The 72,089-nt window shown below is 41.2% G+C and overlaps 1 protein-coding gene across 1 annotated transcript; it reads left to right on the top strand.

Annotated features, from left to right (window-relative positions):
• Window positions 1-30,333: 30,333 nt before the first annotated feature.
• slc30a2 (solute carrier family 30 member 2) lies at window positions 30,334-62,969 on the top strand. Its single transcript, XM_072278942.1, has 6 exons — window positions 30,334-30,451; window positions 49,307-49,460; window positions 51,776-51,992; window positions 55,930-56,035; window positions 60,654-60,788; window positions 62,824-62,969. The coding sequence occupies exons 1-6, from the start codon at window positions 30,334-30,336 to the stop codon at window positions 62,967-62,969; spliced, it is 876 nt and encodes a 291-aa protein (XP_072135043.1).
• Window positions 62,970-72,089: the final 9,120 nt, after the last annotated feature.

Below are 72,089 nucleotides of genomic sequence, written 5' to 3'. Positions count from 1 at the left end.
TGGCACAACATTGTGGGCTGAATGGGCTGATCCTGTGTTGTACTTTTCTACACTGTCGGCTGATGGTACAATTTGATAATTGCCTTAGTGACATAAACACAGTGAGGTGAAGCTGTCTTCAGGACGGCAGTGTTAGGCAAACTCATAATAATAATACGGGGACTCTATAGTTAGGGGGTCAGACAGGCGATTCAGTGGACGCAGGAAGGAAACACGGATGGTAGTTTGCTTCCTAGGTGCCAGGGTCCAGGATGTTTCTGATCGCGTCCACGACATCCTGAAGTGGGAAGGTGAACAGCCAGATGTCATGGTACGTATTGGTACAAAAAGGGAGGAGGTCCTGAAAACAGACTGCAGGGAGTTAGGAAGGAAGTTGAAAAGCAGGACCTCAAAGGTAGTAATCTCAGGATTATTGCCTGTGCCATGTGACAGTGAGTATGAGAATAGAGTGAGGTGGTGGATAAATGTGTGGCTGAAGAATTGAAGCAACGGGCACGGATTCAGATTTCTGGATCATTGGGACCTCTTTTGGGGCAGGTGTTATTCCCTTATTCAAGAAAGGGAGTAGAGATAGCCCATGAAATTATAGACCAGTGAGTCGTACTTCAGTGGTTGGTACGTTGATGGAAAAGATCTTGAGAGGCAGGATTTATGAACATATTGGAGGGGCATAATATGATTAGGAATAGTCAAAGGCAGGTTGTGCCTTACGAGCCTGATTGAATTTTTTGAGGATGTGACTAAACACATTGATGAAGGTAGAGCTGTAGATGTAGTGTATATGGATTTCAGCAAGGCATTTGATAAGGTACCCCATGCAAGGCTTATTGAGAAAGTAAGGAGGCATGGGATCCATGGGGACCTTGCATTGTGGATCCAGAATTGGCTTGCCCACAGAAGGCAAAGAGTCAAACACGAAGAAATGTGCAGATGCTGGAAATTCAAGCAACACACATCAAAGTTGCTGGTGAACGCAGCAGGCCAGGCAGCATCTCTAGGAAGAGGTACAGTCGACGTCTCGGCCCGAAACGTCGACTGTACCTCTTCCTAGAGATGCTGCCTGGCCTACTGCGTTCACCAGCAACTTTGATGAAGGCAAAGAGTGTTTGTAGATGGGTCATATTCTGCATGGAGGTTGGTGACCAGTGGTGTGCTTCAGGGATCTTTTTTGGGACCCCTTCTCTTTGTGATTTTTATAAATGACCTGGATGAGGAAGTAGAGGGATGGGTTAATATATTTGCAGATGACACAAAGATTGGGGGTTTGTAGATAGTGTGGAGGGCTGTCAGAGGTTACAGCAGGACATTGATAGGATGTAAAATTGGGCTGAGGAGTAGCAGATGGAGTTCAAAGTGTGAGGTGGTTCATTTTGGTAGGTCAAATATGATGACAGAATATAGTATTAATGGTAATTCTCTTGGCAGTGTGGAGGATCAGAGGGATCTTGGGGTCCGAGTCCATAGGACACTCAAAGCTGCTGCGCAGGTTGACTCTGTGCGATGCATTGGCCTTTATCAACTGTGGGATTGAGTTCAAGAGCTGAGAGGTAATATTACAGCTATATAGGACCCTGGTCAGACCCCACTTGGAGTACTGTGCTCAGTTCTGGTCACCTCACTACAGGAAGGACATGGTGCAGAGGAGATTTACAAGGATGTTGCCTGGTTTGGGGAGCATGCCTAATGAGAATAGGTTGAGTGAACTCGGCCTTTTCTCCTTGGAGCAGCGGAGGATGAGAGATGACCGGATAGAGGTGTATAAGATGATGAGAGGCATTGATCGCGTGAATAGTCAGAGGCTTTTTCCCAGGGCTGAAGTGGCTAACATGAGGGGGCATAGTTTTAAGATGCTTGGAAGCAGGTACAGAGGAGATGTCAAGGGTCAGTTTTTTTACACAAAGAGTGGTGAGCGTGTGGGGTGAGCTGCTGGCCACGGTAATGGAGGCGGATACAGTAGGGCCTTTTAAGGGCCTCCTGGATAGGTACATGGAGCTCAGAAAAATAGAGGCTATGGGTAACCCTAGGTAATTTTTAAAGTAAGTGCATGTTCAGCACAGCTTTGTGGGCTGAAGGGCCTGTATTGTGCTGTAGGTTTTCTGTGTTCCTAGTGTTGCTTTCTCTGCATTTGGATTCTCACAAATAGATTCAAACCTAAATGACATGGCATGTTTAGAAGCCCCAAAGAAATACACATTTTCCTCTAATGAAACCCTCTCCCACTCTGGCTCTGACTGCATTGCTCAAAGTTGAATGACTTATTGGCGTATAAGTTTTATTTACTTTTTAAGATTTTATTCACTCATAAGATGTGTGCATCACTGACAAGGCCACCACTTTTTACCCCAATAATTACGGAGTATAGTTAAGAGTCAACCACATTAAAACCGTAAGACTTAGGAGCAGAATTAGGCCTTTTGGCCCATCAAGTGTGCCTACAGCGTTCCATCATGGCTGATTTCCCTCCCTACCCCAATCTCGTGCCTCCTCCCCAATTGCTCACATTGCTTTAGAACTGGAGTCACACTAAAAACTGTACCAGGTAAGGTAGAACATTTCTTCCCTAAAGGATATTAGTGGAACAGATGGGTTTTATGTCATTTTGGTAGCTTGCCACATTACTGATTTATTTAATTAACTGAATTTAAATTTCCCAGCTGCTGTGATGGGATTTGAACTCACAACTCTGCATCATTAGTCTAGGTCTCTGTTGTACTCATCATATAACATGATTATTATGCCACTTCTACTATTAATGTAGCAGAGGTTATGTAAGGTTTTATAACCTCAGAGAAAATTCTGTTCTTAAATATCTTTATATTATTTAAAAAATAGCCTCAAATATTGTGTGTGTGCATTGGTATTTGATTTTTATAAAATAATTATCTCCATTGTCTTCATTTTTACATCACACCAGCACTGAAGCCAAATTTGAAATACAAGTTGAAGATCTGTATTTGACCCTCTTCTTTTTAACCTGAAGTCTTATACTCCCTCAATGTTCTTCTACATAAGATATTCTATTATGTTCTGAGCCTTGTAACCACTAATGTGTCTGCACCGTGGCAATTTTATATAATTCTAACTGCTTCCTAATTATCCATTTAGAATATGCAGTATGACAATTCAATGCAAATAGTCTGTTTCAATGCAAATAGACTCGCTGCTTATGTTGGGCAAAGAGCTTTGTGTAGAAAGAAAAGGAATGGTTCATATGACATCCATCAAGCACAGGCTGGTAGTTCAGCCGCTTTTTAAATCATTGAATCAGATGGCTGAGATTTGATGAGCTGAATATTTCCCATTTGCAGATTTAACCTGGGGCTTTGTAATTTATATTTGGAGAATCATGTATGCAAGCTGAATGGAGGAATTTTGAGCAAATTAAATTGAACATGGAGCTGGCTAGCAACAAATTTATCCATTTAATTGAAGCAAATTAATTTCCCACTGCATAGAAGTGCGTCATTGATATCATGATTTGTAGAATATTATATCTAAGTCATTATACAAAAGAAAATTGGACACAGTTTTAAACATCAAAATATCTCTACTGGCATTTGTAACAAAAAAAGTACAAATGTGAAAATCTGGAAAACAAGAAAGCACAAAGAAATGCATTAACATTGGAAATACGGAAAATGGCAGGTACAACCTCTTCATCCATACGAAAATGATTAAAAGGGAAAAATTCCATGAGGTGATTGACTTAATCACTGGAAAACTGGGAGCACTTCTCCCATGTCTACTTCTTTAACTCGTGAACTTTTAACAGTTGCTCAGTGCTGGTTGAAGAAACACAGCGCACAGGTCATGAGGGTTTCTCCCTAAATATTAATAAACATTCCTCTTTTCAGAAAGAGTTAAAGAACCATAGATTCTTAGAAAACTACAGCACAGAAACATGCCCTTCAGCCCAATTAGTCTGTGCTGAACTATGAACCTGCCTAGTCCTAGTGACCTGCATTTGGGCCATAGCCCATGCTACCCCAGCCATCCAAATTTCTCTTAAATGTTAAAATCGAACCCGCATCCACTATTTCCCCTGGCAGTTCAATCCACACTCTCTCCACCTTCTGAGTGAAATGTTTCCTTTAAACATTTCTCCTTTCACCCTTAACCCATAACCTATAGTTGTAGTCTCACCCAACCACAGTGGAAAAGGCCTGCTTGCATTTACCTTATCTATACACCTCATAATTTTATATATCTCTGTCAAATATCCCTTCATTTTCCTATGCTCTGGGAAGAAATAGTCCTAACCTATTCAACCTTTCCTGATAACTGAGGTCTTCAAATCTGGCAGCATCCTTGTAAATTTTTCTGCAGGCTTTCAATCTTATTAATAGCTTTCCTGTAGGTAGGTGACCAGAACTGCACACAATACTCCAAATTAGGCTTCACCAATGTCTTATACAACTTCAACATTATATCCCAACTCTAGTACTCAATACTTTTGATCTGTTGTGTATTTACAGCATTTCCTATTTTATTCAAATTATCATTCAATTAAATTTTATGTTTGAAATTATAAATGGCTTGATGTTCCATCCTGTGAGGACTTTATGCACTTTCTTGCTTAATGATCTCTCCTGTTTGGGCAAGTGAAGCTATTAAGCTCTATTATGATAACTGGTGCAAATGCCATTTCTATTTTATTTATTTATTGCCATGAATGTGTGGTTGGTAAGGACAGTATTTTCTATCCGTCCGTAGGCGTCAATAATAAAATTGTAATGAATGAACCTATGCAGTCCTTCTGGTGAAAGTTGTTCCATAGTGATGATGAATAGGAAGTTCCTGAATTATGTCTTTGCACTTACAAAGGAACAGTGATATATTTCCAGATCAAGATAATATGTAATTTGGAAAGAGAATTCAGATGTTGACATTCCATGAACCTTCTGTATCTGTCCTCTTTAACAGTAGAGTTTGTAGATTTGGAAGGTGTGTTGAAGTAACCTAGGTGAGTGACTGCAGTGCTTTTTCTAGGTGGCATATTCTGTAACCACATGGCTCCATTTGTGAAAGGAATGAATGTTAGAAGATGCAATAGCAGTCAAGCAGGCTATATTATATTGGATAGTGTCAAGGTTATAGAATGCTATTTGATCTGCAGGCATGTGGCCAAGTGAAGGGCACTCCATCACACTCCTGACATAAGCCTTGCAGACATCAGGAATACTTTGGAGAATGTGGAACTAAGGCATGTCATCAGATAGATATGCAGCTCTTGCAGTTTCTGCATTTGTGGCTGATTTAGTGGAGTTTTTGGGTTATCAGCATGATGAAGCTTAATGCCACCAAATGGGCACTCGACTGTCATGTGGAAGATGATCATTGCCTCGCATTTGGTGTCAAGTATTGTCTACCACTTGCCAGCCAATGCCTGAACATTGCCTTGGTCTTGCTTCAAGGAGCCATTCATCAATTAATGAGAAATTAGCATCATACAATCATCAGTGAAGTTATGAAGTGTTTGAAAATATTTGGACTTAATTCTCTACCCTGAGAATCTCCTTCAGTGATGATTAGGGACTTGGACAACCACTGCTCTCTACTTGTGCAGGGCATGATTCCAGCCAGTGGAGTTTTTTCATGATTCCCAATCGCATCTATTATCTTTATTCTTGATAAAAGTCAAACTTGCGTGGGTAAAACTAATACATATTTATTTGCAGAACGCTCTAGTAATGGCTTCAGTTCCACATGAGCGGTTGCGACCAGCTCCCCAACGCTACTTCCGGTTCCGGGTGAACTGCCCTCATTGCACATTGGGAACTGAAGTTCTTTGTTATGTCCACACATAATAACACAGTTTTGATGTCTAGAGCAATTACTCTCACTTGCCTTTGGAATTTCACTCTTTAGTCCATGTTTCGAGCTAGCAATCCTAATAAAATTCTGACACTGGCAAGCAGATTAAGTGCTGGTAAGCTTTACAATGAAGTCCTGTGAACTGCAGCATTGATGTTGTGACTTGTGCTTTGGTATTTATGAAACAGCAGTCTGAGGACCAGAAGAGTGCATCCATAAATATGGTTCAACAAGCTGTCAGGGTGATGAATTACCGCTCTTGGTGTAAAAGCATGAATGAACTACTGATGAATTACTGTTCCCATTGACTGTATAACGGTGGAAGGAAAGATAAGACGTTTATCAGGCATTTCTATTTTACACAGCTGGATGCCTGATGCAGACTCTAACATTCTGTTATTCTTGCTGCCCTTAACATTCGTGCGCTTTTCCTTGGGTTCTGGCAAAAGTCAGCGGAGTTTACAATCTTTTCCAAAACCACTAATTACCTGCAGTAGTTCCAAATGAAGCATATGCCAGCAAGCAGAGCATATCAATGTCCAGATGTGAAAACAAATGCTGAGGGCAAAACGAGCCTTTACAATTACACACACTACTCTTCATTTCACGTGATTATACCACACAACCCTCTGTAACAGAAGCATTGTCTGCGAAGCAGCAGTTTTTGAAGTATGAGAGTTATTTCATTAATGTAGCAGCAAGCAAGCGGCTTCGCTGAAGTCACAGATGAAGATAAAGTACTGCGAATGCTGGGATTCTTCAAATAAATACAGAAAATGCTCAGCACCACGGCAAGCTTCAGTGAGGAGATAAACTGACACAATGCTACAAGTGATGACCTGTCAGAGCCAATATAAAGGGCTAGTCTGCAGCTTCATCAAGACTGTATCCAGGAAGGGTTTAAGAGCCAATAAACCTGGAGCTAGACAAAGGCTGAAATTCAGCAATCACGTTGTACGCAGAAAGTAATATTTATTTCCATTAGATTCAATTTTTCAAAACAAGTAATGATGCATTTTAGGGTGCTGTTTAATTTTCTCTGTTCAGTTCTGAGAATTATTGCATATACTATTGTAAAGAACCAACAATTAGCAACAAAGACTGATGTCAGGCAGCATCACTGCATCAGGTCAACATAAATCAATATATTCAAATATTTCTGTTGCAAAATCAGGTGAAATTTTAATGGAAGAGAAGTCACCCACAGTTAATCACATTTTCTCCCCTTTCTACTTCCTTTCTCAGAACACAAAACAACAACGTATAATAAAATGAACCTAACTATATAAACACTCTCTGGCTAAAACATAATCTCTGTATTCACACTGAGTCTAATGTTTTTCAATGCCTTTTTTACAAGATGTTCAAAATGCAGTACACTTTCTTTGTTCTGTGATCTGAATTTGCACTTTCCCCAGACATTTATTGATACTTTATACGTTCACACTTTTTTGTAATTGCAGTTAATGATTTTCAAGAAAAGTGGCAGGCTTTTAAATTGAATGTTGACATGAGCAAGGAGAAACACTTGAATTGGTTCTAAATTTAGAGTCTGACTCATAAAGTTGGAATTTGGGCTTTATTGCTTCAGTTTTCCTGATTGAGATTGAAGGGACGGAAATGAATCCCAGCGGATGAACTCTTAGTCTGTTTCGTGGGAGCTGCCATATTATTAAAAGTGGCTTTCAAGGCATCTTTGGCAGATGCCTTTAAGAGATATTGGGTCTATTAATATGTTAATGAAATCCAAAAAACCCTTCATGAAAATTTTCTGGTGTGAGTAAAGTAGGAGTAGGGCTGTTCTGTGTAATCTCCTGGATTTACTAGTGACATACTTAACAGAGGCTAGCTTGCCTTTCTGCAGGACCAGAGAGTGTTGGGTATGTTATTCTTTTCTCCACAACTCTTGGAGTATTGTTTCTCTTGATCAACTTCCCTTCCATCCGCCTTTCCTTTCATAGGGCCTCCAACAGTTTGAAATTTACATTTAGATCTTTGTGCCTATCTAGCTGCATTAGATATTGACAGCTCAGCAGACACTAAGATGAGGCCTGAGGATCAGCTGGGCTTTGACCTGCCTTTTCAGGCACATTCAGTGTTCACTGTATGGAGTTTGCCTCAAGAAGTTCCAAAATGTAGTATTTTTCTTTACAAACAACTGCACCTAACATCAAAGTTCATTGAGTCAGAGATATATAAATAAAATTATTGTGAGGTCACATAGTCCAATTTCTCAATATTGATGTCCATTGTTCGTTGGTTTGAGTTTCCAGAAGTGAGACATATCTCTTATAAAACAAAACCTCCATTTTTTTTAAAACTTGGAATGAGCTTCCACAATTAATTTTTATTTGCACATTTAAAAAAAATAAATGTGTAAATAAGTGTGGTAAAAATTGTCTTTTTCACTAAAGTGTGTACAAATGTATTGGCATCGACTTGTACTTACCTCTTTCACCTTTAGCTTTATTAAGATGGACATAACTGGTAGCTGATACCTGTGGGTCTGTCTGGTACTAACTAGAGAATCTTCTACTGAAAACCAAGACAAGTACATATAGATTTGAATTAAGTATAGAATTAAATATAGATTTGATTTGATTAAGTAGTGGAAAGCAAAGTACTGAAGCACTGAATACTCAAAAACAATAGATATAAAATCAGACATTCCCACTGGTAATCTTAACTTGAAACAAAATTCCCTTTATTTCCCTTTCCTTTAAATCCCCAAATATTCTATCGCCAAATGTTGACATGGGGCTAAATTTTGACCTTGCACTCTAGATGTGAAATTGGTATTCTGCAGTTTCTACCTGATGTAAAAATAACAATGTTCATTTCCAATAACAATAATGGAAATGTAATTCAGTAGTTTTCTGTAATAAACAGCTACTCTGAAATATTGCTTGCTAATGCATCATATTTTCTACCAGTCCAAATTGCTGCCATTAATACTTTGCATGTAATTCCATCCTTTTGTCCTACCATCTACAGATTTGATCCTAAATTCACAATGAGCAGAACACCTTTCTTGACATTGGTTGGTATGAAGTACTAATTCATTTTCAGTCTTCTGTTATCAGCTTTTGTTGCTGTCTCTCGAATTGTGTAGCACTATCCTTCTCCCACAGTAACCTTGCTAGGATTTTACCAAAATTCATGCACATTAAGTTCAAGTTCAAATTTATTATCATCTGACTGTACATGTTTGCAATCAAATGAAACAAAGTTCCTCCAGGCCATGGTGCAACTACAGCGTATATTACACACAGCATATAAACCAAAATAGTATATTATGAATAAGTTACCATAATAAAATGTAATTCAAAATGCATGTAGTAAAGTGCAGCACAGGTAAGCAGTACACAGTTCACTGTCCTAGTGACAAGACCTCAATGGTGGCAGAGTATTCATTAGTCTCACAATCAGAGGGAAGAATCTGTTACCCAAACACGAGGAAATCTGCAGATGCTGGAAAACTCTTGCATTTGTAATTCTGCGAAGTCTCTCCTAGGAATACCCACTCTGAAGAAGTTTAAATCTTCTCTTCAACGGGAGTTCAGTGAAGCCCCTCTCACTGCTCCCCCTCTGTGATTTCACCGGCCACCTTGTGCTTCTTCCTCCCCTCCCCCCACCTTCTTGCTCAGACTTTTCATCTTTTTTTTCCAGTCCTGATGAAGGGTCTCAACAGGAAATGTCGATTGTTTATTCATTTCTATAGATGCTGCCTGACCTGCTGAGTTCCTCCAACATTTTAAGCTCTTACCCAGTCTGGCAGTCCTGGTATTGATGCTTCACCTTCAAAGAAAATGTCATTTGGTGGTAGGGATCCTCAACAGTGCTTTGGGCTTTTCATCCACAACACTCCCAGTAAATATGAAAAATAAGCAGAAGGAAGACCCCAGTGATGCTCTTAGCAGTTCTTACTATCCTCTGTAGGGCCTTACAGTCCGACGTCTTGCAGCTTCTGTAAAACACAATGACACTGCCAGACAGGACATTCTTAATGATGCTCCTGTAGAAAGTTGTTAGAATGGAGGTGGAGCGTCCTGCACGCCTTAACCTCCGCAAAAAGTGTAGACGCTGCTGTACCTTCTTGAGTAGTGAGGAGATATTGTGGGTCTAGGTTGGATCATCTATTATGTGCACACCAAGGAACCTTGTACTCTTCACTCTCTCTATGGCAGAGCTATTGATGTGCATTGGGGAGAGGTTGACCTGTGCCTTCCTGAAGTCCACAATCATCTCTTTTGTCTTGTCCACGTTGAGACTAGTTGCTCTTGCACTAATTTGACAAGCCTCTTCTCTCTATGACGGCTCGTTATTGTTGCTGATGATGCCAACTACTGTGGTATCGTCAGTGAACTTATTGATGCGGTTTGAGCTGGACCCGGCAGTGCAGCAGTCGTGAGTCAGCAGCAAACTGACCACACAACCCTGGGGGGAGCCAGTGTTCAGTGGGATGGAGCTTGAGATGTTGCTGCCAATTCAGACTGACTGGGGTTTTCCCATCAAGAAATCCAAAATCTAGTTACAGTCTAGTTGAGTGCCAACAAGGTCAGTTTTACCCACCAGCCTCTGAGGGATGATCGTGTTGAATGCCGAGCTGAAGTCGATGAACAACATCCTCGTGTCTGAGGCATCGTTTTTTAGGTGGGACAGGATGGAGTAGAGGGCTGTAGCTATGGCATCATCGGTGGACCGGTTTGAACGGTAGCCAAACTGGAAAGTGTCTAATGTAGCTGGAAGGTGGGATTTTATCCATTACCAGCCACTCAAAGCACTTCATGATTGTTGAGAGTCAGTGCCACTGGGCAGTGATCATTTAGACCGGTTGCTATTGTTTTCTTCGGTACTGGAATGATGGTGGCTGCCTTGAAACCTGCTGGGATAGTGGACTGTTTCAGAGAGATATTAAAGATGTATGTTAAGACCTCTGTTAGCTGGGCCGCACAGTCCCTCACTGTCTGACCAGGTCTGTTGTCCAGCCCTGCAGCTTTTGTGGGTTTACCCTCACTAGGGTCCCCCTTGGCTCGGCTGTGGCCAGACAGGGTGCTTGTTCCTCAGGAAGAGAGGGGGCTTTCCTTGATGTTGCATCATTCAATTGGATAGAAAGCATTCTCCCTACCAGGAAGGGGGGCATTGCTGTCATTGACGTGCAGGGTGGACTGTACATCAGTTGTGGTTTGTATATATTGCCACATGCGCCGTGTGTTCCTGGTGTCAGAAAGGTGTCTGTGGATTTTCTGTGCGTGTCCATGTTTGTTTTCCCGATAGCATAGCTCTTGCCGACCTTACTCTTGTCTTGTCCCCGATCTGAAGACAGTATTCCAGTTCCTAAGCGTTGCTCAGACCTCTGCAGTCAGACATGATTTCTGGTTTGTCCTGGCAGTGTGGTGTTTAATTATGGTAATGTCCCCGATGCACTTTCCTCTGTAGCCATTCACCGATTCCACTTGTTCATCAATGTTGATGTGATGATTGTCGGTAGTCACCTCCATGAATATGCTCTGGTCTGTGCTTTCAACATTGAAGGTGGCACCTTCTGGCCAGGTCCTGATCTCCCTGTGAACTGGTTTGATTCATGTAGCCAGTGGTCTGTATGCAGGGATTAGAAAAATGGATACATCTTCCGAGTAACTGAGGTGAGGGCAGAACAGAACCTTTTAGGCTCCCTGAACGTTGGTATAAACCAGGTCCAATATACTCTGTCCTCTGGTTGCAAAGTTGACGTGCTGGTAGAACTTTGGCAGGACTGTTTTTAAGTTGTCATGATTGAAGTCACCAGCAACAATGAAGATACCAGTGGGGTAAGTGGCTTTGAGGGAGCTGATAGTACCATAGATCTCCTGCAAAACTTCCCCAGCACTAGCATGGCGGTGGGGGGCGGGGATGTAAACAGCAACAAACATAATGGAAGTGAACTTCCTTGGTAAGTAGAAGGGCCCACACTTCACCAATAATAACTCTCCCTCTCTGATGAACAGCAGCCATTACTACCAAGGCTTTCACACGCCTGTTCTAACTGATATAGACACATAGCCCTCCACCATGGGTCTTGCCAGAGGTCGCAGCTTTTTTGTCTTCCTGAAAGGAGATTAGGCCTTTTAGCTGGAGGACTGAGTCTGGAATGGTGTCTTGAAGCCATGTTTCTGTCAGAATGAGTGTGCAACAGTCCCTCATCTCCCTCATGGTTCAGATGCAGACACAGTTAATCCAGTTTATTTTCCAATGATCAGACGCTAGTGAGTAGAATTGATGGGAGCACAGGCCTGCAGGGATCCGCTCGAAGTCTCTCAATATGCTTATCATCCTTCTGCGTTAGACTGCACAGCTTCTGATGGCAGCCTCCCTGAGTAGCTGTAGTAGACCACAGCATGGAGCAAAAGCCCGCTCCCCACATCAGTCTGTAACTGCACAGCGTTTTGTTCGTTCCGCTAGCTAGCAAGGGAGATGCGATGATTTTAGTGTTCTTAATGTTCAACAGTGTTTTTTCAATCATGAACAGGACAAGAAATTTCATGGTTGTTTGGTGCTGCTGCTGCGTCCATGCGTGCTGCCATCTTTTATTCTTCATTTCTCACATCCAGAGACAATCTTCCTTGATTACATTGACCTTCTGCTGATATTATGATGGGACACCCTGAAGGAGATTTGTGATATTGCACTCAACCACAAATAGTTGCACAACTCATAGGCACATGAAACATCAGAGATTTCAGATGCATAAGCATTAATAGGAATTAAATACACCAATAAGGACACGTAGTATGCAGTCACTTGAGTTGAGTATGATGTTTTCCTAAGGGATTATTCCTGTAATGGAGAATATCCGTGTGTGACTTGGTTTAATGTGGAGACACTGATGCATGGGCAGCCATCACAAGATTTTTGACAGATCGCAGTCAGGGTCCAGTGACATGGAATGCAGGACATCTGGGAAGCATTCACTGCTGCAGCCTTCCTCTGCCTTCACTGCTGTTGTGTTGTGCCATCATTTCCCACCAGCTCCACTGTTGAGGTCTTGGTTGGATTGCTTATCCATCATATCCTATAAAAAAAAAAAAAAACCCTGTACCCCTTAAGAAAGCTAAAAATACCCTGACCTGTGCTCTCTCACCCATGCCCAGCAGCCCTTTTAATGTGAATTCCTGCACCCCCAATTCCCTTAGATTAATTCTCATCAACTCTCTCTGTTGTGATGTGTCATCATCTACCACTAGCTCCACTGCTGAGGTCTTGGTTGGATTGCTCTTTGTCTGGAATCTCCCCCTTGACCTTACCCCTATGGGAGACCCTACCAGGAGCTAGATTCTAGACGACATCACTCTTGGGATCTCAAGAACTCACAAGCTTCTCCACCATGACAAGGTAACAATCCTTGGAGAAGAATAAAGACACTAGGGACAAATAACAGAGTTAAAGCTCTATTTGTGAACATGTGGAATGCCTCCAAAATATAACCATGGCCTTAGTATAACATATTATCTCAGAAATATGAACTCACACAAATTAATCTAAAACAGATTTCTGAATGAGATTAACCAATCATTTGTAGTATATAATTAGCCCCAGTGTTTACCATGCATGTAAAAGCTATCTCAAAATAGGGTTCATTGATAAAGACAAATCTATTGAGGATGGTAATACATGATTAGGTTATAAAAATGAATGTAAGATTTTGAGCTTTTTTTTTATAACAAGCAAATGATGCAAAAGTAGGGAAACCATTGTGTGCAGTTTGGGTACCTCAATATGGCACAATTGAAGTGTTGGTGAAGCTGGGTGGCACTGATCATAGAGATTTCAGTACATGGAAAGGCTGGAAATCTGCGATCATTGAGGGAAAAATATTGAGGTAGTGTACGGTGTTCATTGTCCATTCAGAAATCTGATGGCGGAGGGGAAGAAGCTTCTGCTAAAACATTGAGTGTGTGGCTTCATGCTCCTGTACCTCCTGCATTAGGATAGCAATGAGAAGAGGGCCTTTTTGAGGCATCACCTTTTGAAGATGTCCTCGATGCCGCAGAATCTAGTGCCCACAACTGGCTGAGTTTGTAGCAGTGCGCCCTCCATACCAGACAGTGATGCAACCAGTTAGAATGCTGTGCATGGCCCATCTGTAGAAATCTGCCAGAGTCTTGGAGGTGTACCAAATCTCCTCAAGCTCCTAATAAGATATAGCTGCTGTTGTGCCCTCTTTGGAATTGCATCCGTCTGTTGGGCTCAGGATAGACCATCGGAGATGTTGACACCTGGGAATGTGAAGCTTAAACCTGAATGGTTTGTATGCTTTGAGTAACGATGATCTAAGCTGTAGCACCTGTAACACAGATTCTGTGTTAACTTTGAAAAAGCAAATGGATACATAACTTGAAAAGGAAAAAAAAATGCAGAGTGTCGGGAAAAGTAGGACTAATTCAACAGTTTTCAAAAAGACTACGCAGGAACAGTGGGTCAGATAACAGCCTTCTGTGCAGTGAGATTCTATGTTGCTAATGTTTCCGTGCATATTTTATCACATTTGATGAAAGAGGTAAGGATTTAAAACAAATATTGAATATTAATGAATACGCTTTCTATTTTAAGGTTGTCATAGCCGGGAGTGGTAATGGGGACAAGCTCCCACTGCCTATTAAATGCTCCCAATGGCTTGCGCCTCAGATAGCCACTGACAACCAAGTCCAGCTCCTAGCCTTCACGTGTGGCTTCGCTACTAAGCCCAGCAAAACCGTTTCTACTGACAGGAGAAGGGGCAAAGGCAGGTTACTGGCACCTTAAAACCAGTTGCTTCTGGCAGATGGGGCTCGTCAGCCGTGGTTGGCAGCTGATCTAGGAGAAAGAAAACTCTGATTTCAAACTCCTCTGCTTTGCTGCTACACCTACTCATGGGGAAAGCTTCGGGAATAAATCCTGATGGAAAAGCCCTGAGCTGGAGTCCCTAAGGCAGTCCTACATTGAGTTCAATGCTGACTGACGACTCTTGCGACACTGCTGGTACCAAACTATATCGGTCTCTGTCATTCCTTTGAGTTAATCAAATGTGTGGAGAGGGGGAGCTTGTTACATGGGCAACAGCTTGCTCTCCATATCTTACTGCCCAGCCTTGTGTATCTAGGATCCATGGTTGACCGTGACCGATGGAGGCCTCACTCATGTTTTATACCAAAATATGAAGAAATCTTACATAAATTCACTTGCATTTGGTCAGATCTGTCCTACACATTTTGTAGAGAATATAGTTATGTTTTGTAGCTGTTTCTGCAACATTTTGAGAATCCAGGGAATTCAGCAGAGAAGCAATGGATTTTCCATTGACTTTGAAAGTAACTGCCTAGAAGTTCCTAGGCCATTTTGGAGTACGAAATTTGTCCTTTCCAATGTCAAGTACTATTAGGTGCAAATGTTACAAACTCGGGTATCTGCAATCTTGATCAAGCAACCATCTCATAAAAGAACTCTAAATATCAGTGTGGAATGAAAACTCCAGCTATTCATCCAGCTGACAGTCAAAAATAGAAGAGAGTTCCTTAACAACAAAAAAAGAAGCTGGAAGCTCTCTGAGGACAGTTCATCCCAGGCACAGTTGTTCACTAGAGTGTTATTGATTCCATCCCACACATGTTATCCAATTCCACCCCAACCTGATAATACATTAAGGAAGTGAAAATTATTCCTTTAAGACTACTTTCTTATATCAACGTTAAAAAAACCCCTGCTTTTCTCCTCACACATAACTACCAAATCCTCTTTAAATCTTAATAGGTCTGTTTTCAGTGATATATAAAGTAGTCAAGGGGATGCAATCAACCTATTCCCATTCATTATGATTCAATGCACAAAACTGTAGGATTTATCAAGTTAATTTTAACATCTCCCACCTGATAGGAAAACTGATTGAATCGGATTTGCAGCTTGGTTGCACTTCAACATCTTCTGCAGTTTTCGTCACTCACACATAAATCTCGACAAGGTTTATGATTATGTGGGTTAATGTAACAGATCCTCTTCTTTGTCATGTCAGCAATTGCACATCCAGTGGATTTAGTTAAAGGGTGATCAAGAATAAAGTCCTTGATGAATTTTCCCCTTGGTGAATTGAGGCAAAGTGACCAATTCGGGTATGCTACGCAAGTTATGAGACAGTTGCATGGCTAGCTTTCACTCATCTTTAATTGTAAGTATGTAGGTATATTTGCAAGCATAAATATATTGATTAGATCCATTGTAAATTGGTGCATATTGGTAGCATGGAATTATCAACTATTTTGTGGAAATAGTACGTCTGTCTAGATACTCATTCCACCGAGATGCAACACTGAGCGTCATAGGAAGTCATTCCTGCCTGTGGCTATCAAACTTTACAACTCTTCCCTTAGAGGGTCAGACACCCTGAGTCAATAGGCTGGTCCTGGACTTATTTGCATCTGGCATAATTTACATATTATTTAATTATTTATGGTTTTATTTTGCTATATTTATACTCTATTCTTGGTTGGTGCATCTGTAACAAAACCCAATTTCCCTCGGGATCAATAAAGTATGTCTATCTATCTATCTATATTGTTAAACTGAATTGCTGAGCAGGGTTTTAAAGTTTAATTAACTTGCATGAAATAATTTAAAATGTAAAATGCTCGTTATATGACTGTACCTCAGTTAATCAAGTTTCATCCCTTGCATTGTAGCCCCTTTTCCAGTTCAAAAGAAGCCTACCCGAATTACCCATTTGACAATGGAACCAACACCAACTCTATCGAATTGGAAAGATATGTAAGTCAACACTGCCACAGCAGATCCACATCAGACACTGAAAACAGAGAAAAGCTACAAGCAAGGAGGAAACTTTACATTGCTGCTATTATTTGTCTGATATTTATGGTTGGAGAAGTTATAGGTAAGTGTTATGGCATTATTGTAACGTACATATTGTTCTTGTGCTGCATGCTGACACACAATGAGAAGGAGCTTGTTTAACAATGAAGATAATGTCATTATATCTTTAGTGAATCATGGATGAAATGGGCAATACTTTATTGGTATACTGAAATCATTAATAACTGTATTGTTGGGTAGTTCTCTTTCTGATTTTGGGCAACATTTTAATCTTACATTCTCAAATTCAAAATGACATTGAATCATAGATTTATAGAGCACCACAGCAAAGAAACAGGCGTTTCGGTGCATCTAATCTGAACAGTTATGCTGCCTAGTTCCATTGACCGACAGCTGGATCAAAGTCCTCCATATCCCTACCATCCATATACTTATCCAAACTTCTCTTAAATGTTGCAATCAAACCCGCATCCACCACCCTCACCACACTCTGAGTGAAGAAGTTTCCCCTCAGGTTTCACTTAAATATTTCACCTTTATATGTATAACCTCTAGTTGTAACACAACCACAAATAAGAGAAAATCTGCAGATGCTGGAAATCCAAAGCAATACACACAAAACACTGGAAGAACTCAGCAGGTCAGGCAGCATCTATCAGCAATCCTGATGACGGGTCTTGGCCTGAAACGTCAACTGTTTATTCTTTTGATTAGATGCTGAGTTCTGGCCTGCTGAGTTCCTCCAACATTTTGTGCGTGTTTCCCTCTAGCTGTAGGCTCACGCAGCCTCAGAGGAAAAATCCTGCTTAAGGAGAGCCTGAGTGGGCTAGGTCTGTATTTTTTAGTGTCTGGAAGAATGAAAGGTGTACATAATTCTCATTGAGCTTTATGAAACTTATGGAGTTTATAGAGAAGGCGGATGATATCCCTGGCTAAAGAGTTTAGGATTAGGTGTTAAAGTCTCAAAATAATGGGTAGACCATTTAGCACTGAAACAAGGAGAAGTTTCATCGCTCAAGACGTGACCACTATTCAAAACAATTTATCCTGGAAGGCTCTGGAACTCCTGTCATTGATGGCCTTCAAAACAGAGATCAATAAATTACTGGATTTTAAAGGAATCAAAAGGAACTAAATAATGGGTGTGAGGGATCAAAGTTCTGGAAGTGTTGTAAATGGAATAGAAACAAGGCTAAAGAGTAGGGTATAAATAAGGGAAATGATAAGCAGACTGTGACAGGAAGGGACAGAGAGTACAAATCCAAGAAGAAATCAATAGATAAGGCTAGATGTTACAAAAGTATTAGAAGAACAAAACTAAATATCATGTATCGGAATACATAAAACATGCAAAACACAATAGATGAACTGAGAGCACAAACAGGAGTAATTGTGTTTAATTCCAAGATAATGCATCATGATAACAGATTCTCAGTAGTCAATTTATTATGTACACCTGCTTGTAAATGGAAATATCTAATCAGTCGATCAACGCAATGCATAGAAGCATGCAGACATGGCCAAGAGGTTCAGACCTTGTCCAGACCACACAGCAGAATGGGGAAGAAATGTGATCTAAGTAACTTACCGTGAAGCAGTTGTGGAGCCGGGTGGGGTGGTTTGAGTATCACAGAAACTGCCAGTCTTCTGGGATTTTCACACACAGCAGTCTCTAGAATGGTGCAATAAACAAAACAAAATCCAGTGAGCAGCATTCTGTGGGTGAAAACATTTTGTTAATGAGAGGTCAGAGAAGAATGGCGAGACTGTTTCAAGCTGACAGAAAGTTGACCATAACTCAAATAACCATGCATTACAACAGTGTTGTACAAAAGAGCATCTCTGAACACACAACACGTCAAACCTTGAAGGGAATAGGCTCCAGCAGCCAAAGGCCACGAACACGCACTTAATTGCCACTTTATTAGGTACAGGAGGCACTGAGTGCTGAAAGGATCTGAACATTGAATAACACAAGATCTTTAGGAAGGATAGGAAAAGGTGGAAGAAAAACTTTGTTAATTAACACAATAAAGAAGTATGCTCGAAGTTCAGGAAAGCAGGATGTGGAAGTATTTTTGGTGGAGATAAGAAAAAAAACTAAAGACACATGACATTGTAGGAGTGGTGTACAAGCCACCAGTAACCACTATGGTAGGACAATGTATGAAGAGTAAAATAATTGATGACTGGAAATGTGCAATGATCATGGTGGGAGAATTTTATCTACATATAAACCAGAAAACTCAAATGGACATAGGTATCCCAGACGAGGAGCTATGGAACATAGAACATAGAGCTGTACTGCACAGGGACAGGTCCTTTGGCCTGCAACACCTGCACTGTTCATAGAGTGTTAGACCATAAAATTTAAGAGCAGATTTAGACTATACAACCTATCAAGCCTGCTCCACCATTCCATCATAACTGATTTATTATCCTACTTAACCATGTTCTTCCTGCCTTCTTCCCGTAACCTTTGACACTGTGACTAACCAAGAACGTATCAACCTCTGTTTTAAATATACTCAATGACTTGGCCTCCCCAGCCATCCATGGCAATGAATTCCACATGTTCACCACCCTCTCGCTAAAAAAAAATCCTTCTCATCTCTGTTCTAAATGGATGTGGATGTCCCTCTATTCTGAGGTTGTGCCTTCTGGTGCTAGACTCACATACTATAGGAAACATCCTCTCCACATCCACCTACCTATTTAGAAAAATGACTATGACTTTATCCCATCCACTAAAGTGCATGACCATACGCTTGTCTGCACGATATTCCATCTGCCACTTCTTTGTCCATTCTCCCAATTAGTCATAGTCATAGAGTCATTGAGAACTAAAGCACAGAAAAAAGCCCTTTGGCCCATCTAGTTAATTCTGAAAAACATTTAAATTGCCCACTCCCAATGACTTGCACTAGGACCATAGCCCTCCATATCCCTACTATCTATGTACCAATCTAAACTTCTCTTAAATGCTGAGATTGAGCTCACTTGCACCACTTGTGCTGGCAGCTCATTCCACACTCTCATGGCCCTCTGAGTGAAGAAGTTTTTCCTCATGTTTCCCTTAAACTTTTTGCCGTTCACCCTCAACCCATGACCTCTGTTTGTAGTCCCACCTGACCTCAGTGGAAAAAGGTGCTTCATTTACCCTATCTGTACCCCTCATAATTTTGTATACCTCTATCAAATTTCCTGTCAATCTTCTGTGTTTTAAAGAATACAGTCCTAACCTATTCAATCTTTTCTTATAAATCAGGTCCTACAGACCCGGTAACATCCTCGTAAATTTTCTCTGCACCTTGTTTACATTTTTCCTGTAGGCAGGTGATGAAAACTGCACGCAATATTCCAAATTAGGCCTCACCAACATTTTATACAACTTCAATATAACGTCTCATCTTTCACACTTAATACATTGATTTATGAAGGCCAAGGTGCTAAAAACTTTCTTTATGACCCTACCTACATGTGATGTCACTTTCAACTAATTATGTACCTGTATTCCCAGATCCCTTTGTTCTACCACACTCCTCAGAGCTCTAATGTTCACTGTGCAAGACCAACCCTGATTGGTCCTACAGAAATACAAAATCTGGCACTTGTTTGCATTAAATTCCATCTGCCATTTTTCAGCCCATTTTTCCAGCTGATGCAGATCCCACTGCAAGCTATGATAGCTTTCCTCACTGTCCACTACACTGCATATCTTGGTGTCAGCCACAAATTTGCTGATCTAGTTAACCACATTCGCATCCAGATCATTAATATAGATGACAAACAACAAAGGACCCAAACACCAATCCCTGCAGGGCTTCAGTCCGAGAGGCAACCCGCTATGACCACTCTCTGGCTTCACCCACAAAGCCAACGTCTAAACCAATTTACTACCTCATCCTGAATGCCATGCGGGACCTTGTCAAATACCTTTCTAAAATCAAAAACATCTACTGCTTTGCCTTCGTCCACTTTCCTGGTAACTTCCTTGAAACACTCTATAAGGTTGGTTGGACATGACCTACCACGCATGAAACCATGCTGACGATCCTTAATCAGTCCATGTCTATCCAAATACTGATATATCCGGTCCCTTAGAATACCTTCCCATCACTTTCCCACTGCTGACGCCAAACCCATTGGCCTATAATTTCCTGGTTTCTGTTTAGAGCCTTTGTTAAACAGCAGAACAACATTGGCTATCCTCCAATCCTCTGGTACTTCTCCTGTTGCAAAGGATGTTTTAAATATCTCTGCTAGGGCCTCAGCAATTTCTGCACTTGCCTCCTGTGGGGTCCAAGGGAAGACCTTGTCAGGCCCTGGGGAGTTATCCTCCCTGGATTGCCTCAGGGTAGCAAACACCTCCTCCTCTGTAATCTGTATAGGGTCCATGAAGTCGATTGATGCCACTTTGCCTCACTTCTATAAACTCTGTATCCCTCTCTCCAGTAAATACAGATGCAAAGAATTCATTTAAGATTGCCCCCATCTGTTTTGGCTTCACACATTGTTTATTTATTAACATTCTGGTCTTCCAGTGGACCAATTTTGTCCCTTGCAATCCTTTTGCTCTTAACATATCTGTAGAATCTCTTAGGATTCTCCTCCACCTTGTCTGCTAAAGCAACTTCACGACTTCTTTTAGCCCTCCTGTTTTCTTTCTCAAGTGTTTGTTTGCATTTCTTATACTCCATAATCACTTTATTTGTTCGACCTGCCTATACCTGCCAGATATCTCCTTTTTTTCTCTTAACCAGGGCCTCGACATCTCTTGAAAGCCAAGGTTCCCAACACTTGTTATCATTACCTTTTATTCTTACAGGCACATACAAGCTTTGTACTCTCAGTATTTCATTTTCAAAGGTCTCCCACTTAGCAAGTATATTTTACCAGAAAACAGTCTGTCCCAATCCGTACTTATCAGATCATTTCTGATGCCGTCAAAATTGGCCTTTCTCAAATCAGAATCTCAACCCATGGCTTGGACCCTTCTTTTTGCATATTTACTTTAAAACTAATGGCATTGTGATCACTGGATACAAAGTGTTCCTCTACACAAATTTCTGTTACCTGCCCTGTCTCATTTCCTAATAGCAGATCCAGTATCACACACTCTCTCATTGGGACTTCTATATATGGATTAAAGAAGCTTTCCAGAACACATTTGACAAACTATATCCCATCCAGTCCCTTTACAGTATGGGAGTACCAGTCAATATATGGAAAGTTAAATTCACCTGCAATAACAACTTCATGTTTCTTGGAACAGTCTGTGATCTCTTTACAAATTTGTTCCTCTAAATCCCTAGGACTATTGGGTGGTCTGTACTATAGCCCAATTAACGTGGTCATACCCTTAACGCCTCACTAATCGAGTTCTCCAGCCTGTCCTTACTGAGCACTGCCGTGACGTTTTCCTTGACTAGTAACACCACACCTCCTCCTTTAATACCTCCCACTCTGTCACTTCTAAAACAACAGAACCCTGGAACCTCACTCCTTCCAAATGCTCAGCTCTCCACTCCCTCCGCATCAGTCCTAACCTCACCATGAAACCAGTAGATAAGGGAGCTGCTGTAGTAGTCTGGCATACTTACCTCTACCTTACTGATGCCCAGCGCCAACTCTCAGACACCTCCTCTTACTTACCCCTCGAACAGGACCCCACTAAGAAACACCAGGCCATTGTCTCCCCCACTATCACCAACCTTACTGACTCTGGGGATCTCCCATCCACTGCTACCAAGCTCATAGTTCCCACACCCGACATCTCCCATTTCTACCTCCTACTCAAGATCTACAAACCTGCCTGTCCAGGTAGACCCATTTTTTTTTAGCTTGTTTCTGCCTCACTGAACTCATGTCTGCAGACCTCGACTCTGCTTCATCTCCCCAAGTTCAGTCCCTTCCTATCTACATCCATGACAATTCATGTGCACCGGATTTTTTCGGTGTTTTCAGTTTCCCTGGCCCTCATCATCTTATTTTCACTATGGATGTCCAGTCCCTATATACCTCCATCCCCCACCAGGAAGGCCTCAAAGCTCTCCATTTTTTTTCTGGACACCAGGCCTCACCAGTTCCCCTACACCACCACTCTCCTCTGCCTAGCGGAACTTGCCCTCACTTTAAATAATTTCTCATTTGGCTCCTCCCACTTCCTTCAAACAAGAGAGTTAACTTTGGGCACTTCCATGGTCCCAGCTATGCCTGCCTGTTTGTCGGCTACGTGGAACAGTCTATGTTCCAAGCCTACACTGGTGACTGTCCCGCACTTTTCCTGTGCTACAACTGCATTAGTTATGCTTCCTGCACCCATGCTGAACTCATCGACTTCATCCACTTGGCCTTCAGTATCCTTCCTGCCCTCAAATTTACCTGGTCCATTTACGACAACTCCCTCACCTTTCTCAATCTCACTGTCTTTATCTCTGGAGACAACTTAATCACTGATGTCTATAATAAACCCACGGACTCTCACAGCTACACTGGCTGTAGCTCTTCCCACCCTGTTACTTGTAAAAATGCCATCCCCTTCTCTCAGTTCCTCCGTCTCTGCCACATCTGCTCTCAGGAGGAGGCTTTTCATTCTAGAATGAAGATGTCCTCATTTTTCAAAGAATAGGGTTTCCCTTCCTTCACCGTCAATGCTGCCCTCAACCACATCTCTTCCATTTCAATCACATATGCGATAAAACCCCATCCTTCCACCACCCTACCAGGGATAGGTTTCCTCTTGTCCTCAGATACCACCCCACCAGCCTCCGTGTCTAGCATATAATTCTCCAAAACTTTTGCCATCTCCAATGGGACCCCATCACCAAGCACATCTTTCTCTGCCCCCTAATTTCTGCTTTCTGCAGGGATCGCTCCCTAAGCGACTCCCTTGTCATTCATCCCTCCCCACTGATCTCCCTCCTGGCACTTATCCTTGCAAGTGGAACAAGTGCTACACTTGCCCCGACACCTCCTCCCTCACTACCATTCAGGGCCTTAAACAGTCCTTCCAGGTGAGGCAACACTTCACCTGTGAGTCTGTTGGGGTTACATACTGTGTCCAGTGCTCCTGGTGTGGCCTCCTGTACATCGGTAAGACCCAATGTGGATTGGGAGACCGCTTCGCTGAGCACCTACACTCTGTTCGCCAGAAAAAGCATGATCTTCCAGTGGCCACCCATTTTAATTCCACTTCCCATTCCCATTCCGATATGTCTATACATGGCCTCCTTCACTGTCGTGATGAGGCCTCACTTAGGTTGGAGGAACAACAACTTGTATTCCATCTGGGTAGCCTCCAACCTGTTGGCATCAATTTCTCAAATTTCCAGTAATATCCCTCACCATCTCTCTCCTTAACCATTCCCCATCCTTTTCCCTCTCTCACCTTATCTCCTTGCCCACCCATTGCCTCCCTCTGCTGCTCCTCTCCCCTTTTCTTTCTTCCATGGCCTTCTGTCTCTTTCACTAATCAACCGAAATGTCGACTGTACTCTTTTAGATAGCTGCTGCCTGGCCTGCTGAGTTCCTCCAGCATTTTGTGTGTGTTGCTCAAACCCGGGAATACTGAGCTTCCAGTTCTGCGCCTCCTCTTTCTAAGGGCTGCAAAGTCATAATTCCAGGTGTTGATCCATGCCTTGAGTTCATCTGCATTTCCTACGATACTTATTGCATTGAAATATAGGCAACTCAGGATACTAGTTGCACCACGCTCAACCTTTTCATTCCTGACATTTTCTGAGGTCTTACTAACAGCTGCCTCCTCAACCTGTCCTCTAAATGTTCTGGCACTCTTGTTCCCATCCCCCTTTAACTCTAGTTTAAACCCCACCATGCAGCATTAACAAACCTTCCCACTAGGATATTAGTCCCCCTCCAAACCGTCCCTTCTGTACAGGTCCCAGCTTCCCAGGAAGAGAGCCCAATGATCCAAAATTCTTATGCTCTCCCTCCTACACCAAAATCCTTAGCCATGTATTAAATGTTATAATCTTCCTTGTTCTGGCCTCTCTACCACATGTGATCACAACCCTGGAGGCCCTTCCCTTTAACTTAACACCTAACTCCCTGAACTCCCAATGCAGAACCTCTTCAATTGTCCTACCCATGTATTGGTACCAATATGGACCATGCCCTCTCACTCGATCTGAGATGTCCCTGGCCTTGGCACCTGGGAGGCAACATGCCATCCTTCTGCAGACTCCCTGATTCCTCAATACTATCTGTCCTTCCACCTATTTTTGTACTGTTTGCAAACTTCACCACAAAGCCATCAATACTGTAATCCAAATTGTTGACATATAGCGTGAAAAGAAGTGAAACCAATAATGACCCCTGCAGATCACCACTAGTCACCGGCAAACCAACCAAAAAGAAGTATAACATAGCAAAGATGAGCGGGAAGCCAGAGGATTGGGAAACTCTTAAAGAGCAACAGAAGATAACTAAAAAGGCAATACAGGGAGAAAAGATGAGGTACGAAGGTAAGCTAGCCAAGAATATAAAGGAGAATAGTAAAAGCTTCTTTAGGTATGTGAAGAGGAAAAAACTAGTTAAGGCCAAAGTTGGGCCCTTGAAGACAGAAACGGGTGACTTATTATGGGGAACAAAGAAATAGCAAGTAAGTTGAACAGGTACTTTGGATCTGTCTTCACTAGGGAAGACACGAAGAATCTCCCAGATGTAATAGTGGCCGGAGAACCTAGGGTAACGGAGGAACTGAAGGAAATTCACATTAGGCAGAAAATGGTGTTGGATAGACTGATGGGACTGAAGGCTGATAAATCCCCAGGGCCTGATGGTCTGCATCCCAGGGTACTCAAGGAGGTGGCTCTAGAAATCGTGGACGCATTGGTAATCATTTTTCAATGTTCTATAGATTCAGGATCAGCTCCTGTGGATTGCAGGGTAGCTAATGTTATCCCACTTTTTAAGAAAGGACGGAGAGAGAAAACAGGCAATTATAGACCAATTAGCCTGACATCAGTGGTGGGGAAGATGCTGGAGTCAATTATAAAAGATGAAATAGCGGCACATTTGGATAGCAGTAACAGGATCGGTCCGAGTCAGTATGGATTTACGAAGGGGAAATCATGTGTGACTAATCTTCTGGAATTTTTTGAGGATGTAACTATGAAAATGGACAAGGGAGAGCCAGTGGATGTAGTGTACCTGGACTTTCAGAAAGCCTTTGATAAGGTCCCACATAGGAGACTAGTGGGCAAAATTGGAGCACATGGTATTGGGGGTAGGGTACTGACATGGATAGAAAATTGGTTGGCAGACAGGAAACGAAGAGTAGGGATTAATGGGTCCTTTTCAGAATGGCAGGCAGTGACTAGTGGGGTACCGCAGGGTTCAGTGCTGGGACCGCAGCTATTTACAATATACATTAATGATTTAGGTGAAGGGATTAAAAGTAACATTAGCAAATTTGCAGATGACACAAAGCTTGGTGGCAGTGTGAAATGTGAAGAGGATGTTATGAGAATGCAGGGTGACTTGGGCAGGTTGGGTGAGTGGGCAGATGCATGGCAGATGCAGTTTAATGTGGATAAATGTGAGGTTATCCATTTTGGTGGCAAGAACTGGAAGCCAGATTACTATCTGAATGGTGTCAAGTTAGGAAAAGGGGAAGTACAACGAGATCTAGGTGTCCTTGTTCATCAGTCACTGAAAGTAAGCATGCAGGTAGAGCAGGCAGTGAAAAAAGCTAATGGCATGTTGGCCTTCATAACAAGGGGAGTTGAGTATAGGAGCAAAGAGGTCCTTCTGCAGTTGTACAGGGCCCTGGTGAGACCACACCTGGACTATTGTGTGCAGTTTTGGTCTCCAAATTTGAGGAAGGACATTCTTGCTATTGAGGGAGTGCAGCATAGGTTCACGAGGTTAATCCCCGGGATGGCAGGACTGTCATATGTTGAAAGATTGGAGTGACTGGGCTTGTATACACTGGAATTTAGAAGGATGAGAGGGGATCTGATTGAAACATATAAGATTATTAAGGGATTGGACACGTTAGAGGCAGGAAACATGTTCCCGATGTTGGTGGAGTCCAGAACCAGAGGCCACAGCTTAAGAATAAGGGGTAGGCCATTTAGAATGGAGTTGAGGAAAAACTTTTTCACCCAGAGAGTTATGGATCTGTAGAATGCTCTGCCTCAGAAGGCAGTGGAGGCCAATTCTCTGGATGCTTTCAAGAAAGAGTTAGATAGAGCTCTTAAAGATAGTGGAGTCAAGGGATATGGGGAGAAGGCAGGAACGGGGTACTGATTGTGGATGATCAGCCATGATCACAGTGAATGGCGGTGCTAGCTCGAAGGGCCAAATGGCCTACTCCTGCACCTATTGTCTATTGTCAAAATAGATCTCCTTTATTCTATCACTTGGCCCCCTGCCAGTCAGCCTATCTTCTATCCATGCTAGTGTTTTTCCTTTTATACCATGGGCTTTTATCTTGTTAAACAGCCTCATGTGTAACATTTTGTCAAAGACCTTCTGAAAGTCCAAATAAACAACATTCACTGACGCTCCTTTATCTAACATGCTTGTTATTTACTCAAAGCGTTCCAAAAGATTTGTCGGGCAAGATTTCCCCTTAAGGAAACCATGCTGACTTTGGCGTATTTGTCATGTGCCTCATCCTTAATAATGGACCGAACATCTTTCCAACCACTGAAGTCAGACTAACTGGCCCATAATATCCTTTCTTCTGCCTCCCTCCCTTTTTAAAGAGTGGAGTGATATTTGGAATTTTCCACTCCTGGAACCATTCAGAATCTATTAATACTTGAAAGATCATTATGAAGTTTTCTTAGATCGACACGTCGTAGGGCCAGCCAGAGGACAGATAACACTTGACCTGTATAGTGCAATGAGACAGGATTATATAATGACCTCACGTTGAAGGTTCTCTTAAGTGGTAGAAATCACAATGTCACTGAATATTTTATTCAGTTTGGAAAGCTGAAGAAAGGGTCCAAGACTCATGTTTTAAATAAATAATGGCAATTATGAGGAATGAAAGCAGTGAAATGGCAAATTAGCTTACAGAACAGTCACTTGAGTCGCAGAGGTTAGGCATAAGGGGATCTTTAAGAATACATGGAATATATACACACCAATGAGAGGGAGAAGCATACAGGAGTGAGTATCTAAAAATGTAGAGACAGTATCAAACTTAAAGAAAAGTCATATAATTGTGTGAAGATGGGTTGCAAGTAACAAGATTAAACAGAATATATAAAAAATGACTAAAGTTTATAAGAAAAAGTAAAATATTTTGATAAAGCAAACCAGAAATGTAGAAGTCAGATAGTAAGAGCTTCTATGTATAATTAACAAAAAAATAATTTACATGTCCAATATTTACAGAGCCATCCAGCTGATAGACTAATGAAGATATAAGGGCATTTTAAAGCTGTGAAATGAAAGTCAGAGCCTTGGGTAACACCTGGAAACATTCAGTTTATTAAGCAGTTGCTGTTATGGGAGAAAAAAATGAGTTATTATTACAGGTGAATAACCTTACAGGGGAATAGACTGGTTGTGATACAAGCAGGGGAAGCATTATCTGGATTGCTGAGTTCAGTATTAAGCCTCTGATGATTCAGTTTGCCTGGGTAGAAAATGAGATGTTCCTCAAGATTATGCTGGTCTTCATTAGGACAGTTTTTGAGGCTATAGACGAATAGGTCACAGTAGAGTGAGATGGAGAATTAAAGGAGAATATTTGTCATAAATGAAGGTTAGAAATAATTCTAAAAGATATTACAGCAAGGAATTTATAAATCTCCAAGATGTTCAGGCAAATTCAACAGTCTTATGAAAGACAAATCATGTTTGACTAAGCTACTGTTCTTTGAATGTCAATACATGCTGTAGAGAAAGAGGAACCAATGAAGGTAGATTATTTGAATATCCAGAAGGCATTTGATGAGGTCCACATCATAGATCACTGCAGTAAGGAAAGCTAATATATTGACATTGATAGAAGATTAGTTAACTAACAGAGAACAAAGAATATGTATGTCTAAATTGTCTACTTTTGTTTTGTTTGGCAACATGTAATGAGTGATGTGCCACAGGGATTAATACTGTGCCCTCAGAGTTGGATGAAAGGATTGAAGAAGGTATGGTCGCTTAATTTGCCGATGATACAAAGATGGGTGGGGAAGTAGGTCATGAAGAGGATGAGAAGAATATAATGGGATAAGTGAAAAGATGTAATGGACATGTTAAGTAAGTGGGCAAAGATCATACAAATGGAGGATGATGTGAGGAACTGTGAAATTGTCCATCTTGGCAGGAAAAAATAAAAGAAAACAACCTGAATAATGAAGCTTACAAAGCTCTCATGATTCACTGAAGGTTGTAAGCAGGTGTATTAATAAGTAGGAAAGCTAACAAGTAGGTGTATTAATAAGTAGGAAAACTATTGTTTATTGCTGAGGAATTAAATTCAAAAGTAGGGAAGTTATTCATCAGGGATGTCAGACACATTTCAAGAACAGTATTGATCCCCTCATTTATGGAAGGAATTCGACTATTTGAAACTGTTCAGTGAAGATTTACTGCTACCTAGACTAGGCAGATTGCCGTCCGAGGAAAGTTTAGTCAGGGTGGGTTTGTATCCACTGAAATTTGGGAGAGCGGGAAGGATCTTGATTGAAGATAAGGGGTCTTGAGATATGTGGAGAGGATATTTATAAGGCAGTGACTGAAAGACTCTTGATAAATGGTTGAAAGGTTATTATGGTTAAACATAAATACAGTTGGGATTAAATCAGATGATCTTTCTGAAGGGCAGTGCAGACAAGAGAGGCCAAATGACCTACTCATGCTTCTATTTCATATATTTGTAACAGAAGGGATACGGCAATAAAATGAGGTGGATGATCAGCTGTGATACCGTTGAATAGCAGAACAGGTTTGAGGGTCTCAATGGTCTAGCTTGCTCCTAGTTCTAATTTTTTATGAATTTTATTGAAATTTTACATCACCATATGCTAGCTTAAAATATTTTTAAAGAACATTCCTTATTCATTCAACTAAAAATAAATACATATATGTTGCATGATTTTTTTTAACTGGCATGTTCTGTGTTAAACACTCAATGGATTGGAAAAAACAGTAGCTGGAAGATACTCCACTGTGAACAATGACTTGAAATGAAGGGCTTTTTAAAAACCTACTAAAATGTTGGAGATTTACATTTGATTGCAAAAATGCACATTTAGTCTGTAGGCACAAGAAATAGTAGGGATATTTACCAGATCATGCACGTTCTGTGGAGGGAGAAAAAATGTTTTACACTTGAAAGATTACCTCAGCGTCATTCCCTGCATATGCTACCTGACTTTCTGAATACTTAGAACATTTTCTTTTGCTTTTATTTCAGATTTCTGGCAATTGCAGTAATTAGGGTAATATCTTCCAACAATCACATGATTTGAAGCTTTTAGCACCATCAATATTTAGATTTAACCAATTTGCAGATGGTTATGCTACTCCCGAGAATGACTTGCCTCTCCAAGTCCATGATATAACAGAGACCAAATCTGGTTTAATGGATGCCACATTTATCCTGGCTTGTATGTGGCTTCCTAAATGATAATGAGTTACAGGTTTGCCTTGCTTACTTCTCTTTCAGGTGGCTACCTTGCTCACAGTTTGGCCATCATGACGGATGCAGCTCACTTACTGACAGACTTTGGCAGCATGCTAGTTAGCCTTTTTTCTCTCTGGATTTCTACACGACCAGCAACAAAATCTATGAACTTTGGTTGGCATAGGTCAGGTAGGAGAATTTTTCTGCACCGTATATTTGAATTTGGTAGATATTTATGGAATCTTAAAATAGATAAGTAATGCAATGGAAGAACAAAGATCAGGTTTGATAATTATATGACTACTTAAGCTTGTTAAATACTTGCATGATGTCTGCATTGCTTTTCTTTATGCAGTTAGTTCCTCAAACTATGCTCTCTGCTTTGGCAGTGTTTATTGAATCCATTTATTAGAGTCATACAACAATACAGCACAGAACCAGGCTCTATGGCCCTCCTAGTCCATGCCAAATCATTAATCTCTCTAGTACCATCGCCCTGTGTCCAGACCATAGCCCTCCATACATCTCCCTTCCATGTACCAATCCAAATTTCTCTTAGATGTTGAAATCGACCCTGCATCTACCACTTATGCTGGCAGCTCATTCCACACTCTCACCCCCTTCTGAGTAAAGAAGTTCCCCCTCGTGTTCCCCTTAAACATTTCACCTTTTACCCTTAACCCATGACCTCTAGTTGCCTCACCCAACCTCAGTGGAAAAAGTCTGCTTGCATTTGCCCTATCTATACTGCTCATAATTTTGTATACCTCTATCAAATTTCCCCTCAATTTTCTACTTTCGAGGAAATAAAATCATAATCTGTTCAACCTTTCCCAATAACTCTGGTCCTCAAGTCCCGGCAACATCCTTATAAATTTTCTTTGCATTCTTTCAATCTTATTTATATTTTTCCTGTAGATAGGTGACACGGTACTCAAGATTTGGCCTTGTCAACATTTAAAATAATTTCAACGTAACATCCCAACTTCCGTACTCAGTTCATTGACTTATGAAGGCCAATGTGCCAAAAGCTTTCTTTATGACCGTATCTACCTGTGACCCCACTTTCAAAGAATTATGGATTTGTATTCCCAGGTCCCTCTCTTCTACCACACTCCTCTGTGCCCTACCACTCACCATGTATGACCTACCCTGGTTGGTCCTCCCAAAGTGCAACACCTCTCATTTGTCTGCATTAAACTCTATCTGCCATTTATCTGCCCATTTTTCCAGCTGGTCCAGATCCTACTGCAAACTTTGATAGTCTTCCTTGCTCTCCATTACACCCCCAACCTTGGTGTCATTGGCAAACCTTGCTGACCCAGGTTATGACATTGTATTCCAGGTCATCGATATAGATGACCACCAACAACAACAGACCCAGCACCAATCCCTGTGGCATATCACTAGTCACATGCTTCCAGTTGGAGGTGCAGCCATCTACTACCATTCTCTGTCTTCTTCTGTGAAGCCAACGTCTAATCCAATTTACTACCTCATCTTGAATGCCGAGCAGCTAAGCCTTCTTGACCAATATCCCATGCGGGACCTTGTCAAAGGCCTTGTTGAAGGCCATGTAGACAACATCCACTGCATTGTATTCATCAACTTTCGAGGTAACTTCCTTGAAAAACCCTATATGATTGATTAGACATGAGTTACCATGCACAAAGTCATCTTGACTATCCCTAATCAGTTTCTGTCCATTCAAATACTTGTATGTCTGGTCCCTTAGAATACTGTCCAATAACTTTCCCATTACTGATGTCAGGCTCACCAGCCTATACTTTCCTGTCTTATTCTTAGAGCCTTTCTTAACCAATGGAACAATATTAGCCATCCTCCAGTACTTCAGCACCTCACCTGTGGCTAAGAATGTTTTAAGTATATCTTGCTAGGGCCAATACAATTTCTGCACTAGCCTCCCACAGGGACAGATGGAACATATTGTCAGGCCCTGGGGATTATCCACCCTAAAACACCTCCTCCTCTGTAATCTGTTAGAGTCCATGACCTTAATGCTTCATTCATCTATGGACTCTGTGTTCATCAATATATATAGATGCAAATAAAATCCATTTGAAATCTCCATCTCTTTTGGCTCCACTTTGATCCTGCAGAGGACCAACTTTGTTCCCTGCTATCCTTTTGCTCTCAATATATCTGTAGATGCCATTAGGATTCTATTTCACCTTATCTGCTAAAGAAACTTTCGGTCTTCTTTTAGCCCCTCTGATTTCCTTCTTAATTGTTCTCTTGTATTTCTTATACACTTCAGGTACCTCATTTGGTCCTACCTGCCTATACCTGCTAAGCACCTCCTTCCTTTTCTTAGCCAGGGCCTCAACATCTCTTGAAAACCAAGTAACTATATTTTAACTCAATATCTCTCGAAAACCTATTATCTTTGCCTTTTATTCTGACAGGAACATATAAACTCTGTACTTTGAAAATTTCATTTCTGAAGGCCTCCCACTTACCAAGTACACCTTTGCCAGAAAACAACCTCTCCCAATCTACATTTACTGGATTCTTTCCACGAATGTCAAAATTGGCCTTTCTCCAATTTGGAATCTTAATCTGAGGACCAGACCTATCCACTTCCATAATTACCTTGAAACTAATGGCATTATGATCAGTAGACACAACCTCCACCAACTTCTGTCATCTGCCCTGTCTCATTCCCTAAAAGGAGATCTAGTATCACACGTTCAGACATCCCATCCTGCAAAAACTCATTTCAGGGAGGTCTCAGCCGGAAGTCTCAACCTCATAGCAGTCTGTGTCAAGGAATTTGTTAATTTTGCAAGACATCAGATTCACAAATGGTTGTGAGACAGCTGACTTCTGAATTCTGTTTTAATTAGATTATGAGAACACTCAGTCGTTATTGTCATTTAGAAATGCAAACATGCATTAAGAAATGATACAATGTTTCTCCAGAGTGATATCACAGAAAACAGGACAAACCAAAGACTAACACTGACAGAACCACATGATTATAACATATAGTTACAGCAGTGCAAGGCAATACCATAATTTGATGAAGAACAAACCATGGGCACAGTAAAAAAATGTCTCGAAGTCCCCGAGTCAATCGACTCCCGAGTCCCCGATAGCAGACGGCAAAAGGGAGAAACTCCCTGCCATAAACTTCTAGGCACTGACAACTTGCCAATGCCTTGGAAGCAGCCGACCACAGCCAACACTGAGTCCATCCGTCCGAAAACTTCGAGCCTCTGACCCTCCGACACAGCTACCACTCTCTGAGTAAAGAAGTTCCCCCTCATGTTACCCCTAAACTTTTGTCCTTTAACTCTCAACTCATGTCCTCTTGTTCGAATCTCCCCCACTCTCAATGGAAAAAGCCTATCCATGTCAACTCTATCTATCCCCATCATAATTTTAAATACCTCTATCAAGTCCCCGCTCAACCTTCTACACTCCAAAGAATAAAGACTCAACTTGTTCAACCTTTCTCTGTAACTTAGGAGATGAAACCCAGGTAACATTCTAGTAAACCTTCTCTGTACTCTCTCTATTTTGTTGACATCTTTCCTATAATTCGGTGACCAGAACTGTACACAATACTCCAGATTTGGCCTTACCAATGCCTTGTACAATTTCAACATTACATCCCGACTCCTATACTCAATGCTCTGATTTATAAAGGCCAGCATACCAAAAGCTTTCTTCACCACCCTATCCACATGAGATTCCAACTTCAGGGAACTATGCACCATTATTCCTAGATCCCTCTGTTCTACAGCATTCTTCAATGCCCTACCATTTACCATGTATGTCCTATTTTGATTAGTCCTACCAAAATGTAGCACCTCACATTTTTCAGCATTAAACTCCATCTGCCATCTTTCAGCCCACTCTTCTAACTGGCCTAAATCTCTCTGCAAGCTTTGAAAACCTACTTCATTATCCACAACGCCACCTATTTTAGTATCATCTGCATACTTACTAATCCAACTTACCACCCCATCATCCAGATCATTAATATATATGACAAACAACATTGGACCCAGTACAGATCCCTGAGGCACACCACTAGACACCTGCTTCCAATCTGACACACAGTTATCCACCACTACTCTCTGGCGTCTCCCATCTGGCCACTGTTCAATCCATTTTACTACTTCGATATTAACGCCTAACGATTGAACCTTCCTAACTAACCTTCCATGTGGAACCTTGCCAAAGGCCTTACTGAAGTCCATATAGACAACATCCACTGCTTTACCCTTGTCAACCGCTTCAAAAAATTCAGTAAGATTTGTCAAACATGACTTTCCACACACAAATCCAAGTTGACCCCCCCAACCATTCTATTTTAAAGTCTCCCCAGTAGCCTTTGCAAATCTCTCCGCCAGGATATTGGTCCCCCTGGGATTCAAATGCAACCCGTCCTTTTTGTACAGGTCACACCTGCGCCAAAAGAGGTCCCAATGATCCAGAAACTTGAATCCCTGCCCCCTGCTCCAATCCTTCAGCCACGCATTTATCCTCCACCTCATTCTATTCCTAATCTCACTGTCACATGGCACAGGCAGTAATCCCGAGATTACTACCTTTGCGGTCCTTTTTCTCAACTCCCTCTGAACTCCCTACATTCTCCTTTCAGGACCTCTTCCCTTTTCCTATCTATGTTATCAGTATCTATCTGTACCACGACCTCTGGCTTCTCACCCTCCCACTTCAGGATATCTTGGACGCAATCAGAAACATCTCGGACCCTGGCACCAGGGAGGCAAACTACCATCCGGGTCTCCAGACTGCGTCCACAGAATCGCCTACCTGACCCCCTAACTATCGAGTCCCCTATTACTACTGCCCTCCTCTTCCTTTCCCTACCCTTTTGAGCTACAGGGCCTGACTCTGTGCCGGAGGCACGACCACTGTTGCTTCCCCCAGGTAAGCTGTCCCACCCACCAGTACTCAAACAGGAGTACTTATTGTCAAGGGGCGCAGCCACCGGGGTGCTCTCTAGTACCTGACACTTCCCTTTCCCCCTCCTAATCGTGACCCACTTGTCTGCCTCCCGTGGCCCTAGTGTGACCACCTGCCTGTAACTCCTCTCTACCAACTCCTCACTCTCCCTGACCAGATGAAGGTTATCGAGCTGCAGCTCCAGTTCCCTAACATAGTCTCTTAGGAGCTGCATCTCGGAGCACCTGGCGCAGATGTGGGCGTCCGGGAGGCCTGGAGACTCCAGGAGCTCCCACATCCGGCACCGAGAACAACAGGCTGCCCTCTCACTCATACTTCCCCCTTTCCTCAAATAACAGGGAAAATTGAAAACCAAATCTCCTTTGCCTTGCCCGTTGAGCCAAAGCCCTTAAGCCTTCACTCTGCTCCCGGCTCACTCCGCAGCCCGCAAAATGATACCTCGCATAGTCAGGTTGTCACTGCCAGCCTTGGGAATTTCATCGCCAGGCTTTTGTACTTCATCACCAACAGTGGTCTGGATTATTTCAGCGTCATTACAGACGGCAGTAACTGAACTGATGGAATATGGAAGAGAGAGAGAGGTCAACTGTAAAGCCCGCCCACAGAGAAAACTGATAGGTCTACTTAGCACAAAGAGAGATCAAGCAGGATTCATTCATTTTCTTTTTTTCCCTCTCCCTCGCTAAAAAATCGATTTCCGGGATATTGTATATAATTTGTGGGCATCAGGGAGCCATTATCGATATGCGGGAGCTTCTGGGAGAGGTGGGATGTCTGCACTCTCTCAAGTTGGGACTTCTATGTCATTGTTAAGGAAACTTTCCTAAATATATTTGGCAAACTCTTTTCCATCCAGTACTTTTACAGTATGGGAGTCCCAGTCAAAATGTGAACAATTTAAAATCACCTACTATCACAACCTTATGTTTCTTGCAAAAGCATTCCACCTCTACAAGTTACCTCCTCTAAATCTTGCATTCTGTTAGGTGGTCTATGATATAATCCCATTAATGTGGTCATACTTTTTTTATTCCCCATGAAGCCTCTCTGGAAGAGTTCTTCAGACTGTCCTGACTGAGCACTGCTGTGACACTTTCCCTGACTAGTCATGATACCCCATCCCCTTTAACCCCTTCTCTTTAAAGATATCAAATGTAGCCCCCTGGCAAGCCTCAGGGTCACTCAGCTCACTGTCGTCTAGGGAAACAACCCTCGGCCCCGCTAAACTGGGTAATTAGTTTGCGTGGTGCTGTGTAATGTACCCCACCCTGCCAAATAACAGACAATATACCAGATACGATTAAATGAATTACAGTTTATAGATATTACTGGAACTATACAATTAATAGAGATAAAATATAAAAGGAAGATAAAAGGCGCCACACTTATCAAAGTTCAATCTCTTTGTGCACAAACAGTTGGAGCTCGGGACCTTCTTTCTTCACCCTGCGATCCCCTCGGACCACCTCAACCTACCGCCTGGGACCAACAGCGGTGGTCGACCAGATGCTCCACGCGAGTCCGTCTCTGTTTCCCTCCTTGCCGAACACCCTGGACCCTGGACTCCTGCTCGGGGTCCGACCCCATTAGCCGACTCACAGCGCCTTGTCCATCCTCTCTCTCTCTCGCGCCTTCTTCCCCTAAACCCGCGCATCACAATAACGAGCAAATAACCCACAGAGTCACACATTACTGATTTAAACAGTGCAACCACACAACACACCACTGAATCCAATCCCGGACAAAAGCTTCCAGATAACATTCATCGGAGAGCGCGCGCGGGCTCTCCAGTGAATGATATCTGTAATCTGTCAAGTAGGGGACCCTGCACAATTCTGATTTGATGGAGATAGACGTGAGAGCATAGAGGAACATCTGGAGAAACTTCTGAAATGCCCACTTCGCTGCCGCTGCTACTGTGTGGTAACCAGAATCTCCGGAGCAGAAGGCCCTGAATCCTCGGCTTTGCTTGTTTCGGCGGCCGGGGCTAGGTCGAAGGTGCTCGGCAGAGGATGGCGCTTGGGAAGCTGTATTGGAGGGGCTGGTCGGAGACTCGAAGTTTTCAGATGGACGGACTCGGTGTCGGCTGTGGTCAGCTGCTTCCAAGGTATCGGCAAGTTGACGGTGCCTTGGAGGTTTATGGCAGGGAGTTTCTCCCTTTTGCCACCTGCTACCTGGGACTCGGGAGCCGATTGGGACTTAAGACTTTTTTTTTTTTACCATGCCCATGGTCTGTTCTGTATCAAATTATGGTATTGTTTTGCACTGCTGTAACTATATGTTATAATTATGTGGTTCTGTCAGTGTTAGTCTTTGGTTTGTCCTGTTTTCTGTGATATCACTCTGGAGGAACATTGTATCATTTCTTAATGCATGCATGCATTTCTAAATGGCAATAAAAGAGGACTGAGTGTTCTCATAATCTAAATCCCTCCCATTCTATCACGTCTAGAATAATGGAATCCTGGAACATTGAGCTGCCAGTCCTGCCCCTCTTGCAATCAAGTCTCATTAATGGCTACAATAAGACATCCATTAGTCTTGCAAGACCAAGGATCTGTGCCTGGAAAGTCTTCACTCTCCACGGCGCAGGCCTGGGCAAGGTTGTATGGAAGACCAGCAGTTGCCCATGCTGCAAGTCTCCCCTCTCCACAGCACCGATGTTGTCCAAGGGAAGTGCAAGGGCCAATACAGCTTGGCACCAGTGTCGTCGCAGAGCAATGTGTGGTTAAGTGCCTTGCTCAAGGACACAACATGCTGCCTCGACTGGGGCTCGAACTCACGACTTTCAGGTCACTAGTCGAATGCCTTAACCACTTGCCCACGTGGCTACGATGACATAATTAATTCCACATGCTGATCCATGTCATAAGATCACAATACTCCCATTCCGTGCTGAAAAATCTCAATTTAATATTTATGGTCATATTTTTCGCTAATATCTGTTCCTTAAAGTTGTGGGCCAAAACTTGCCTGCCAGAAGAGAGCTTCTGATCTAAAAGGTAAGTATGAGGTTGCTGGAGGATTGGAGGGCTGCGGATGTTTTTCCCTTATTCAAGAAAGGGAGTAGAGATAGCCCAGGAAATTATAGACCAGCGAGTCTTTCTTTCGTGGTTGGTAAATTGATCCTGAGAGGCAGGATTTATGAACATTTGGAGAGGTATAATATGATTAGGAATAGTCAGCATGGCTTTGTCAAAGGCAAGTTGTGCCTTACGAGCCTGATTAAATTTTTTGAGGATGTGACTAAATACATTGATGAAGGTAGAACCGTAGTGTCTATGGATTTCAGCAAGGCATTTGATAAGGTACCCCATGCAAGGCTTATTGAGAAAGTAAGGAGGCATGACATACAAGGGGACATTGCTTTGTGAATCCAGAACTGGCTTGCCCACAGAAGGCAGAGTGGTTGTAGATGGGTCATATGGGACATGGAGGTCGGTGACCAGTGGTGTGCCTCAGGGATCCGTTCTGGGACCCTTACTCTTTGTGATTTTTATAAATGACCTGGATGAGGAAGTGGAAGGATGGGTTAGTAAACTTGCTGATGACACAAAGGTTGGGGGTGTTGTGGATAGTGTGGAGGGCTGTCAGAGGTTACAGCGGGACATTGATAGGATGCAAAACTGGGCTGAGAAGTGGCAAATGGAATTCAACCCAGACAAGTGTGAGGTGGTTCATTTTGGCCAGTCAAATGTGATGGCAGAATATAGTATTAATGGTAAGACTCTTGGTAGTGTGGAGGATCAGAGGGATCTTGAGGTCTGAGTCCATAGGACACTCAAAGCTGCTGTGCAGGTTGACTGTGTGGTTAAGAAGGCATACGGTGTATTGGCCTTCATCAATCATGGGGATTGAGTTTAAGAGCCAAAAGGTAATGTTGCAGCTATATAGGACCCTGGTCAGACCCCACTTGGAGTACTGTGCTCAATTCTGGTTGCCTCACTACAGGAAGGATGTGGAAGCCATAGAAAGGGTGCAGAGGAGATTTGCAAGGATGCTGCCTGGATTGGGGAGCATGCCTTATGAGAATAGGTTGAGTGAACTCGGCCTTTTCTCCTTGTAGTGACGGAGGATGAGAGGTGACCTGATAGAGGTGCTCAAGATAATGAGAGGCATAGTCAGAGGTTTTTCCCGAGGGCTGAAATGGCTAGCATGAGAGGGCATAGTTTTAAGGTGCTTGGAAGTAGGTACAGAGGAGATGTCGGGGTAAGTTTTTTACGCAGAGAGTGGCGAGTGCGTGGAATGGGCTGCAGGCAGCGGTGGTGGACGTGGAATCAATAGGGTCTTTTAAGAGACTCCTGGATTGATACATAGAGCTTAGAAAAATAGAGGGCTATGGGTAAGCCTAGGTAGTTCTAAAGTAAGGACATGTTTGGCACAGCTTTATGGGCTGAAGGGCCTGTATTGTGCTGTAGGTTTTCCATGTTTCTATGTTTTGCAAATTCATTTAGTTAACCTATACAGAGCCTTACACAATATAAAACATTACATCAGGAAAGCAGATGGAAATTCTAAACGAAACAGCTGGTTGTCAGTTCTGTAAAAAGTTTTAAATGTTTTTGAATATTCATAAATGTTCATATCCAACTGAACTCAAACAAAAGAACAATATAGATAATTAGAAAAATAAACACAAACTAAAACATTAATAAATACTACCAAATAATTACAATTGGTTAAGTAAACTCTATTAATTCAAAAATATTTAAATTGCCCAAAGGCTTAACTAGCACTCTTACAGTTATCACTTTGAGTCATGCCTTTCCATTCCTGTTGAAGGTCTAATCTGGCATTCATTAGTGTGTCACGTACCCCGTGACAGGTTAAAAGAACCAGCAGAGATGGAAAACACTTTGGAGTCCAGTATTGCTATTAACTAATAATATTTATTAGTAACTATGCAATACAGTAATATAAATGAAGATAAATCAAACGGGTTAACAATGATTATATATAAGTAAGTATATCAGTAAGTGTGGAAATATATATGAAAATCAAGCTTCTTCAAGTCTAGTGGTAAATAGATACAGTCTTACAATGATGAGTAAAGTTCAGTTCAGTTCGTGGTATTGAGTTGAGTAGTAATGGAGAGAGAGAGAGAGAGGGAGAGATTTGAGTCTTCAGATGAGCTGACGCCTTCGATCTTCCCGTTGTCCTCCGAAATCCTTTAGAAGTCACCAACTGTGACCACAACAAAGGTTCTTCAGTGGTGGAGCTATCAACCCAGGCGAGGGTTGGACACACAAATAATTCCCCACCAGTCATGCCCTGTTCACACTGTAAGAGCCACTGATCGATCCGCCTGATCGATCCTCCAAAACCACTTTTTCTGAGGGCACAACAAAGCTCATTCAGTGTTCAAAATCATGTGTCTGAGGTCTACCATCTGACCTTCTATTTATCTCACCGTACTGAGTACTAACTGTCTCTCAAATAACTCCTCCCTTCTCTGTGTAAGAATATACAAGCAGGCGATGTCCTTGGGAAATGTAAACATTCTCATTCTCTCTCTCTCTCTCTCTCTCTCTCTCTCTCTCTCTCTCACTCTCTCTCTCTCACTCTCTCTCTCTCACTCTCTCTCTCACTCTCTCTCTCTCACTCTCTCTCTCACTCTCTCTCTCACACTCACACTCACACTCAAACAAGATGTTGGTGTTAAATCTCCCCCTCTCTCTCCCTCCCTCCCTTCAAAAGCACAGTTCATAGGGGTAATTCAGGACCCCGTCACAGGGGGGCAGAAACTGTAGCATGCAATGAAGGTTGACCATCAAAATCCCAAGAAAATACAGCCCAATAGGTTTAGAAGATCACCTTTGGTCAAATATTTTGGCTAAAGATTTTATTGAATACACTATTACAGGTGACTAGATGTATTTTAACTTTAGTTGCCACATTTGAACTGTTTATGGGTCATACATATAAATACAAATACATCATGTAATAGAAATGTAAAACCAAATCTAAGTTATATATAATACTATATCAACACTGTCAGAGTTCATTTCTAAATGTGGTATATTACAGGATGAAATTGCCTTTTCTAAATATATACAGCAGAGTTGTGTTTTTGTGCCTGCTTCTGTGTCTCTTTCAGGATGTTTCAAAAGCTTTACAGTCAATGAAGTGTTTTTGAAATGTTCTCAACGTTGTAATGTAAGATCCCAAAGGCCAATTCGTGTATAGGCAACACCCACAGGCAGAAGTAGGAAAACGGCCACCTAATCTGTTTTTTGAGAAGATTAGATTAGCTAAAGTTTAGAAGATTAAATGTTGTAAAGGAATTAAAAATTAACCAGGCATCTCCTATTCTTTAATTTAGCTCGTTGGTCTAAGGGTATAATTCTCGCCCAGGGACATGTTTGGGCTGATGTGCGAGAGGACCCGGGAAGGCTGAAGGTGGTGGGGTTTCCACGCGAGAGGTCCTTGGAAAGTTTCTGTGCATCCACTGCATTCCCCTTCTATGTGATAGGTGAAACTGGGAGAGGGGGACGGGTGAAGGGGGAAGCTTTCTTCCCCCTTCTCCAGCCCTTTATCTCTCCACCTCCTAGCTTCTCATCTCTTTACTTCACCCCTCCCCCCTCTCTCCTGGTCTCACCTATCACCAACCACCTTGTACTTCTTCCTCCCCTCTGCACCCACCCCCCCCCCACCTTCTTGCTCTAATTTCTCACCTTTTTTTCTGGTCCTGATGAAGGGTCTCGGCTCGAAACATTGACTGTTTACTCTTTTCTGTAGATGCTGCCTGGTCTGCTGAGCTCCTCCAGCATTTTGTGTGTGTTGCAGAGCTTTCTCAGTTTCTGTTCCTGATCATTTTTTAGGTGCTGTTGGAGTAGCCTGGGCAAAATGGCAACAATACACTTTGCAGTGGCTAAATGCTGCAGTTACTGTGTGCTGGTAGTGGAAATAATTCATGTTCAGGTGTAGCAAAAAGGAGATTGCGTTGTCTAGGATGTAGTGAGCTTCCAAAGGGATGCTAGACCTCTATTCATCTAGACGTGTGAAAGAGCACACTTTTATATTTCTGAGTTGTGCTTGTAGATAATCAAATGTCTTTGGGTTATCAGAAGGTAAGTCACTTGCAGCAGTGCACCCAACTTCTGACTTGTTCGTACAGCCATGACCAGGTGCTGAAGACAGTGGCAGGAATTATTTTCCCAAGTAACACCAGTAGGCTCCTCTACCGAACCAGAAAGCCCATAGCCTTTGTCGAAGCTGGAGACCAGCCACGGCCTCAACACAGATCACGAGCAGGCTTGCTCACCCCAGCGTCTGACTGGTCAATCTTGGCAAGCAAATAAAGTTCCCTGATTTCACTGCATCATCATCGCTGAGGCCTGACAGGGTCATTCTGACAGGAATCTCAAAGCAGGTGGTCATGGTAGAACTGACTGTGCCTTGGAAAGACCAGATTGTGGTGGTGTTTGAATATTATTAGGCCTAATACCAGGAGCTGGTAGAGCAGTGCAGAGATGGGGTGGAGGGCACAATGCGAGCCTATAGAGGTGGGGTGTAGAGGATTAGCTGCTGCTTTCTGTGTAGAACATATGGGGCATTAAGGGGGCTGCAAAGAAAAGAGCCATCAGGACCATTTCAAAGACTGCTGAGTGAGCCTCTAGATAGCCATGGACCAGTGCCGCTGGGAGACAAGCCAGGGCCTGATCAACCCAGGCTGGGTCGCCTGGGCGAGGGTGTCTGATGTTGAAAGACCTGAAACATCCAATAACCCCAGGTTACATCATTGATGATGTGTCTCAGCACATCCTAGGATGTAACTTGGCATCATATGTCTGATCAGTTGTTACCTCCAGAATGTTCAAGATTAGGGTTCAGGGTTCAAGGTACATTTATTATTTAAGTACATAAGCAGTTGTGCAGTATACAACTCTGAGATTTGTCTTCTCCAGACAGCCATGAAACGTGATGCTGGAATCAGTGAGAGTGATGTAGAAGTTGCAATGTGCTTTATGTAACCAATATCATTTACAGACTGGTACTAATAGGCCTTAAAGAATGACCTAGTGGTGACTTTTAAACATAAGTTTATCTTGACAGAACATGTGGGCTTTATTGGGAAGTGCACTTGTATATCTCATTTATAAATGATCTGAGATGTTGGTGATTCATTGTCTTTTTGTTATAATCCCATGTGCAATAGGTACTATTAGGTAGGAATATTTTGGGGTTTTGATCCAATGATATTGTAATAATCATAATGCATCCCCAGTTCAGAATGAGGTGAGCTTTGAAGGAGACTTTGGAGATGATAATTTCTTGCATCTTCTCCTTCCGTATAATAGATTTAAATTTTATTCCCATTATTGCAGAGTATTGTATAACCTTTTTATAGATCCCACATGTTTAATAACCATTTACTTTCTATAAATAAGTTAGTCAGTTAATTTAAATTGACACAATATTCTTGCAGAATTTTAATAATAGTCACCTCTGGAGTGGCTATGAAAAAACAGACTGCAGTTGGTCCTAATGGCCATTGCTTGCTCAAGATTTAATGGCTGTTGCCCATGGACGTGATCTTGTGAAATTACTGCTGTTGCAATCTGTAGATTTTTGGCCCAATTAACTTAATACCACTGCTCACCTTTCACCTTGAGGCAGTTTGCCAGTTACCCATTTGTGTGAAATATTTCTTCCACAGAGTTCTGTTGATTTTCATTAAGATTACATTACACAATTAGTGGTTTGGTAGACCACGTGATGTATATTTCTGAATTGTTATTTTTAGTTGCTGCTTGAGTCATATTTCGAGTGTCACATTTCTCGTAAACCAGCTCTGCATTCACCATGAACGAGGAAAACTAGAGATGTCAATTTATATAGGTCACCAGACTCGCATTGAGTGTGCCTGTAGTGTTTGTTAGTAGTATGGCAATGCCCATTAGCTAGCTTTTTCAACAAAGTCCTGATCTCTGAGGTTTATTACTTTGAAAGAAAAAAAGGCAATCCTTTTTTTATAAGCATATATTTGGTAAAATGTAGATTACAATGTCATCCTCTTGAATTACATTTTAAAACAAAATTAATGGAATTTTAATTCAGTTGTTTTGTTGTGCAGGTAAACCAATTAACCTGGGAACTTTGAATTTATTTTCTAATGCATTTTGCTTTCTAAATGCTGGTAGTTCATCACAAACATGGAAGTTAATGGAAAATAATTTGATTATTATCTTGAATTGGCAAAGAAATTACAATATTTGGGGAAATGTAGTTGAAAAATTTACATAATTATGTAAGGGCTGACTTCTCAAGTTCTCACCCACAGTAACTAGTTATTCTACACTAATTGGCTCTGTCATTCAGGCAGGCTTAAGGATGACTGGTATAGAATGAGAAATACAGGAATATTAAATGTCACTATTGCAATTGGGGCACGCACTAGAATTTTAGTAAGGGGGCTATACTAGAGCCTAGAAATCTAAAAATCGACACCATTTTTCTGCAAGAACATCCATAAACACAGTAGATAACACTGAGATATATTCTTAATGCACAGCACTGAATTGTTCCTGTGCCATTTATGCTTTTGATATTTTTAAAACAAAATTTTGTACTGTCTGAAAATACTGGAAGTTCAATAGTTCAACGGTATATCACCCTCAGATTTATTTTCTTGCAGGTATTCACAATAGAACAAAGAAATACAGTAGAATCAATTAAAAAGACTGAAAATGTGCAAAAGAAGACAAACTGCAAATATAAAAAAATAAATAATACTGAGAACATGAGTTGCAGAGGCCTTGAAAGTGAGTCTATAGGTTGTGTTCAGTGATCAGTTCAGTGTTGAGGTGAGTGAAATTATCCATGCTGGTTCAGGAATCTGATGGTTGAAGGGTAATAATTGTTCCTGAATCTGGTAGTGTGGACAAAATTTGAGGCAAAAATTAGTATGACAAGCCTTTTCTGTGTCCACTTCCAAATTGGACTGAATCATTTAATTTAGAGATCCATCCTTGCTAATGCTTATTATGGCTTAATACCCAGTTAAAATTTGGCTTTGGATTTGGGGCAGCCTGTCCTCTGAACCCCACCTTGGAAGGTCAACTTACTACTTAAATGTTCTAATTTCTAACAGTCTTTATGGTTTCTCTCACTGTATGATGGCAATAACACAGATGTTAATGTGTTCATTAAATTTGTGATCTGAATACACATTTTCCTGCAGTGATAACAACTCGCATTCTATAACCCGTGGAGATATAGGTCTTTCTTAAATGCTTTGAGACAAGCAATCTGGAAGACAAACCAAAGAAATCTCAGAAGTGACCAAGAATGAACCATAGAATTCTGAGTCCAATCAAATTGAATCTCTGCTGTTTAGCCAGCAGTCAGACTTGGAAATATCACAATAAAGAAAATCTGCAGATGCTGGAAATCCAAGTAACACACACAAAATGCTGGAGGAACTCAGCAGGCCAGGCAGCATCTACGGAGAAGAGTACAGTCAATGTTTTAGGCCGAGGCCAAGGATCTTCAGCCACCTCTTTCAGAACCCTGGGGTGTACGCCATCTGGTCCAGGTGATTTGTCTACCTTCAGACCTTTCAGTTTACCAAAAACCTTCTTCCGAGTAACAGCAACTTCAGACACACTGTCACAAAAAGAAAGAGAATTTCTTTTCTCTAAAGCACTGAACTAAGATTGTAAAGCTCAAGTTTGAAGAGGGGACTGAGAATTCTGTCAGTCTTATTACAAATTCCATTGCTTATTTGAATTTATTCACAGCTGGAATTGAACTAATGAGGCAATTGTTACAACAATGTGTCAACCAGGCACTCGCCAGTAGCTAAATATCTCCGACAGAGCAATAGCTTTGTTACTGGATATACAACACATGCTCATTTTCTTCAAGGGAGCCTGTAGCAACAACATTATGATAACTCCAAATGTGTTAATCTTACTATTTAGGAAAGGAAGGTGAGAAAGAAAATGGGGGTGTAAGGTTTTGATCAAAATGTCAACAATTTGTTCCTCTCACAGATGCTGCTTGACCTGCTGAGTGTTTCTGGCAGTTTCTGGCTGAGAGTAAATGGAAATCAGTGACTCAGAGATGTTAAAATTTATATCAAGGAAGGAATAAAAGGACCTTTATAAAATAACAATAGGGCTGGTCATGGTCAATATGGATTTATGAAGGGGAATCAGGTTTAACAAAGCTGTTGGAACCTTTGAAGATTGTAACAAATAGAATAGATCTTCAGTATTTGGACCTTTATAAGACTTCTGGTAAGCCACCACAAAAAAAGATTAATTAAAATGTTAGTGCACAGTGGTGGAGGCAAATCACTGATGTGTTTTAAGGTTTGGTTAACTAACGAAGACCAGATTTGGAGTAAATTGTTTATTTTCCAACCAGGAGGATATGGCACTTGGATTGTCACAGGGATTGATGCTGGGGCACTGGATGTTCACTATCCATATAACTTGGATGAAAGAAACATGTATAATATTTCTAATAATTAAAGCTAAAAAAACTGTAGATGTTGGAATTACAAAATAAAAACAGAAAATGCTCTAAATATCTAGTAACTAAGGCAGGGGTCATTGAAGGAGAAAGAGTTGGTGTTTCATGTCAATGAATTTTCACCGTAAGTATGTGTACTCAGAAACCTTTCAGCAGAATCCAGTTTGTCACTGGATTAAGATCTCACTCTGTCAAGTCTATACAGTAGCTGGTGAGTGATATTATTCACCTTTAAAAGAACCCACACAAAAGCAATTTGTTCTTTTCAACATGACGTTTGGGACCTGGGCAGTTCCAACAGAGTGAAAGACCTGAATGCCCCTCACCCACTGTAGCCCAGAAACTCAGATGCTTTGACAACGGCAACACTGCTTTGAGAGAGAGACACCAGGCAGGAGAAGGCCAGCTCAAATTGGAATTGGTTTGTTTTCGTCAGGTGTACTGAGATACAGTGAAGAGCTTGTCTTGCATACTGTTCACGCAGATCAAATTATTACACGGTGCATTGAGGTAGAACAAGCTTAAAAGTTAACTGTGCACAATAGAGTACAGAGAAAGAGTAGTGCAAGTAAACAGTAAGATGTAAGATCATACAAGGTCAAGAATCTATTTTATCATACTAGGAAACCATTTATAGCATTGGGGTATCAGTGCCCGTGAGCCTGATTTGAGGTACTTTCAGGCCTTTGTATTTTCTGCCTAATAGAAGAGGGGAGAAAAAATTACTGGGGTGGGTGGAGTCCTTGATTATACTGGCTTCTGTACTGGGTCAGTGAGAAGTATGAATAGAATCCATAGAGACAAAGCTGGTTTCCGTGATGTGCTGAGCTGTGCCACAACTCAGCTAATGTTTGTGGTAACGGCCAAAGCAGTTTCATACCAAGCCGTTCTACGTCCAGAAAGAATGCATTCTACGGTGAATTGAAAAAAATCAGCAAGGGTCAATAGGTCATGCCAAATTCCTTTAGCCTCCTGAAGAAGTAGAGCTGTTGGTGAGCTTTCTTGTCTGTGGTATCTACATGGTTGGACCAGGGAAGGCTGTTGGTGATGCTCACATCTAGGAACTTCAGGGTGTCAACTCTCTCAAACTCGAGTTGACGTAGACAGGAGCATGTGAAGCACCTCATTCCTGAAGTCAGTGACGAGCTCTTTTGTTTTGCTGACACTTATGGAATGGCTGTTGTCATGACAGCATGTTACTAAGCTTTTATCTCCTTCCGGTAGTCTGACTCATCATTAATTGAGATACAGCCCACTATCATTTGCAAACTTGTAGATGGAGTTACTGCAGAATCTGTCCATGCAGTGGAGAAGGGGGCTGAAGACACAACCTTGTGGAGCACCAGTGTTTAGAATAATCATGGGGGAGGTGTTGCTTCCTCACCTTACTGATTCTGCCCTGTTGGTCAAGGAGTCAAAGAACCACACAAAGGAAAGTGTTGATTCCCAGGGTCTGGGGTTCAGTGATGTTTAGGTTATGACAACAACCTTTCATTCAATTATGGTACTGAAAGGAGAGCTGAGTCAATAGACAATAGTCTGATGTAGGCATCTTCGCTGTCCAGAGATGAGTGTAGGGGCCCCGGGGTAGGGGGGTGCCAGCCACCATATCTTGTTTTGGTGGTAGACGAATTGCAGTGGATCAAGGTTGTCTGGAAGGCTGGAGTTAATGCACGCCACGACAAGCCTCTCAACGCATTTCATGAGGGCAGATGTCGGAACCAGGCAGTTGTTAAAGCTCAATATCTTGTTTTTCTTAGGTACCGGAATGATAATTAGAAAAAGCAAGTAGGAACCACAGATTGAAGCAGGGAGAGGTTAAAAATGTCTGCAAGTATGCCCGCCAGCTGATTGGCAGAGGGTCTAAGAACACAGATGGGGTCACCATCCATAGGTTCATTCTCAGGAAGACTGATCAGTGGTGACTGTGGGTTCAGTTGCACTGGAGTTTGGCAGGGTGGGGTAGGTGGTGAAGTACCTATTTCTTTCTGTTTAAAAGGAGGAAGGGGCTGGAAATGTAAACAGAAGAGAAGCAACATTTTCATAAATGGTGCTATTGTCAGGAACGTGTTACTCTGGTGTTTCAGTGATGTGCATCTCAGAACCCTGGAGAGTTACCAGCAATCCTGTCTCAAAAATATCATCTAAATAAATTGGCAGGATGAGAACCTTATTGTCTTCTCCTTGACTGATATCCTCAGCACTGAGGCCCAACTCCATTACATCCTATTCAATACTGCTCTAACTTTTGTTCAGCATGTTCAGGTAAAATTGGGCCTCTCTGATAACTGGAACCTCAGGTGGGTGAAATTGCTGCACTGTTACCATGTGAACATATTACCTTGCTTGTATGAAATTCTCTTCACTTATTTTAAAAATTATAGTGGCATCTCTCCTAAAATAATTCACCTATTGTTTTCAAAATATTTCATTATAAATATTTGAGAGGATAGACAAGTCATTTGATTGTCACAGTTTTACATTATTTGATAATATTCTACATTTTGACTGCAAAACCTGGGGAAGAAAATCAAGGATCAGTAAAACACAAAGGACTGCTTTGTTCTAATGTCTGTATCTTTCTTTCTTTGCTTTGTGTCACAGAGATTCTAGGAGCTTTTCTCTCTGTGCTGTCAATCTGGGCAGTGACAGCAGTGTTGGTCTACCTTGCTATACAGCGACTGATCAGCAAAGACTTTGAAATTGAAAGCCATGTAATGCTTATCACATCTGGGTGTGCTATAGGAGTCAATATCGTGTAAGCAATCTTGATCTTTACTTGAACATTTTAATCACACAATATTTGATTTCTGAGTTCCAAGAAAAATGCATTAAAATGTTGCTGAGAGTAAATGCAAATCATAATATAAAAAGGTGAAATTTAATGGCTTTTCTTTCACATACATTTGTTTTTACATTCACTTGTCTCTTTGCCCATTTTTAAAAATTAACACATCAAGAAGCTGTCTCTCAATGAAAACAGTAACCAGTTGTAATTCAATATTAATTAACACAACATGTCAGTTAACAAATATTAATCTGAAAGGAACTGCAGATGCTGAAAATCAGACGGGAAACAGAAAATGCTGGAAACAATCAGCAGGTCTGACAGAGTCTGTGAAAGAGAAAAAGAATTAATGTTTCATGTCAAAAACCCTTTGTCTGTACATTTTCCGATTTTTGCCTGGCTGAACAAATGCATCTTCATGCATTCTTGCTTCACAAAGTCATGGGGGAAATTGCTGCAGCATTGCAAAGGCTCCTGGTATTTCACCCCTTTTACAGGTGAAATGAAACTGTGCTGGTGTCACTGTCGGTTCATTATTGTCAGATGTGCCAAGATGGAGTAAAAATATAAGTTTTGAAACCCAACCAAAAAGATCATTTCAAAACACAAGAACTTTGAGGTAGCACAAGGGAAAAAGAATAAAGTGTTACAGTTACAGAGAAAGTGCAGTGCAGGGGCCAAGACGATGTAGATTGTGAAGCCAGGAGTCCATCTTTAACTTACAAGAGGTCCATTCAATAGTCCAATAACAGAGGAATAGAAGCTGTTCTTGAGCCAGTTGGTGCATGTTTTCAAGCTTTTGAATCTCATGCCCGATGAGAGTTGATGGAGGGAGAAAAGAGAATGTCCAGGGTGGAAGGGGGCTTTAAGTATGTTGCCTGCTTTCCTGAGGCAGCGAAAGGGTAGACATTTTGGGATCTCGGGCAGAGCAGTTGCTGTACTAAACTATGATCTACCTATAAGAATGGGTGATTGTCAATTGGATGTGCCAAATTTCCTTAGCCTTCTGAGGAGGCAGAGGTACGTTGTGTTTTCTTGGCCACAGTGTCTACATGGTTGGTCAAGGGCTAGGATGTTTACACCAGGTACCTGAGACAATATTTTAAAAATAGTGACATCTTGTCATAATCTTCCCAGTGAACCGCAGGAAAAAACTCTACAACAAAACTTATTTTCTGAAAATGATTTAGCACTTTAGAGCCGCAGTTTTAGATGTGGTGTGCAATTATTTGGAAGGCAACAGGTTTGAGTGTGTCAACTAGAAAAAAACCATTAACTAGAAGAAATATCTTTTAATCACAGTTCGTCTTTCTTTTTCACTTGAAGAATACATTAACACCCAAAATGTTTGCCTTGTCTGTGTATTCTAATCTATCTTCATCAGGAGTAGGCTACAACAACTAGAAAATACGAGTCTGGGCTCAGTAATGCATGAGAAGAGCACAGTTGGTGAGGGGTGCAAAGGGGTTCCGATGTACAGTTAATCAGGGACACTTAAGATGTTTGGCAAAAAAACAAAATCATGGGTAATGTTTAAATATAGCAAGGTGCTATAATCTGAATTGCAACTCTTAATTATAAAAATGTATTCAGATCAAAGGAGAAGCTTGCAGGGCATGGGGATAAAATGGGGAGTAAAAATACTTTTGGGGAGTAAAACAGAAAAAAGAGATACTTGCAGTATATTTTGAGCATGCTTCTGTACAGTGTGCTCAAAAGTGCCTGATCACCAATAAGGTATATTACATCAATGGCTTGAGGTGTATGAAATACTGTTGCTGATTTGAATACATCTGCTTCGTACAAACATGACCAAATGATGCATCTTAATGATGTTGATAGAGGGATAAATATTGGCATGAAGGCAGGCAATAATTCACTAGCTCCTCTTCAAAATAGTAATGTGGGATTTTTTCATGTTCACTTGAGAGAATGGATCAGGCTTTAGCTTAACATCTCATCAGAAAAATGTGACTCACTCAATCATAGACTGTTGTGGGAATGTGATTTTTGTGCTCTGGAGTGGGACTCTGGAACCTTCTGACTTGCTAAAAATGCTGAGCTAACATGATAAGTTGCTCAAAGTGACTCAAAATCATGAACTATATCACTCAAATAGGCTGATGTATGCACAACACAATAACCTTTGAATTTGACACATCATCGAGATTATTTGTGGGATGTGGAAAAACTTCAAGAGCCGAAATAACTCAAAATTTAATCCACTGCAGTCCTTGAAAACAAAATGAATCTGATAAGGTTTCTTCCAATCATTTACGTTGCAGAATGGCTGTCATACTCCATCAATCAAACCCTTTCCACAGCCATAGCCGTCATTATGCAGCTGGTTATGAGGAGTTAGAAAACAACAGAGTTGATGAAAACTCTTCTCAGGCAAACCAGCTGGGAAACACCAGTGTGCGAGCAGCCTTCATACATGTCATTGGAGATTTGTTCCAGAGCATCGGAGTGTTTGTGGCAGCCACTGTCATCTTCTTTAAGGTCTCTTCTTTTTTTAACATATTGTTTTAATATTGGACATTAATTCTGCGATTATTCCACTGCAATAAATCATACATTGTGAAAAATGCCACAAAATAATAATATTTGATGGTAAATGTAGTTCAAAAAGATAATGTAATAATGATTGCATTCAGTTCAGATTCATCTGCATTATTTTAATAGTTAATCACTGATTTTAATCATTGGTGCCTTCCTCAAATTTGCACTGCAAAGAATTTCCATATAATTATATAATATCCGACACGGAAACAAGCCACTCAGCCCAACCTGTCACGTGGACACATCTCCACACTCAGCTTATCTGTTTCTTCCTCTCGTATCCAGCCCTTCAGTTCTTCTCTGCTTTTTTTTGCCTTGACTATTCAAGTGTTACCATCTTTTATGTATCTGGGCTTGTTTTTGTTCAAGAATTTATTTCTGAATTCCAGTTTTGATTTCTTGGTCATTAATGTTGGCCTCTTAGTGTAATTAATGCTACAAGCAGAAAACCTCTGCCCATTCTTAGCCTAACATTTGGGAATTCTGAAGAGTTCCGATGTGATCACCTGTCAATCAGAAGACAGAGCCAGCCTGTTTTTCCCAATAAAATCTACAAAAAAAATCTCAGATTTCCAAAAATATCTGTGTAAATTCATTTTTTGCTTTCTCTCAATATGCTTTTTTTATTATGTAGCAAATAATATTATGCACAGTGTCCCCTTAAGATCATTTTAGTATAACTTCTCAATTTTTCTGTTCTACATCTCTGGGAATAAACAGGTACACTTCCTCTTTGAGTTATGCAATTCTCAGTTTAGACCGCCTCCTTGCCACTCCTACATTTTGATGTTACCCACAAAATTTCAGTGATCAAATTGTACTTGCACTTGCATCACAGCAAGTGAATTGCAACTTGTTAATTCTTTCAATGCTAAATTTATCTAGAGAATAGCATTTATTTTTTGGCATTCCCCTGTCAATTAGTCAAGATTGTTGTACAGGTTTAAAAACTAATTATCAAAAGGATCAGTGAATTAGCTGACCTTATCTGAAGGGGGCTGGAATTTAAGAGTAGTACCATATGACAAATACAAATACTGAGGCTGGGGAACCTCAAAGATTAACACGTTAAAATCAGGAATTTTGGGGAATTAAATAATTATGTTCTTGTCACTTGTCTTATAGCAATCTGATAATATCAACATCATACACAGGACAATGGGCAACCACTCATTAAGTTCATCTGCCATTTCTATGTCCCCCATTGCTACCTCACGAGCAAGGGAAGCTAAGGACTGCATAAAAGCCAAGGAAAGGGATTATAAGGTAGCAAGAGTGAGCAGGAAGTTGAATGATTGGGAAGCTTTTAAAATCATCAAAATGCAACTAAAAAAGAAGGGAGAAGATGAAATATGAGGTCAAACTAGCCAATAATATAAAGCAGGATACTAAAAGTTTTTTTCAGTTATATAAGGAGTAAAAGGGAGGTGAAAGTTGATACTGGACGACTGGAAAATGATGCTCGTGAGGTAGTAATGGGGGACAAAGAAACAGCAGATGAATTTAATGGGTACTTTGCATCAATCTTCACTGTGGAAGACACAAGCAGTGTGCCAGAGGTCCGTGAGTATCAGGGAGCAGGAGTGAGTGCCATTGCTATGACAAAGGAAGAAGTGCTAGGCAAACTGAAAGGTGGATAAGTCATCTGGACCAGATGGACTACATCCCAGGGTCCTGAGAGAGGTTGCTGAAGAGATAACGGATGCATTGGTCATGATCTTTCAAGAATCGCTTGATTCTGGCATGGTTCCAGAGGACTGGAAAATTGCAAGTGTCATTCCATTCTTTAAGAAGGGAGGAAAATGGAAAAAAAGGAAATTGTAGGCCATTTAGCCTAAGTTCAGTGGTTGGAAAAGTGTTGGAGTCTATTATTCAGGATGAGGTTTCAGGATACTTGGAGACTAATGATAAAATAAGTCAAAATCAGCATGGTTTCCGTAAAGAGAAATCTTGCCTGCCAAATCTGTTAGAGTTCTTCGAGGAAGTAACAAGCAGGGTAGACAAAGGAGAGGTAGTGGATGTCATTTACTTGGATTTTCAGAATGCATTTGATAAGGTGCTGCGCATAAGGCTGTTTAACAGGATAAAATCCTATAGTGTTACAGTAAAGATACTGGCATGGATAGAGGAATGTCTGACAGGCAGGAGGCAGCGAGAGGGAATAACAGGGCCCTTTTCTGGTTGGCTGCCAGTGGATAGTGGTGTTCCTCAGGGGTCAGTATTGGGACCACTACTTTTCACATTGTTTATCAATGATTTGGATAATGGAATTGATTACTTTGTGGCAAAGTTTGCAGATGATACGAAGATAAGTGGAGGGGCAGATGGTGCTGTGGAAGTAATGCAATTGCAGCAGGACTTAGACAAATTGGAAGAATGGGCAAAAAAAATGGAAGATAGAATACAGTGTTGGGAAATGTATGATAATGCATTTTGGTAAGAGGAACAATAGAGTGGACTATTTTCTAAATGGGGAGAAGGTTCAAACATCAGAGGTGCAGAGGGACTTAGGAGTCCTCGTGCAAGACTCCCAGAAGGTTAATTCAGAGGTTGGGCCTGTGGTAAAGAAAGCAAATGCAATGTTGGTAACTTATTTCAAGGGGAATAGAATATAAAAGCAAGAAGATAATGCTGAAGCTTTGTAGGACACTAGTCAGGCTGCATTTGGAGTATTGTTAACAGTTTTGGGTGCCATATCTCAGAAAGGATGTGTTGTCATTGGAGAGAGTCCAAAGGAGATTCATGAGGATGATTCCGGGAATGAAGGCAAAGACCTGCCAAACGTTGAAAGGACTAGATAGGTTGGGTGTGGAGAGGATGTTTCCTCTGGTGAGGGTATCGAGAACTAGAGGTTACAGCCTCAAAACTGAGGGATGACCTTTTAGAACAGAAGTAAGGAAGAATTGTTTTAGCCACAGAGTAGTGAATCTGTGGAATGCTCTGTCATAGGCTGCGGTGGAAGACAAGTCCATGGGAATATTTAAGGCGGAAGATGATAGTTTCCTGATCAGTCAGGGCATCAAAGGATATGGCGAGAAGCCAGGTGTATGGGGGATCAGCCATGATGGAATGGTGGAGCAGACTCGATGGGCTGAATGGCCTAATTATGTTTCTTTGTCTTATGGTCTTCTGGTCAAGGGAGAGGAGAAAATAAACAATAGAACAACCAGAGGCAGAGCTGCAAGGCTGAACTAACACCCAGATTTAGTTGAACCATCAAGAAGGCATGTGAGCTAGGAACTGAGTAACACCACTGGTATTTGTCCAAAGGATTAGCTTGTAATCGCATAGATTTACAGTCCAAAAATGGGGTAAGAGAGTTCCAGAGAGTAAAACAGAGGCAAACTTACCAAGTGGTGTTGTTTGGGCTCCAAGTGATTGGGCTGGTTGTTCTGACTCCACTACTAATTTGAATCCTTTTTAAAGTAAAATGATAACCACGTGTGGAGATTTTTGTTGATTGGAAGGGAAAGACCTAGATAACAGAAGACTACAGACAAACTCCCTTTTAGCTTAGGCAGTTGTACAGATAGAGAATGCATCTGTAATGCTTATCAAAATCATCTTGATTTTGGCCCGTGGACCATCAACGAACAAATGTAATAGCATTTTAGAGAAAATGAGAGTCTTGGGAAATAGTTAAACAAATCACTTAGACTCTTGCTAATTGTATAAAAAATGCTGGAATTAATTACCAAGGAAGAAACTTGAACAATTGATAAACAATATGATTAGACAGAACCCAAGTGGTTTTATAACAGGAAATAACATCTGACAAATTTAACTTTTTAATCATGAAGCGGAGTGAAATAAAATTTACTTTCTCAATATTTCCATGCATGCACTATGTTCAAGCTGTGTTCTTTCCTGTTTGCAGCCCGCTTATAAAATTGCAGATCCTATCTCTACATTCTTCTTTTCTATTTTCGTTCTGGGTACGACTATCACTATCCTAAAGGATGTGTTCCGTGTACTGATGGAAGGTAGGACCTATTTCAATACTCTTTGCTTCAAAATATATAATTTATTCATTAACCACATCATATCTTTGAAAATGAAACATAAAATATACCATCAATTATCTATTTATTTTTGAAATATTGCTGTCATTTGTATTCACCTCATTGAATAATATGTGTATGGAAGTCTGCTAATGGATTACAAGCACAAAGGCTTAGAGTATCATTTGCTTGCAAATTGGAGCGTTATTCAAGGGCTGTATAGATCTCTGGCTTGGCCACTATTTATTGTCTACCTTAATGCCCTGAACTGAATGCCTGACAGATGGAAGTCTGGCCGCAGTGCTGTAATTCTGGGTCATCTATAGGGCAGACTGAGTGTGGAACACAGATTTCCTTTCCAAGGCGATTGTCGAACCAGATGATTTTTTGTGACAATCCATTATTTCTCTGGTTTTCATTACTGACAGTAGCTTGTCATGCAAGTTTTATTAGTTTTTTGAATTTAACTCTTCAGCTGTTATTTGTGGACTTCACACATTTCCAGTTCACTGGTCTGAGCCTCTCTGCATAGCATCCTAGTAATTTCAATAACCCGTAGTGTTACCCCAAATGCTGTTCTTAGTGCAACAGTTCACCATTACTTTCTGGGGGTCACAAATGACCGGAAACACAACTTGACCAGACATATACTATAGTAGCAAGAGCAGGTCTGTGGTTCCTTGTGAAAACTGACACCCCAAGACCATAGAACATAGAACAGTACAGCTTAGGAACAAATCATTCGGCTCACAGTGTTGTGCTGAACCAGCTAAGACACAAATCAAAAACACTCGAGCACTAATCCCTCCTACCTATGCCATGTCCGTACCCCTTTACCCTCCTTATATCGATGTGCCTATCCAAATCTCTCTTGAAAGCCTCTAATGTATTTGCCTCTTCCACCATATCAGGCAGCACATTCCAGGCATCCACCACTCTCTGGTTTAAAAAAAAACTTACACCTCACCCCCCCTCCCCTGAACCTACCCCCTCTTCCCTTCGGTACATGCCCTCTGCTATTCGACATTTTAACCCTGGGAAACAGATACTCTGCCCACTCTACCTATGCCTCACATAATCTTGTAAACATCTAGCAGATCTCCCCTCAGCTCCAGAGAAAACAACTCAAGATTATCCAGCCTCATGTGAGGGCACATGCCCTCTAAACCAGGCAGCATCCTGGTAAACCTCTTCTACACCCTCTCCAAAGCCCCAACATCCTTTCAATAGTGGGGAGACCAGAACTGTACACAATACTCCAGATGTGGCCTAACCTGAGTTTTACTAAGTTGCAACATTTGAACTCCTGACGTTTGAACTCAATGCTTCGACTAATAAAAACAAGCATTCCATAAGCCTTCTTAATCACCTTATTGACCTGTGCAGCCACTTTCAAGGAGCTCTGAACTTGGATCCCCAGATCCCTCTGCTCAGCAACACTTCTAGGGACCCTGCCCTTAACAGTGTACCATCTCCTTGCAATTGCCCTACTGAGGTGCAACATCTCACATTTATCTGGATTAGACTCCATCTGCCTCTTTCAGCCCATATCTGGAACTGGTCTATATCGTGCTGTATTCTTTGCCAGTCTTCTACACTATCCATAACTCCACCGATCTTGGCATCATCTGCAAATTTACTAACCCACCCATCTAAATTTTAATCCAGGTCATTTATATACATCGCAGATAGCAGAGGTCCCAGCACAGATCACTGCGGAACTCCATTAATTCCAGATCTCCAGCTAGAATAAGTCCCTTCAACCATTACCAACTGTCTTCTATGCACAAGGCAGCCAATTCACCATGGATCCCATGCTGCTTAATCTTCTAGATTAGCCTTCCATGAGGGACTTTGCCAAATGCCTTCCTAAAATCCATGTAGACAACATCCACTGCCCTACCGTCATCAATCTCTCTCATCACCTTGTCCAAAAACTCCATCAGGTTGGTAAAGCACAACCTGCCACACACAAAGCGATGCTGGCTCTCCTAATTAGGCCATGGGTTTCCAAATATTCATGTATCCTACCCCCCAAGAAGTTTCTCCAGCAGTTTCCCTACAACTGACGTGAGACTCACCGGTCTATATTTGCAGGATTTCCCCTTGTTCTCTTCTTAAACAGAGGTACAACATTAATCACTCACCAGTCCTCCAGGACTTTGCCTGCGGCTAGAGAGGACATTAAGATACTGGTCAAGGGCTCAGAAATACGGTCTCTTCCCGCCTTCAGTAATCTGGGATAAATCCCATTAAACCCTGGGGATTTATCCACCTTAATACTCCCTAAGAGGCCCAGCTCTTCCTTCTCTTTGACCTCTAAACGCCCTAACATGTTTATACACTCAGCACTGATCTCCTGGTCCTCCATATTCTTTTGTTTGGTAAATACTGAAGCAAAGTACTCATTAAGTACTTCACTCACATTCTCTGCATCCAAGCAAATGTTGCCCCCCTTTATCCTTAAGTGGTCTCACTCTCTCTCTAGTTATCCATTTACTCTTGATGTATGTATAGAATGCCTTGGGATTCACCTTAATCCTAAATTCATCACCTCTCTGGACATCCAAGGTTCTCTTATCTTTCCATCCCCATCCTTCCCTCTAACAGGAAACTTACCTGTACTCTGTATAATTGTTCTTTAAGTACCCTCTATATATCTGATGTGGATTTGCCAGAGAAAAGGTGTTCCCCATCAACTCTTCTTAGTTCCTGCCAAATTCCCTCATATTTTGCCCTACTCCAATTTAAAACTCTCCCCCAAAGAATGTATCTATCCTTATCTATGACTATCCTAAAAGATAAGGAGTTATGGTCACTGTTCCCTAACTGTTCACCCACTGAAAAGTCAATCTCCTGGCCAGGCTCATTACCCAACACTAGGTCCAGTATGGTCCCTCCCCTCATTGGACCGTCTACATATTGATTTAAGAAAACTTCCTGGATACACTTAACAAATTCAGCCCCGTCTAAGCCTCTTACACTAAGGTGGTCTCTATTTTTATTTGGGTGGTTGAAATCTCCCATGACAACAATCCTATTTTCACAAAATTCCCTTAATTGCATTACATGTCTGTTGCTCAGTGTCTTGGTGGCTATTAGGGGGTCTGCAGTACAATCCCATCAGTTGATTGTACCCTTCCTGTCCCTGAGTTCCACCCAAATTGTGTCTGACCCCTCTATTGTTTCCTCTGGGTGCAGCTGTGACATTGTCCCTGATTAGTAGTGCAACTCCACCCCCTCTTTTACCTCCACCTCTATCTTTTCTAAAACTTCAAAAGCCTGATATATTAATCACTCGTTCTTCCCCCTTTCTCAACCAAGTTTCAGTCATGTCTACAACATCATAGTTCCATGTACTGATCCATGCTCTAAGCTCACTGTGTTTACCCACAATGCTCCTTGCATTAAAATACAGACACTGCAAACTATCTGACCCATCATACCCTGTTATTTGAATTTTGCCTTTCAATACTTTTCCTGACAGCTACCTTCCAATTTGATCCTTCCCTTCCTGAGCTGGTGCTCCAGTTCCCAGCCCCCTGCAAGACTAGGTTAAACTCTCTGAAGTAGCATCAGCAAACTGCCTGGCCGGGATTTTGGTTCCCCTCCAGTTCAGGTGCAACCCGTCCCTCTTGTACAGGTCAACCCCTCCCTCTTGTACAGGTGCAACCCCTCCCTCTTGTACGGGTCAACCCGTCCCTCTTGTACAGGTGCAACCTCTCCCTCTTGTACAGGTCAACCCCTCCCTCTGTGGAGGTCACTCTGTAAGGAGCACAGTGGTGGTTGGTGAAAGAGGCTCATCACCACCTTGTGAAGGGCAATTAGGATTGGGTCTAAATAATTGCTGTTCCCCCTTCACCTTTGAGGACATGCTGTGTGTTGGAATGGTCTTTCCCTACCTTGCTGAATGCGACTCCAGCAACTGATAAGAAGTTGAAGAGCATCCAGGACAAAGCCTATTTGATTGGCTCTTCAGCCACCATTCAAAACATTTATTCTATGTAGTATTAGTGTATAGTGTTTACCATGTAAAAATAGACTACAGTTATTTACCTACTTTTGAGAGTACCACTCAAACCTGGTTTATTAGAGATAAGCATAAACTAGGAAATTAACAGAATTCTTTTAAATGCCGATATTGAAACAAATCTGTTGCCCGTCTCTGCCCTTGACAATGTAGTAATGAATTGGTTTCTTGGACAGCTGCCCTCCTGGTGTAGTTACTCCCACAGTGCTGATGGGTGGGGTGATCCAGGATTCAGATTCAGAGTCCAAGCACTGACAGCTGAAATAAAAGAATATCTCACAGTATATCGCCACAAACTCTAAAGCTGTCAAAATTGAGAGGAACAATAGAATTCTATTTTAAGCTAGTGGCTGGTTTATCATGAGATTGCTATTGTGCCAAATTGTAGAACCTGCTGCAGGCAGAAATTGCTTTTTCTCAACTGCAGTTTCAGAAGAATAAAGAGCTTTTTGTTTTACTTTCCTCATGAAAAATTACAGTAGGGAATTTCTTATTGCTTCCAATTTGAATAATCTTTGTTCTTATGCTTTAAAATAACACAATAAAGCTAAACCTGTTGTTCACTCATAGGTACCCCTAAAGGTCTGGACTTTAATTCAGTGAAGGAGGTTCTTCTTTCTGTTAGAGGAGTGAAAGCTGTTCACAATCTCCAGCTCTGGGCTCTGACACTGAACCAGCCTCTGCTATCTGTTCATATTGCTATAGGTGAGTGAAGCAATAATCATATTTACTAAGCATCATTTAATATTTGCTTGCATCATGCACCGGGGTGCTCTCTTCAGTTTCCTGATGAGGTAACCGTAGCCTTTGGCCAGGATCAGATATCGTCAGGTGGCGCACAACCTTCACTGAGTGTTTCAACCTTTAACCACTACACTCCCCAGTTGTTGGGTCAGCAATGGTGGCTAAGTCACTGCCCATCTGCTCCTGACTTCCAGCTCAACTCCCCACACCTGCTCCCTTTCCAGCAAAAGGCTCTTTCTGCTTCCTCCCCCATCCTGGGAGCTGCTTGGTTCTTGATTTTTTCATCAAGGCCCAGCGCAGACAGCAACCTCCATGCCGACCTTGCTGGGATCCCTCTACAGCTCATCTCCACGGGGAATAGACATGCCTGCCATCCTTTGTCCTCGCACTCCGAAGCTGTGGATCTGTGGAATGCTCTGCCTCAGAAGGCAGTGGAGGCCAATTCTCTGGATGCTTTCAAGAAAGAGTTAGATAGAGCTCTTAAAGATAGTGGAGTTGAGGGATATGGGGAGAAGGCAGGAATGGGGTACTGATTGTGGTTGATCAGCCATGATCACAGTGAATGGCGGGGCTGGCTCGAAGGGCCGAATGGCCTACTCCTGCACCTATTGTCTATTGTCTATAACTCCTGGACTAAGGGCTGGTACGTCAGGGCCTTCCTCTCGTGAGCCTCCTCGCATCCTTCCTCCCATGGTACTGTGAGCTCCACCAGGATGATTTCCTTGTCTTCAGTGGACCACAGTATGATGTCTGGTCGAAGTGTGGTTTGCACCACCTCTGAAAACTGCAGCTTCCTCCCCACATCGACCCTCATCTCCCATGATTTGGCACTTTGCAGCAGATTGGATTTAGGCCTTGTTGATATGACTGGTGTGGCCCTCTCCTTGATGACAATGACTGCCCTGTTTGCCTCTCTGCCAGCTGGTCTCTTTTTACACCTCTCCCACCCCAGTGTGTCAGGAAGGGACAGCAGGACCTTGTGGTGTCACCTTTACCCTCCTTATGTTAAAGCTGTTTTGCATCCTGACAGTATTTGTGCCAGTGAACCTCGCTGACCACAAACCTTGCCGTTAGGGTCCTCTCTCATCCCCCATGTGTGTAGTTGTGATGGTGTAAGGGGAGTGTTATACACGGACTACAGGAGGAAAGAAATGTGGAGGGGCTCTAGCCTTCAAAGCTCTGCCCAAAGGATATTGTGCTTGGGAAGATCCCATTTCATCCAGGCGCCCTGTGACACCAGCCCCCCAACTCCATTACCTCCAATAACCGCCTTTCGTCCTCACAATTCCACACCTCTGCCTGGATCATGTCACGCCTATCCCTTGCACTGGCACTCCCTCGTCATTGGAAATATGCCGAGCCGAGGCCTTACCATCCCAGGCATGAGTTACCGCCGACGTCTCTCAACTGCAGGGAGTTCACTGCTGGTCTTTGGCCAAGTTGGCGGCCATCTTTCGGCTCGATCTTCTTGTGACTCCGGACTGGTTTACTAGTTTGTCATCAGAGCCCCTCCGTGTTAACACAACCCTACACTTTGCCACTTTGAACTCCTGCATTACCAATGTCATGCCTATCCCTTGCACTTGCAAAATATGTTTCTATTTAGATCTGAAACATTTTTCATTGTGGGATATTTTTAGTGTTCATTACTACCATTAATCATATTATTTATTTTTCTTACATATGTGACTTCCAAAGAGATGCAAATTCAGATCAACAGAATGTTCTAGAAGTCAACATCAGATTGTGTAAAATGAGGCAAAGAGGCTTGAGGCAAATGTGTGTAAAGCAATGGTCTAACTCAAAATTTCTCCCAACTGACTGGTGAATTAAAGAAACTATTTAGTACCAAAAAGATGGATTTTTTGTACCAGCAGTGGGCAAAACTAACACTGCAGTTTTAAAAAAAAATGAAAATTAAATAAACAAATAAATTTCTAATTCTGTGGACCATCTTCACAATGGTTTTCTGGTAATTATACTGTTGCTATTACAGAAGAGAATGCAGATGCTCAAGCTGTGCTGAAGGATGCCACTGAAATCCTTCGAAGCAAGTTTTCCTTCCACACCACAACAATCCAAGTCGAAAAGTTTTCAGAGGATATGTTAGACTGCAGCCAGTGTCGAGATCCAAAAGACTGAGATTTTCAAATTCCAGATCCCAGGAGGTGCCATTCGTTGTTGTGTTGTACATTTGTCTCTGTATTTTACATGATTTCCAAAAATCTAGGATAGCTTCCAAGAGCATTGAAATCGACAATTTGAGTATAGGACTTAAACTCTCTGCAAAGCAAAAACTCAATGGAAGTGCATCAAGAGAATGGACAGGTAGGCCGAATTATTCCCGATTGAGTAGAAACCTCCCTGGCCAGAGACCAAACTAGTTTACTTTTGATATTTCAGGGGTGGGGGCTCAATACAGAACTAATTGAAGTTTAATAATTCTTGGTAAGTAATATTTGGCCTGGGCTTTCCTGAAAAGCACTTGTTGCTCTGTGTGCAGCAACAGTCATTCCCTCCCCAAGTATCAGAAAACACAGGACCAACTTGGAACCCTGTGTGCACATATCTGTCTTGACCTCCTGAGATTTGTTCATCAGCAGTTTCCAATGGAGCTCTGAAGTTGGGGAATCCAGTGGTAGAATTGAAATTTCCACTACTCTTTCAGCAATTACATTGAGAAAACCACTTCCAAGTCTATGCTGGGACTAACCAAGTGTACAATTTTCCAACACCATGTATTTCAGAAAGGAATGGCTACAACAGACTAAGGAACATTTCAGGTGCTTTATTTCCTTTGAACTACAAATGTTTGTATTTGGTTTGGATTAACTTAATTTTCATTTTATATAATTTCATTTTTTAATGTTAATAATTTTAATACTTCTAAAGTGGAATGTCGCAGGAATTTTTAAACCGACAGTTGGGTAAGCCAAGGGACGACATAACTTAACCATTTGTCTAAATTTTTGTGAAGAAAACTTGTTGCAGCCTTACCACACCTAGACATTTACAACCATTACTCTTTGTGCTACACTGGGTCTAACCAGTCTGGAACTGGTCTTATTTGGAAGCTGCTGCTTCAAGATCAACTCACAGTAAGCATAAACACACCACAGATTGGTGTGATGAGTGTGGGCAACTTGCTGCTGCCCAGAAATTCCAGGCCATAGGTGTCCCAATAGTCAAAAGTAAAAAAAAAGTTAGTTACCTGAACTAAAGAGCAATATTCAAAACAAAGAGACTCAAAGGTTCTTGTTTTGTTCACGATTCACCTTTTGTAGTATTCTCTTACATAACTAGAATCTTATTGAGTTTGATCATCTTAAAAACATACATTGTAGACTTGTATTGGATACAGTTAGCTTTAAATGCATTTTTTTTGGGTGGGAATTGGATTCTGACCTAGAGCAATGGGAACTGGGTGTAGGGAATGGTTAGAATTGGACCTTGTGTTATCCATTACAATAGGGAGAGGTTTTGTTGTCTGTGGTGCCTTCACAGTAAACTTGTGTCATTTGAAGTATGGAGCACCAATTTTGTTGTCATTAAGTCCTCACGGAAATTTTGAATAATGAAAAGAGGTAAGGGGAGAGGTTTAAATAGATAACTTTTACTTCATTTTGAAGAATATTCCAATCTCTTTTCAACTGAGAGATTAAAGTGAGTAAGTATAAATTTAAAAAGGATTGTTTTTTATGGATTCAAAGGTTTACAAGTTGGTAAAAGGAGATTTCTGGCCTGATCCCAAATGTTTCTTGTGCAAGATTCTCAAAAGCACATAGAATAGGTGCAGTGGTAGGTACATAGTGAAAGGTTAGAGAAAGGCAGCTTGGGCAAGTTGTAGATTACAGAAATAGAATATATGTACAAGCAATAGGTGGGACAGCAAGGATTATTGTTCACACAAATGGCAGTCCACCTTTTACTGATGGAGACTAGGCCAAGGAGCCTTGAACAGCAGGAAGCCATTTCCTAGACTTCTCAGAGTAGTCCAGCCCCAAGAAGGATTCCTGTGACAGGAGTTAGCTTACCGATCAACATCTGAAAAGAGCGTGGCATCTGTTTTTGGGAGCCAAACGAGAGTGGAGGAATTACCCATTTAAATCACATGACTTCCGCCCACCTTTGAGGAAATGGACGCACTCTCAAAAGTGGCACATTCATGGTCCATTTTTCCTTGCAGAAAATGGTTTTCGGTTTTTATGACAACGCATCAGATCTTGAATGGCCAGGTACTGACGTGGATGGCTACACGTACTTGCCACTTGCACAGTGGATGTCATTACAGGTCATAGGCTGCTGATAGGTCTCTGAAGTAACCTAAATGACACACCTGAACCTTCAAACCTTTTTGCCTTTGGGCAGGATCATATGAAGTCTGATTAGTGGTAGATCAGAGACCAGTCTAATGTAAACAAATCTGAAAATTACTGTAGTTAAGCCACATTCAAGTTTCACAACAAAATAAGACAACCAGTAAGTCTGCAATTTGAAGCAATTCCTTAAATCAGCCATAATATCGTTCTCCTTTTCTCTCTGTCCAATTCTTTTAAACATTTCATTCAAGAGCTCTGTTTTTTTTACAGTATTACCTTTTCCAAATATGTGTTAATATGAAATCCTGCAATTAATGCCAGAACTCATAGTCTTAATCTTCACAGCAAGTTTGGTCCCTTTCTCATCAGTGTCCACACACTGTTTTGGAGCAAACAGAATCTAGACTTCCACCTATCACCTCCAGCTTGTACTCCTTCCTCTCCCACTTCCTTATTTTGCTTTTTTCCTCCTTCCTTTCCATTCCTGATGAACAGTCTCGGCCCAAAGCTTCAACTGTTCATTTCCTTCCATTGACGGTTTGTGACTCGCTGAGTTGAACCAGCAGTCTGTGTTCATTGCTCTGAACTACTTCTCCCTTCTTTTCTCACCCATTATTTTAACCTATGTCATCCTAGTGGATTCAAACACAAGCAGCGATGAAAACTAAAATTGTCTTCCTGATCCTGCACAATGTGGATTTTCAACTCAGTTTTGGCACAATACACATCAGCAACCTAAATACCATTTTCAGTCAAACCCAAGTCAACACATCTGCAATCTAAAATCAAACTTAAACCAGCTTTGCTCCTGATAACCTGCAAACTCTTTGGAGACAAAACTGAAGGAGTTGATTTTCATTCTTAAGTGAGGAAGGTTTTCTTTTTTCTCTTCTGTAATATCTGTCATACCATAAAATTGTATGTTTTTAATAATTACGCAGAGTGGTCTTGGAACTTGGAAACTGGCTCATCAGCTCTCTGTGTCCTTCATGCTGACCATCAACCACCCGTTTATACTGATCCCATTTTTTTTATTCTCCCCATTTTCCTTCAACAGCCTTCCTCACCTCCTCTCCGCCCCCCCCCCCCACACAAGACTCTACCACTCATTGACACGTGCGGGGCTGTTTAGAGCAGCCAGTTGAACTACCAGCCTGCTCATCTACGGGATGTGGGAGGAAATCTGATTACCCAGGGAATACCCTTGTGGCCACAGGGAGAACATGCGAATGCTACACAGACAGCACCCAAGGTCAGGTGTCTGGTGCTGAGAGGCAGTAGCTCTGCTACCTGCCCCACTTCGTTGTGGGTACAGCACATACTGGGTCTACTCAGTTATTTGCAAGGGGGAGAAACAGGACACTGTAGACTGTATTGTAAAATTTCATCAGGCTCCTGATAAGTTTTCTGAAAGATGATCAAGATGTATATATTTTTCTTTGTTTACCAAATCAGATTCACCATAGAATTTACTATGATTATACTTCTTGGTTCAAAAAAAGAACAAATAATCCAAGCTGTACTTTAAAATAAGCTTCATGAAATTGACTTACCAAATAATGGAGCAAACCAGCCTGAATTTTACCTGTTCTGACAGCAAAGCTGTTGGCAACGGATCACTGCATCACACAAATGTGATTGACACTGATGTTCCTCAGGGTATTAAGCCCTTTCCCACCTCCTTGTTCCAATAATGATCTGCCAAAAGTCTGTACTCATTTAGAAGTCTATTTATAAACAGATAACACTGTTTTTCATCCCAAATCCACGAAGAATATGGTTAGTGATTGAATGATCTAGTACTGAATATAGAAAAATAACCTTCGACAATTTACCTCCAGTTATTGCCTTACCAAGGCTAATTATTCTGTGGTGTTTAGTTGAGAATAGTGGACCAAAACAGGAATTTAAGGATGCACTTTGACAATATGTTTTATTTAAAGGAATATTGAATTTAAGAGTGCAGTTATACTGGTAGGTTTCCAGTTTGCAGCAACGCTTAAGTGACCATTTAACACACAAGATAAAAATCCTCATCCAGGATGAATAGTTTGAGAACCCTGAGGGATGTCACCTTACATCAGCTGGCCTCAATGCACATGAAACCTCATTTACAGAGATTACTTTATTATTGAAAGTTGGGTTGGGAATAGATGCTGGGGTGGGGGGAAAAGAAGAGGCTGGTTCAAGAACAAGACTCCTTCACAGTCCAAACTACTAAAGTGCCAAAATGTAAAAGTGCCTTAAGGGTAGCCACAATGGAAATCTATGGGTTTCAGAACAACTGCAGCAGTCGTAATAATATTTATATGAATAGAGCTTTATGCAACTCAGTTTTCAATAAGGTCTGGACAGCTTCTTACTTGAATGGATGGTCACTGAAATTTTAGCCATGTACTGCACATAATTTTGAAATCCAGCTCTTCAGATGAATCCTTGTAATAATGCATGTACTGTTGTGCCTTTGTATACCTGTGGATTTTCATATACCTCCTGGTGATAAACCATTGCAAAAGATATTTGTGCTCAGTAGACTATAAAATAGATTTAAAGAACTGTATATAAAAAACTATGAAGATAAGGTTAAGAATTGATAGAAGAGTTTGTGATTTATGATTATCAAACATCTTTATATTCCTTGTCCAGCTTCTTGTCCACAGTAACTTATTTCTGATGCTTGTGTGCCTGTAATGTATGCATGAGTGTGATTGAGCCAAGTCTCCTGACTGCACCTTATTTTAGATGAAACAAAATGAATTGTACGTCCATTTTTCAAATTACTTCCAGTTGAAGTAATCTAACCGTACATGAGCCATAACTGGGCCGTGAGTTTTAAAGATGAAATATCACAAATAACTTCACTTAGATCCTGCCCACCAATGATTTATTGATGATGATATAAATAGAGGCACTTAGCTTTATATACAACATTTCACAACCTCAGGATGTCTAGTTCATAAACTACTTCAGAATTGTTTGGAAACTATCTACACTGAAAGATTTATTTAAAGCTTTCCAAAGTGAGGAACACATTCACAATAAAGCCTCTGTAAAAATATTATTTCATCGTCCCTCTTTTGATAAAGCTACCTTACCATTCACTATTTCCAGCTGAGACCTCATTCTTCTCCCAAGAAAGCCACTCTACCATCAGCCAATGAGAGCACTTGTTGGGTATATCAGTGGCTTCATTTTTCATTTCTTCTCAGTGAGAAACAGGTTTGCTGCTATTTGCAATAAGCATTGCATTTGCATGGCCAAGAATGTCAAGTTTTGCATATAATTGTGCCTCTGAATCCAATCCACGATCTATGAAACAGCATTACTATACACACTGAACTATGATGATCCATAGTAAGAATATTTAAACCAAGTGATTTTAAATTTAAAAGCAGCTTTTACTATAGCAAAGTATACTAAAGTATAAAGCAATTCTGAGGATAATAGATGCCTGGATTTTAACAAAATTACCTTTTAAAGTTTTTCATATTTAGTTCCTGTTAGATGATTCAAATGTATGTGAATATATAATTCAGATATGTAAAAATTTTATATTACAATCATATGCAAGATTTTATATTACAACCATACATCTATTGCAGTAAAGTACTGGCAGAAGACACCAGGTTTTTGCATCAAGAGCAGAATATCAAAGCATTTTGCTGCTTTAGTATCAATTATTTCCCATTTATTACAGTTAAATGATATGAGCCACACACCAGTGGCCTAATTTGCAGCTGCTCCACCCCACCCCCCATTTTGTGAAACTCTAACCAACAACAGATATTGTTCATTAGACCATAGCATTCATCTAATATGCAATCTAATTCTGCTTACTTTCATCCAGACACTTGCAATAAATTGTGAAGCAAGAATGAGATTGTGGCAGTGCTGGAGTGGAAATGAATGAAGTTTTTAAGTCCTGAAGGGATTAATTATAGCGTCAAAGAAACCAAGGTCAAACTGTTCAATGTTAATCTATGATAAGCAAAGGTTCACAGTTTATTTCCTCAAATGGAAAAAACTCATAATAAAAAAATGACCTTTATTGTGAATGGAAAGAAGTTCTTCCATCAGTACTTTATTTGTATGAAAGATTAAACTATTCATTCCCAATATTGACTACAGAGGGAGCACTGGCTTGATCCACAACCTACAGTGTTTTAATGAACTGGCAATGAGGCCAAATGAGATGCTGGAACAACAACAGAAAAGGTTTCAGATTCTCTGGAGGTCCCAAAATTGTGCACCCTAATGACAATGTAATCACTGGTGTTGACAAACACAGCAAAATTACAGATTGCAAATATTAACATAAACAATAAATGAGATTGCTTGCTGGTTGTTCTTGTTGGCAGTGGGAGGTATGCTAATCAATACATTAGTAAGAACAATCTGTACTTCTAAGAATAGTCCGTTAATACGTGAAGGAAGAGAGGGAGGCCTTTGTTTTACATCTTATTTGAAATACTACTGCCAGAAGTGTTGCAATCATTTAGCACCATTTTAAACAGTCATCTTAGACTTTATGTGCAACTGAATATTGGGACTTGCTTGCAGAGTTGTTAAGCTTAGAAGCCTGAGTGTTACCACTGAGTTAAATGCATCCCATGGCTGGAGACTGACACTGAACCAAACTCCGTGCAATTTCTTGGATGTTCGGAATCACCTCAGAAATACTGAAGGAAAAATTGGCAAGGTTTTTCTGTGGGGAATAGCTAAATGTGTGGGGGTTGCTGTCTTTATCTTATGTCTACATGGGTAGTGGTGCACTACTTCTAATCCGAATGGAAAATGGATGCATCCATGACATTTCAAAAGCATGTGCTTACCTTCCTAGAAAGCTAAAAGGTTTTGATCACAAAACTGTTCATCATAAATTCAGGATTTCTAATGATGAGATGCTATGACAGAACAACTAGTCTAGCCTTACATACTTGCACTACATACTCAGGACATGTTTAGGACTGGAGCAACAAAGCTGACCGACTTGGCCTAGAACATGGTGAGATACACTTAGTCAATTAATAAAGGTACTGTACAGCATGAAATTTCAATCATGTTTACCATGTCAACTGATAATTGATACAATTTCAACTACTGAGTGCAGTAAAAATCGAGCAGCAGCAGTATCCTGCATGTGATTGTGGATTAGCTTCTGTGCCTACAGTAGAATGAAGTGGTTGAGGAAACAATTAAAAGTGACTGCCACTCTTTAAGAAGCTTCTGAAACAAGGCAAAATGGATCCTGAAATCTGGACATATGGAAATTGGTGTTAACAAGAGTTAAACACGAGGATGGAGAAGGATGGTAGCATAAGTATGAACTAGTCATCAATGCATGTTAGACAACTGCAATGGTGAAAGCTGCTGAGATCTTCCTTGAAGTACACATAGCAATGTGCAAAATATCTTGGCAAATTGCATCTTATGGCCTGCCTTATCTAGTATGATCATTATAATATTTATAATTGGCTATTGTTCATTAATGTGCACTATTTAATCCAGTTACACTACATTTAAATAGACCAATAATTTTACTGTACTGTACAGTACTTAGATCAGTTAAGATGCACCATTTCCTGTATGCTATACAATAGTTATGCTCACATTTGAAAGAAATCAGGAACAAGTTCCTATTAATTGAATTACATACACCTAACTTTTTTGTTAAAAAACAGTGTACTCAATATTAATTGCAGGCATAATGCATTGAGACCTCCATACAAGAGATGCCTGGTAAAAGTACTTGTAAATTTCAACAATCAAGGCTTCTTGTCCAATATAGAAATAAATCATTTTTCAGTGAAATAAACCGTCTTAATTGATGCTAAAGATTGCAATATGTGATGTTATTGAAGTATAATAAGACAACAAATATCCCATTTTAAACTAAATATTAAGAGTTGAAGTTGTTCATGTTAATCCACCAAACCAGGTTAGTTAAGGAAAAAAAGACACTTAAAAAAAAGTTACACACATCAAAGTTGCTGGTGAACGTCAGGACGAAGGGGCTCGGCCTGAAACGTCGACTGTACTTCTTCCTAGAGATGCTGCCTGGCTGCTGTGTTCACCAGCAACTTTGATGTGTGTTGCTTGAATTTCCAGCATCTGCAGAATTCCTCGTGTTTACGTACTTAACAAAAGTTGCTTATTCTTTCTTACAAATCTCAATTAATCTTTTCCAAATGTTGATTTCACATCTTAATTTCATAAAAATGATAATTAAATGTGGTTACCCAGGATAGAATTGTTAAATTTTCAACTATTCACAACTTAGAACATAAAAATTTAAAGCACATTACAGATCCTTTGGCCAACTCGATAGACTATGTATTTTCCCTTGCGCCTAGCCCTCTGTTTTTCTAAGCTCCATGTACCAAGACCGATCAAAATGGTAATGGAGAAAAGTGGCGGTGGAGTTGTAAAAGAAAAGCAAGGGATATTTGCTGCTATTTTACAGGAGATGCAGATCGTACCCAAGATAGAATACGTGTTGCAGAATGTGCCAGGTTCACATCTGGTATCATATTGCCTATTCTAGAGTTTATTAGAAGAAAAGGTGAATTGTTTTTAAAAATGTGGAAGAAATCTACTTTGAATGGATGAAGAATAATTCTCTTCAGATTCGAGCAATCATTCATGTTCAGATGAAGCCGAGTGTCATCATACATTAGCTCAGTAGAGATAGCTGGTCAATCTCACTAAATTAAGGGATTATTATGTCCTGATCATTTACAGAACTAAAATAAATTAAAATCTTCAGCACTCGGAAATATTACAAAGGATTGACAGCAAACAAGTTTACCCCTATATGCTTTGAGACTCTCCACAATTCATCATCTCCACTAATATACATTCCTTTTCCAGCCTCCCTCAAGTGCACATACAGTACATTTGTCTTAATCATGCCATATGACAAAGATCCCAATTTCTTACTTCT

This window comes from Mobula birostris, chromosome 2 (assembly GCF_030028105.1).
Source record: "Mobula birostris isolate sMobBir1 chromosome 2, sMobBir1.hap1, whole genome shotgun sequence".
Classification (NCBI taxonomy): domain Eukaryota; kingdom Metazoa; phylum Chordata; class Chondrichthyes; order Myliobatiformes; family Myliobatidae; genus Mobula; species Mobula birostris.
This window is presented reverse-complemented; position numbering and strand designations above follow the sequence as displayed.

Coding starts and splice junctions, on each gene's coding strand:
- slc30a2 (XM_072278942.1), top strand. CDS start 30,334: ATGACGGATGCAGCTCACTTACTGACAGACTTTGGCAGCATGCTAGTT. Junction 49,461..51,775: donor GCTATAGGAGTCAATATCGT/GTAAGCAATCTT, acceptor TTTACGTTGCAG/AATGGCTGTCATACTCCATC. Junction 60,789..62,823: donor ATCTGTTCATATTGCTATAG/GTGAGTGAAGCA, acceptor TTGCTATTACAG/AAGAGAATGCAGATGCTCAA.